Raw genomic sequence first — 72,089 nt, forward strand, 5'->3', positions numbered from 1 at the left:
GCTCTGTCACAGCAACAAAGAAATCTACTTTTAGCTGCTCTCACTGCTGCTAAGAAAATGTTGGTCAGTCGCTGGATTCCTCCTCATTTGATGTCTAGACGTGTGTGGGGCTTATCTCTGCTCGACATTGTCGCTTTGGAATTATCTACAGCCCACATCCATGGAGCAAAGACAAAAACTTTAAAGACCTGGACTGCCTCTTTTGATATTGTTAAATCTTTTGTTACCTCTCTCTGACGTACAGTTTACTTTGTATTGATGTATAGTTTTTTACTTTTCTTGTGGTCGAGTATTACATTCTGTACCATTCTCCACTGCAATATCCTGTATGTCCTCTGTACTGAATAAGTCTACCGGGTGGGTGGGGGGTATGGTATTAGTCTTAAATAATATACTGTATTCTCTACCATTCTGAATTGACAATAAAATAATTGTTAACAAAAAAAAAAAGTGGAGAGGATTAAAAAAAGATATAAAGAAACTGGTGATGTTCATGACAAGCCCAGGTCAGGCAGACCCCGTAAGACAACTCTTTGAGAGGACCGTTTGTTGCTTCGAAAGTCCAGGGCCAACCCTTTTTCAACTGCAGCAGAGCTACATCAGAACTGGTCACCAGAAACCGCTGTGTCTACAAGAACAGATTCTCGAATTCTCGCACGCAGTGGTCTCCATGGTCAAATTAGTGCTCAGAAACCAGCATTAACAAGAACACAACAAAAAAAGCATGTTGAATTTGCCAAGGCCCACAGCTTGCAGCAAGGATGGACAGAGGCAAAGTGGCAGAAGGTTGATTTTTCTGACGAATCATCCATTGAACTACATACCAAATGCCGCAAACACTGCAGGAGACCTGTTGGAACCCGCATGAACTCAAAATCCACCCAGAAAACAGTCAAGTTTGGTGGAGGAAAAATCATGGTTTGGGGTTACATCCATGGGGGTGTTCGAGAGATCTGCAGAGTGGATGGCAACATCAACAGCCTGAAGTATCAAGATATTCTTGCTGCCCATTACATTCCAAACCATAAGAGGGGGCAAATTCTGCAGAAGGATGGCGCTCCTTCTCATACTTCAGCCTCCACATTGAAGTTCCTGAAACTGAAGAGGATCAAGGTGCTCCAGGATTGGCCTGCCCAGTCACCAGACATGAACATTATTGAGCATGTCTGGGGAAAGATGAAGGAGGAGGCTTGGAAGACGAAACCAAAGAATCTAGACGAACCCTGGGAGTCCTGCAAAATTGCTTTCTTTGCCATTCCTGATGACTTCATCAACAAGTTATTTCAGTCATTGCCAAGACGTATGGATGTGGTCCTCCAAGCTCATGGGAGTCATACACATTATTAATTTTTTTTTTCCAAGGCACCATGACTTTATGTTCTGATGTTATTGTAGCATGTTTGTGTATTCTAAATGAAGTATATGTATAATTTCTACATTATTTTTGCATATGACAAGACTTTTGTCCAGGCAAAAGTTGACCTTTCTGTCCTAATTACATGACAAAACTCAATGAATGATGCAAAACTTTATTTTGGTATAATAAGCATAATCTAGAGGGCTTTGCCTTTTCTCATAAGCCATTTCTGATTCCAACTGATTAACTACAGGTCAAGTTATTATTTGTTGTTCCTACAACTTGGTTAAGCGACAAGACTTTTGTCAGGCACTGTAGGCTGTTTGAGGACTAAGGACAGGGTTTGAAATATCCCCCTCCAGTATTCTTCAAGACTAGGACACGACCAGTACATGTGAATAAGCGAAGCATCCTCATTTCCACACTTGTCACAGCGGGGATCCACATTCGGGTAAATACGCGATAGTTTGACTTTGGACATATGAACTCTGTGCACAACTTTAAACTGTAAAAGACAGTGGCGGGCACATAAAGATGTTGAATTAACCAACTTAAATATTGAGTCCCAAGTGTCCTCACTCAATGACACGTTAAAATCCTGTTCCCAAGCAGTTTTGATTTTATTAATAGAAGGACATTTCATACCAGCCAGTTTGTCATAAATAACGGATATTAACCCTTTGCGCGTTGGTTGCAAAGTAAGAAACATATCAGCTGCATTCATAACTGGTGACTCAGGGAAAATCCGAATTAGAGATTTGAGAAAGTGTCTAATCTGCATATATCTAAAAAAATTAGTATTTGGGAGATCAAATTTATCAGAAAGTTGAGTAAAAGATGCGAAGCTATTGTTGAAAAACAAATCATTAAAACCTACAATTCCCTTTCTATGCCAATCATAAAATACAGGGTCGGATAAAGAGGGCTGAAAAAGATGATTTGATAAAATTGGACTCAAAAGAGAAAAACCAGTTAAATTGAAGTGTTTTCTCATCTGAGCCCATACTCTCACAGTATGCCAGACAACCGGATTATCAATTGACTTGTTTCGGGCTAAAGGAAGTGAGGATCCAAGAAGTGCCAAAACAGAAGATTCTTTTGCTGAATTCAATTCCAATGACACCCAGGATGGACAATTATCTTTGTTTTGGGAATAGAACCAAAACGCAATACAGTGTATATTAGCTGCCCAATAGTAATAACAGAAATTAGGCAAAGCCAGGCCTCCATAACGCCTAGATTTCTGGAGATGAGCTTTATTCAAACGGGGATGCCTTCCTCTCCATATATAAGAGGATATATCTGAATCTAAAGAAACAAAAAAAGATTTAGGAATAAAGGTAGGTATTGACTGGAACAGATACAAAAATTTAGGTAGCACGTTCATTTTAACGGAATTAATTCTCCCCACTAAAGATACATTAAAATGTTTTTAAATGAAAAATTCATACAAATTCATAAGATGACAGGCAGACTACAGTCACTCAGTGTCTCCACCCTCCGTTACTGCTTTTCCGCTACAGGATGTTGGGGAGCCTGTAACTGGGAAGGGCAGCCATGTTTGTTGAGGCTCAGAATAAAGGAAGTAAGTCCTTATTTGAGGAACGGGAAGCGTTCATGGCTCAATGTAAGATGTTTTTCTGAATGATATGGATGTATTGTTTGTTTAATTTAGTAACAATTATTTGAATGATATACATGTGTATTTGTTGGGTTTAGCAAAAAGCGGGATGTATGATTTTTTTATTTTCAGAAAGGCCTTTTTTTTCCCCCCTGATTTACTTGCAACTGCCAACCTTCTCTTTCCGACTTCACATCCTACCATTGTTTGGACCATCCTCACCTGGAAGAGGACGTTTGGTGTCCACTTTGGACTGTGCTATTCATTTCAGTTGTATGGTTATCCATCTCAACACCAGTTTTCTTGAGTTATTGTTAATTCATTATTTACATGTACATTTGCTGCTCACCTTTGTTAGTAAACATTCTTTGGTCTGTGAACTGATGGTGTATTTCTCTTTACGCCACCCTGAAATGTCCCTCCCTACGTATAGTGTGTAATAGGTTGGTTCTGAGGCAGGAATCAGCAGTGTTACATAAGTGGTGCCTGAACAGGGACCAGGGTTTAACAATTCATTGTATCTTGCATTAGTAGTGGTGTTGCCATGACTAGCAGCAGCCCTCAAGTAGAACATAAGAAAGAACATAAGAAATTTACAAACGAGAGGAGGCCATTCGGTCCATCAAGCTCGTTTGGGGATAACTTAACTAATAGCTCAGAGTTATTAAAATCTTATCTAGCTCAGATTTAAAGGAGCCCAGGGTTTTAGCTTCCGCTACACTAGCAGGAAGACTATTCCATACTCTAACTACACGTTGTGTAAAGAAGTGCTTCCTCAAATTTGATTTAAAATGTTCTCCCGCTAATTTCCACTTATGGCCACGAGTTCTAGTATTTAAACAAATATTGAAGTAGCCATTCGGCTGAACAGCATGCAGACCCGTTAGAATCTTATAGACCTGGATCATGTCCCCCCCTTAGTCTCCTTTGCTCAAGGCTAAACAGATTCAGCTCAGCTAACCTCTCCTCATAAGACATTCCTCTAAGACCAGGAGTCATTCCCGTAGCCCTCCATTGCACCTTTTCTAAGGCAGCAATGTCCTTCTTAAGGTATGGTGACCAAACCTGCACACAATATTCTAGGTGGGGTCTTACCAAGGAATTATATAAATGTGACATCACCTTCCTTGACTTAAACTCCACACACCTAGATATATAACCCAACATTCTGTTTATCTGTGTTAGAGACACGGGATGAGTTCCATGACTCAGACTTCACAGCTGGTCCATTTGTGACTCGACGAGAACCTTTGCAGAGGAGCATGCACAACTGCCTCCTAAGGGAAAAGCATCTCTTGCCCCTTTTTCTCCAGAGCAGTTACAGGAGATGTTAACCCGGTTGCAGGTAGTGGAATCGTTGGTGGAGAAAATCAACTCTGACTTCAGCACTTTTCAAACTTCTCTAGACACTTGCCAGGTATATGTACAAGGAGTGGAGGACAAGGCAAAGGCAATGGAAGAAAGATTTCAGTAGAGATTGAGTACAGAGGTAGATAGAATAAAACAACTTGTGGACTTACAGATGCAAGAGCTAGGTCAGTCAGTCTATGGATTGTTTGCAGAGGAGAGATGGACAATTGAAGGCTTTAATACAGACACGTGTTCTGCCATCTTCTACACCTGTCCAGGTTTACCCATCTTTTTGTCATTCCCATCCATCTGGCTGCTAAGGACGTCATTTTAAAACGGCCATTAAGATTGAGTTTCCACATTTTGGCCAGGAATCAGATGAAGATCCAGTGGCATATATTGAGAGGTGTGAAGAATTCTTAGCTGTTAGACCAATGAGCGATGTGGAAGTACTAGCTACAATGTCATCTGTTCTGTCAGGTACTGCTAAAGATTGGTGGTTGGCAGAGAGAAGAGCCATTGGAACATGGAGTCAATTTAAGGATGCTTTCCTAAGATCTTTTCTTTCCGAGGATTATGAAGCAGAAGCAGAGAGAAGAATCCATCAGAGGAAACAAGGACCCCAAGAGACCATCCGTAACTTTGCTTTCCAGTACAGGGCACTGTGTCTGCGATGGAAGAATGACATGACAGAGAAGGATGTGGTACATGCTATTCTGCGTAATTATAATCCCTGTCTGGCAAGCCTACTGAGAGGTACTGCTAAAACTGTGGAAAAGTTAGTGAGAGTGGGAACACTGATTGAACAGGATTGGCAGGAAGTCAAATGCTATCTTAATCAGTTCAACCACCCAAGAGCTGACCAACAACATAAACAAACTTCGAGTAGTTTAGCTAAACGTGGTTCAGCAGGAAGTTAATCTCGGGTAAGTAATTGTAAATTTGGTTATTTTAAAAGTAAAATTTAAAGGTTGTTATCGCTGACGCTGCCGGATAATTTATAATAAAGTACCGATTTAACGCAAGTGTTAATTTAGTGCTTTAGTGTACTCGGCACTTTGTTTTAACTATACGTTAATTAGATCAACTAAAAGTTTAAATAATCTCTATTAATATACTGGGCTGGGAGTAAAGGACGGGGACATAGTGAGTTAGGTAATTATGGGGCCAACTCAGTGTTGTGTTTGCAAGATGTTTGCCCTTCTGGATGCTTGCGTCCAGTCGGACTTCGTCTGCGAGCGATGTGGGTTAGTTGACTCACTCATGGTCCAGGTTCGTGACCTAGAGGAGCGACTGGCTCTCATCCAGCATAGCAATGAGTTAAAGGAGAGAGTTAATACGCCTTCTAGGGAGACTATGTGTACGTCACAAGCGGGGAGGGGGGAGAATGATGAACAGGTAGGTCGAGAGAGCTGGGTGAACGTAGGTCGTAGACGTAGAAAAGGGCGTACACAGTTCACAGAGGCGGCATCACCTGAAGTAACGGTTTCTAACCGCTTTCAGGTGCTTCCAGCTTTAGAGCCGGAAGAGACTGGGGAGGCAGGTGGGCCCTTGGGCACCAAGGAGCCACCTAACCCCAGTAGGAGGGAGGTTGTGGTAGTAGGGGATTCAATTATAAGAGGTGTAGATAGTTATGTGTGCACCCGTGATAGAGGGTCCCGTACGGTGTCTTGCCTGCCTGGTGCCCAGGTAGGGGACCTTCCAGATCGAGTGGACAGGCTTTTGGCCCCAGCCGGGGTGGATCCAGTGGTCGTGGTGCATGTTGGCACCAATGACATAGGAAAGGGCAGAAGGGCTGTTCTGCAAGATAAATTTATAGAAGTCGCGGATAAGCTTAGAAGCAGAACATCCACGGTGGTATTCTCTGGAATACTTCCCGTGCCACGTGCAAGTCAGGCAAAATTAGCTGAGATAAGGGGATTAAATGCGTGGCTAAAATGGTGGTGTAGGAAAGAGGGGTTCAGGTTTATGGGGCACTGGAAGACCTTCTGGAACAGGTGGGACCTGTTCAAGCCGGACGGGTTGCATCTGAACCATAGGGGAACCAGTGTATTGGGGAGGCGTATGTGCAGAATAGTTGAGGAATGTTTAAACTAGGGACTGGGGGGGCAGGGAGGTCAGTTATGAATTTATGTGGGGAGAGACGGAAAGCCCAAATAAATATTAAAAGTAGGCAATGTAAAAGGCCTACCATTAGTGGTCTGTATTTGAATGCTAGGAGTATTAGAAACAAAATTAATGACTTAGAGGCTTTAATTTCTTCAGACAATTACGACATTATAGGAATAACTGAAACATGGATGAGTGACAATGATGGTGATGAATATAATATGGATGGTTATACGTTGTTCCGTAGAGACCGGATAGGCAAGAAGGGAGGTGGTGTTGCAGTATACGTAAAAGAAAACTTGCAGGCAAGGGAACTCACTGATAAAAATAAAAATTCAGAAGCTGTATGGATCAAACTTGATGCTAAAGATTCAAATGGCCTAATTGTCGGGGTTTGTTATAGGGCACCTAATGTAGCTGTAGAGGAAAGCAGAATATTATATGATGATATCAGGATTATGAGTAATAAAAATGATGTGGTGGTTATGGGTGATTTTAATTTACCTGGGATACAGTGGGACACAGTCTCTGGCTCTTCTGTAAATGAACTTGAGATGGTGGAATTAGTACAGGATTGTTTTTTTACTCAGTTTGTTAATACTCCTACCAGGGGAGAAGCCCTTCTTGATCTCGTTTTTTGTAATAACCAGGATAGGATTGGAAAATTAGAGGTTTTAGACCCATTGTACGGTAGTGATCATAACATGGTTAAATTCGAGGTTAATTTTAGTGTCCGAAGAGCAAAGTCTAAATTAAAAGTATACAATGTTAGGAAGGCTAACCTTAATGGTATGAGACGGAAATTAGAAACTGTAAACTGGACAGAGTTAAATAGCAAAACAGTTGAAGAGGCATGGGAATTTTTCAAAAGCACATTGTTGCAAGTGCAAGAGGACTTCATACCTGTTTCCAGCAAAACTAAATCTAGGAAACGACAACCAAGGTGGTTTACTAAGGAAATTAAGAATAAAGTCAGGAGGAAAAGGGCTCTGTTCCACAACTGGAAAATAACTAATGATTTAAAAATCAAGCAGGAGTATCTAAGTCTACAAGCAAAGTTAAAAAATGACATTAGGCTATCAAAGAGGGATGTAGAAAGAAAAATTGCATTGGAGGCTAAGCATGACAGTAAAGGTTTCTTCCAATATTTTAACTCTAAGAGAGCACTAAAAGCTGAAATCACTAATTTGCAGGATAGTAAGGGCCTTATAATTGATAACGAAATTGATATGGTAAACGAGTTTAATGATTATTTTTCAAGGGTGTTCACAATAGAGAACACAAGTAATTTACCACCAATTAATACGAATACAGCATCGTCTATGACCAATATATGTATAACTGAGGTTGATGTGATACTAAGCCTAGCTAAACTCAAAATAAATAAATCGCAGGGGCCTGATGGCATCTTACCTTTAGTCTTGAAAGAGATGAGGGATATTATTAGCCAACCTTTGACTTTAATATTCCAGAAATCGTTATCTGCGGGTGTGGTACCATCAGATTGGAAGCATGCTAATATAACACCCATATTCAAAAAAGGGGATAGAAGTAATCCAGCAAACTATAGGCCAATCAGTTTAACTAGCATTACTGGAAAAATAATGGAAGCTATAATTCAAGTGAAAATGGTAGATTACCTAGATGCAAATAACATTATAAAGGATAGCCAACATGGATTTAGGAGAGGTAGATCCTGCTTAACGAATCTGCTTGAGTTCTTTGAGGAAGCTACAAGTGAAATTGATCACAAAAAGGCCTATGATGTGATTTACTTAGATTTCCAGAAAGCCTTTGATGTTGTCCCCCACAAACGGCTCTTGTTAAAGCTTAAAGCTGCAGGAATTTTAGGAACTGTGGCAGCTTGGATCAAAAACTGGCTAACTGATAGGAAGCAGCGAGTAGTTATTAGAGGCACTATGTCACAGTGGGCCTCCGTTTATAGTGGGGTACCGCAGGGTTCAATTTTAGGACCACTATTGTTCCTAATTTACATTAATGATATTGACACGAATACATACAGTAAACTGGTTAAATTTGCAGACGACACTAAGGTGGGCGGGGTAGCAGATACTAATCAAGCAGCAGAGAGGCTTCAACGGGATCTGGATTTAATTAGCGAATGGGCTGATACTTGGCAGATGAAATTTAACACAGATAAATGTAAGGTAATCCATGCAGGGAGCAGAAATATACAGTACAGATATTTTATGGGTTCCACTGAAATAAAGGTAGCTGATTACGAGAAAGATCTCGGTATGTATGTTGATGCTTCCATGTCCCACTCTCGCCAATGTGGGGAAGCAATAAAAAAGGCGAACAGAATGTTGGGTTATATCTCTAGATGTGTGGAGTTTAAGTCAAGGGAGGTGATGTTACACTTATATAATTCCTTGGTAAGACCCCACCTAGAATACTGTGTGCAGGTTTGGTCACCATACCTCAAGAAGGACATTGCTGCCTTAGAAAAGGTGCAACGAAGAGCTACGAGAATGATTCCTGGTCTTAGAGGAATGTCTTACGAGGAGAGGTTAGCGGAACTGAATCTGTTCAGCCTTGAGCAAAGGAGACTAAGGGGGGATATGATTCAGGTCTATAAGATTCTAACGGGTCTGGATGCTGTTCAGCCAAATGACTATTTCAATATTAGTCTAAATACTAGAACTCGTGGCCATAAGTGGAAATTAGCGGGAGAACATTTTAAAACAAATTTGAGGAAGCACTTCTTTACACAGCGTGTAGTCAGAGTATGGAATAGTCTTCCTGCTATTGTAGTGGAAGCTAAAACCATGGGTTCCTTTAAATCAGAGCTAGATAAGATTTTAACAACTCTGAGATATTAGCTAAGTTCTCCCCAAACGAGCTTGATGGGCCGAATGGCCTCCTCTCGTTTGTAAATTTCTTATGTTCTTATGTTCTTATGTTCTTAAGGTTAGCCATACAAACACCTTACAGATGCAAGGAAGGGTGTCCATTACTTTCAAAGCGCTCACATTACCAATCACCATCAGGGGGCAGCAGTTTTTGGCAATGGTAGATACAGGCAGTTCTCTTTCATTAATACAGTGTGTGTGTTTGTGTGTGTGTGTGTGTGTGCGCGCTGTAACTGGGCACTGGGTGTGTGTGTGTGTGCTGTAATGGGGCACTGTGTTAGTGTGCGTGAGCTCTAACCGGGGGCTCTGTGTGTTTGTGTGTGTATGCTGTAATGGGGCTCTGTGTCAGTGTGTGTGAGCTCTGACCGGGGGCTCTGTGTATGTGTGTGTGCTCTAAGTGGGTGCTGTGTGTGTGTGTGTGTGTGTGTGCTGTAACAGCGCACAGTGTGTTGGTGTGTGTGCTCTAAATGGCCACTATGTGTGTGTGGGCTGTAAGTGGGCGCAGTGTGTGTGCACTGTAACAGTGCCCTGAGTGTGTGTGAGCTCTAACCGGGGACTCTGTGTCTGTGCTGTAACTGGGCACTGTGTGTGTGTGTGGGTTTGCATAGGTCGCATTTGATAAAATTGTCCCCAAAGTGTAGTGAAACACACACATACACACAGACAAACAAATATACAATAAATTTACCTTGTGAATTATCCTAATAACCGTGGGAAAATATTTTTTCTATTTTCTTGCTACCATCTCCTGGCCGAATATAAGTATTGCAATTACCAGAAAAAATCATTTTGATGTTTTTAAATGGTAGTACTCAATTTTGGCCACCAGACGGCAGCATAAAATGTGCCTGTGCTGTAACAGGGCACTGTGTCTGTGTGTATGCACTATAACAGGGCACTGTGTGCGTGCATGCGTGCGTGCGCTAGCTGGGGGCTCTGTGTGTGTGTGTGTGTGTGTGTGTGTGCTGTAACAGGGCACTGTGTGAATGTGTGTGAGCTCTGACCGGGGGCTCTGTGTGTGTGTGTGTGTGTGTGTGTGTGTGTGTGCTCTAACTGGGCGCTGTGTGTGTGTGTGTGAGCTCTAGCCGGGGGCTCTGTGTGTGTGTGTGTGTGTGTGCTCTAACTGGGCACTGTGTGTGTGTGTGTGTGCGTGCTTGTGTGCGCTATAACAGCACTGTGTGTGTGTGTGTGTGCTGTAACTGAGTCCTGTATGTGTGTGTGCGCTGTAACCAGGGACTCTGTGTGTATGTGCTGTAACAGGGCACTGTGTGTGTGTGCTGTAACTGGGCACTGTGTGTGCGTAAGCTCTAACTGGGGGCTGTGTGTGTGTGTGTGTGTGTGTGTGTGTGAGCTCTAGCCGGGGGCTGTGTGTTTGTGTTGTAACTGGGCACTGTGTGTGCAGGGTTCGAAATTAACACCCGCCAACACGCCAAATGCGGGTTAAAAATCATTTTGCCGGGTATTGATAAAAACTTACCAGCCAGTTTGGCCGGTGATGCATGAACCAGTCATGCAAATCATGTCAGAGACGCTCTGGGTCATTGGTCCCCTCCGTCCTACATTTCACATGAACACTACACTACGGGTGACGTTTTAGATACCTTTGGCAGCAGCGCGCAGATACTGTACGCTTCGGTTTGCGGGTCCAATCAACGACGAGAGCGCGAAAATACAAACAAGAAATAGGAAATATCGGATGAACAAAGAGGACTGAGCTGGACAGCGAAATAAGCTAAAATCAAAATGCTGCGGTGGTTAGGACAGACGTCAGGATCAGGAAGAGGTGAGAAGAGGAAGGAGGCAGAAGATGAAAATGTTGACAGAGCGTGCGAAACAAAGAGAAGGAAGTTTAATTGTAAATGGCAGACAGGTCGTCATTGGCTAGTGTTTGATAGTAAAAATGCGGTCATGTTTTGTCAGATTTGCCGTGAGTACACGAAAGAAAAAAAATAAAACTAACAGTTTCGTGGTGGGGATGTATAGTTAAGTTTATAACAGTTTATAACTGTATAGTTTGTTGTGTGTATTGCACTTTCTGTGCGTTTTTCATGCACTGTTAATAAAATGATCAAATTATCATTCAGTGGCATTCATAATCTCTTATTTTCACCACATAAAAATTTGTCTAATGGAAATTCTGATTGGCTGGTAACTTCAGAAAGTTACCAGCCACTTTGGCTGGTGATCAAAAAAGTTAATTTCGAACCCTGTGTGTGTGTGTGTGTGGGTTTGCATGGATCACATTTGATAAAATTGTCCCCAAAGTGCAGTAAAAAACACACATAAACACACACACATACACAATAAATGTACCTTGTGAATTATCATAATAACCATGGAAAAATTATTTTTCTATTTTCTTACTGCCATCTCCTGGCCGAATGCAATTATTGCAATTACCAGAAAATATCATTTTAATGTTTTTAAATGGTAGTACTCAATTTTGGCCACCAGACGGCAGCATAATATGTGTGTGTGCAGTAACAGGGCACTGTGTCTGTGTGTGTGAGCTCTAGCCGGGGGCTGTGTGTGTTTATGTGTGCTGTAACAGGGCACTGTGTGAATGTGTGTGAGTTTGCATAGGTCGCATTTGATAAAATTGTCCCCAAAGTGTAGTGAAACACACACATACACACAGACAAACAAATGTACAATAAATTTACCTTGTGAATTATCCTAATAACCGTGGGAAAGTAATTTTTCTATTTTCTTGCTACCATCTCCTGGCCGAATATAAGTATTGCAATTACCAGAAAAAATCATTTTGATGTTTTTAAATGGTAGTACTCAATTTTGGCCACCAGACGGCAGCATAAAATGTGCCTGTGCTGTAACGGGGCACTGTGTCTGTGTGTATGTCTGACCGGGGGCTCTGTGTGTGTGTGTGTGTGTGCTCTAACTGGGCGCTGTGTGTGTGTGTGTGCTGTAACAGGGCACTGTGTCTGTGTGTGTGAGCTCTAGCCGGGGGCTGTGTGTGTTTGTGTGTGCTGTAACAGGGAACTGTGTGAATGTGTGTGAGCTCTGACCGGGGGCTCTGTTTGTGTGTGTGTGTGTGTGTGCTCTAACTGGGCACTGTGTGTGTGCTCTAAGTGGGCACTGTGTGTGTGTGTGTGTGTGTGCATGTGCTGTAACTGGGCACTGTGTGTGTGTGGGCGCGCTGTAACAGGGCACTGTGTGTGTGTGTGAGTCGTAACTGCGAACTGTGTATGTTTGCGCTGAAACTGGGCACTGTGTGTGTGTGTGTGTGCTGTAACTGAGTCCTGTATGTGTGTGTGTGCTGTAACAGGGCACTGTGTGTGTGTGTGTGTGGGTGCGCTGTAACAGGGCACTGTGTGTGTGTGCTGTAACAGGGCACTGTGTGTGTGTGTGGGTGCGCTGTAACAGGGCACTGTGTGTGTATGTGTGTGTGTGTGTGTGTTCCCTGTAACTGGGCATTGTCTGTGTGTGCTGTAACAGTGGACTGTGTGTGTGTGTGTACGTACTCCATGTGAGGACTGTGTGTGTGTGGGCGCGCTGTAACTGGCCACTGTCTGTGCGCTGTAACAGGGGACTGTGTGTGTGTGTGTGTGTGTGTGAGAGCTCTAATCGGGGTGTCTCTGTGCGTTTGCTCTAAGTGGGCGCTGTGTGTGCGCGCGCTGTAACTGGGCGCTGTGTGTGTATGTGTGTGTGCTGTAAGTGGGTGGTGTGTGTGTGTATGTGTGTGTGCTGTAAGTGGGTGGTGTGTGTGTGTATGTGTGCGCACTGTAACTGGGCACTGTGTGTGTGTGCGCGCTCTATGTATGTGTGCGCTGTACCTGGGCACTGTGTGTGTGCTCTATGTATGTGTGCGCTGTAACCAGGGACTCTGTGTGTGCGTAAGCTCTAACTGGGGGCTGTGTGTGTGTGTGTGTGTGCGCGCACGCTGTAACTTGGAACTGTGTATGTTTGCGCTGAAACTGGGCATCGTGTGTGTGTGTGTGTGTGTGTGAGCTCTAGCCGGGGGCTGTGTGTGTGTGTGTGTGTTTGTGTTGTAACTGGGCACTGTGTGTGTGCACTGTGACTGGGCACTTTTTGTGTTTGTGTTTATCCATGTGTGTGCGCTGTAACTGGGCACTGTGTGTGTGTGTGGGTTTGCATGGATCACATTTGATAAAATTGTCCCCAAAGTGCAGTAAAACACACACACACACACACACACACACACACAATAAATGTACCTTGTGAATTATCATAATAACCGTGGGAAAATTATTTTTCTATTTTCTTGCTGCCATCTCCTGGCCGAATGTAAGTATTGCAATTACCAGAAATGAGCATTTTTAATGTTTTTAAATGGTAGTACTCAATTTTGGCCACCAGACGGCAACATAAAATGTGTGTGTGCAGTAACAGGGCACTGTGTCTGTGTGTGTGAGCTCTGACCGGGGGCTCTGTGTGTGTGTGTGTGCTCTAACTGGGCGCTGTGTGTGTGTGTGTGTGTGTGTGTGTGTGCTCTAACTGGGCGCTGTGTGTGTGTGTGTGTGTGTGTGTGTGTGCTGTAACAGGGCACTGTGTGTGTGGGCTGTATCAGCACACAGTGTGTGAGTGTGTGTGCTCTAAGTAGGCGCTGTGTGTGTGTGTGTGTGTGTGTGTGTGTGTGCGCGTGTGCATGCTGTAACTGGGCACTGTGTGTGTGTGTGTGTGTGGGTTTGCATAGATCACATTTGATAAAATTGTCCCCAAAGTGCAGTAAAACACACACATACACAGACATACACAATAAATTTACCTTGTGAATTATCATAATAACCGTGGGGAAATTATTGTTCTATTTTCTTGCTGCCATCTCCTGGCCGAATGTAAGTATTGCAATTACCAGGCATTACTTAAAGCTTCTGCAACCTGAGAAATGCTTCCACAGGTGGCTGGGGCTTGAGTGTGGACCAATACGGGGGTGAGATTCAGCTAGGGTAGCATAATGCAGGTAGGTAACTATCACAGAAGTGTAACAGGACCGTTGCAAAACCATAACACACCGGTTAGAAGTCAGTCTTCCTCCTCTGTTGTGGGAGTCATTGTATTTGTATTTCTGTGAGGCATTTCTATGGATCAGCTGAGAAACAATAGACTTTGAGTTGTATCACAGGGACTGACTAATAGCAGTGCCCCAAAGCCCTAGGTTGTTTTTACGGTTGACAAGATTGAAAACGTTCCTGTTCTCTATCCATGAATGTAATGACTTCCTGCATGGTGACACAGGAGAAGAAGACTGAAAGGGAAGCTAGGAGAAGGAGGGTGTGTGCGGTGTCGCTCTGTTAAGATCTATGAGGTCTTTGCTCCAGGAGGCCTGGACATTGCAGGCAGGCAGCTATTTACCTTTAATCAGCTGTGCCAATTATGCAGAATCAATGACTTCTTGTGGTGTCCTTTGTTCCCCTTGATATGGCCTTCAGGATGCTGCAGGCAAGGTTCTGGACCACTGGACTATCATGTCCCGGGAGGAGGAGATCTGTCCATCTAGGAGAAAGAAGGCCAGGCCATCGCAGTGCCCTCATCAAAGACTGACTCTGACATCAGGACTTTCATCGAGAGCAACAACCGCTCTCGTAGCCCCAGCCTGCTGACGCACCTCGAGAACAGCAGTCTCTCCACTATACACCACTTTGAGAACATCCCCAACAGCCTGGCCTTCCTGCTTCCTTTCCAGTACATCAACCCAGTGTCTGCCCCCAAATGGGCTCATGCTGGAGCAGCCAGGTCACAGGCCACGGGAGTCCAGTCTGCCAAACCTGAGTGACCCCAACGAGAGCAGTGAGTCGGAGGTGTCTCTCTCACCGTTCCGCTATGGGCAAAGCCCAGGCCTGGGGGGCACCGGTGTCACTGTGGCGATCGAGCCTAAGCCTGAGCCTGCTAGCGTAACAACCATCTCCCCGACCCCCACCTCCCAGCAGCCTCAACAGCAGCAAGCACCAATGCAGCAGCAGCCGGCTGGACTGAGTGAGCAACATGCATTTGTTAAGAGTGAGCAAGCCAAGAGCATCGTTACCTCGTCCTTCTCCTCCAAGATGCATCGCATGCGGCGCATGGGTTCTATCTCACGCAAGGGCCGAGTGTGCTGCAACGCATGCGGCAAGACCTTCTATGACAAGGGCACCCAGAGGATCCACTACAATGCTGTGCACCTGAAGATCAAGCACCGCTGCACTATCGAGGGCTGCAACATGGTGTTCAGCTCCCTGCGCAGCCTCAACCGGCACAGCGCCAACCCTAACCCCCGACTACACATGCCCATGCTGCGGAACAACCGTGACAAGGACCTCATCCGCTCCAGCGTTGGCTCTGGCACATCTGTCATCTCCAGCACCAAAAGCAGTTTGACTCTGACCAGCCCGGGACGGCCACCTCTTGGCTTCACTACCCCACCGCTCGAGCCCATGCTGCAGTCTCCCCTGCAAAGTTCTCTGATCTTCCCATCCTTGAAATCAGTCCAGCCAGTACAACCGATACCCCCATTCTATTGTGCGCTGTTGTCCCCTGGGGATCTTGTCAGTTCACCGGTCTCCCTGCCCACCAGCTCCATACTCCCTCCGGCCTCTAACAACATGTCTCTCATGGAGCAGCAGGCCTCGGCCTCTGGCTCCCACAATCCTCTAGTGGCCGAGGCAGGGCTTGTCAGCCACAAGCTGCCTGGTACTGGCATCCAGGAACATTTTGTTGACCCCACACCCAAGAAGAAGCCCCGCAAATCCAGCATGCCAGTGAAAATTGAGAAGGAGGTCATCAGCGTGGCTGATGTGTTCGACGACAAAGAGGAGGAGGAGGAGGAGGATGAGGAAGGGGTCAGGGTCCTGAATGGAATGACTAGCACCCAGGGATGCCACCATCCACATTCCCACCTTTACAACAACAGCAACCACAGTGGGGGCAGCAGCCAAGCATCTCCCAGCCGGGATGAGGTGAGCCCTGGGCTGACACTGAGGAGCATTCTCCAGCTGGAGCAGGATGAAGCTCGGACTACCAGCAAGAGGTGGAGGGGGCCAGCGAAGGGGAGGGTGGCTCAAACAGGGCAGACTGGGTGAGGGGTGGTGCCAGGGAGGGGTTCCCAGAGCTGCCGGGCCAGGGGGTCGCCCCGAGTGCTGTCCCGTGCATGCTGTGCCACAAACCATACAGCTGCAAGGGCACTCGCTTCAAGACGGTACATCTGCACCAGATGCAGCGCCGCAAGGTTCCGGGCTGCAGCCTCACATTCTCCTCGACGCGGAGCTGCAACCAGCAGAGCAGAACCCCAGCCTGCGCCGGCATGTGGCCAAATGACTGCCCCCCACCCCCAGGCCTCCTACTTTCACACTGTACTTGTGGAAGTCTCTAGACGCGCTTGGATGGGTAGCTCTGCTGCTGCTGCATCCCTGTGGCCCCAACACGTCCTGTCGCTTCCATGGAAACCCTCGTCCATCTCCAAAAGTTCGGACACTTCTTTTGTGACTGTTGCTCGCAGAAATGGTAGTAATAAGAAGAGAGCCTTCTCGGTGTATTATTAGTGTAATAATAGCTTTTAAATGACCCATTAACAGAGCATGACAGCCTCATCTGTAAATAACATCCCAGAGGGTTCTTTATGTAAAAAATGTACTGAGGGTGTCAGTGCCCATGCTTGTTTCATTTCATGGCACCTCCAGCTCTCAGACTGAAGGAAAATGTAGCCTCTAGCTCATTTGATTTCTTTATTTTCACTTTGATGCACACTTCAGACTAAAAAAAAAAGCTCAAATTCTTTTATAAATGTACCAATGCAGAGAAGGCCTGCATGCTTTTGGCTTCTGAACATAGGATTTGTTCTTTGTGTTGCCACATTTGTATGTTGACCCAGTCTTGCACTTTTCAAGTCTACAAGGGGATGTGTAATATTTTGTGTGTCTTGAGGTCACCTGCCTCTAAGGTGTTTTAAGAAAATGCTGATGACATGATTTTCTGCTTTCCATTTGAAACAACCATTGAGTCTTAGCGCAATAGCAGATAAGCCGAGTAATATTAATCTCTGCTTTTAGCTCTCATAAGAGCAGCCCAAGTGCTGTTCATGGTATTGTTCAGAGAAAGATCTCTGAGGTGTTCCCAGGGAGTGATCTCTGAGGTATCATCCAGAGTGTGATATCCAAGCTTAGTTGTTACTTCATTAATGTTCCTTCCAGAAGTTGACAAGATTTCTGTATCTCTATATTATTTACATTTTAATGCTTCATTTAAGGTGATCCAGGTGCTTTCTGAAGACTGCATAAATCAAGCATGTATTTGAACTTAACTGTGACGAAAAACAAATGAAGTGTTTTCATATTTCAGGCTGGGGACACAAGCGTAAGACACGAGTTTTAAGTTTGCTCTCCAGAAAATCTGGCCACAAGTCACTTTGGGTCCTCACTTAGTGTTCTGATGTGCTGTACCGTCGCTAGTGGTGCATAAGTATAGGTAGCCACTGGAGACAAACTTCACCAGATCATTCAGCATTTGGATATACACTCACCTAAAGGATTATTAGGAACACCTGTTAAATTTCTCATTAATGCAATTATCTAATCAACCAATCACATGGCAGTTGCTTCAATGCATTTAGGGGTGTGGTCCTGGTCAAGACAATCTCCTGCGGTCTGTTTCACAAAGCAGGATTACTTGCTTAGCCGGATAACTTGCCAGATTTAAGGTAGTCTGAGCTAAATAGACCTTATTTTCATCAACTTACATTTAGCCCAGGCTACCTTACCTTAGTATTTCACAATCTGCTCAGTTACTGGGATTTTCACGCACAACCATTTCTAGGGTTTACAAAGAATGGTGTGCAAAGGGAAAAACATCCAGTATGCGGCAGTCCTGTGGGCGAAAATGCCTTGTTGATGCTAGAGGTCAGAGGAGAATGGGCCGACTGATTCAAGCTGATAGAAGAGCAACTTTGGCTGAAATAACCACTCGTTACAACTGAGGTATGCAGCAAAGCATTTGTGAAGCCACAAGACGCACAACCTTGAGGCGGATGGGCTACAACAGCAGAAGACCCCACCGGGTACCACTCATCTCCACTACAAATAGGAAAAAGAGGCTACAATTTGCACAAGCTCACCAAAATTGGACAGTTGAAGACTGGAAAAATGTTGCCTGGTCTGATGAGTCTCGATTTCTGTTGAGACATTCAAATGGTAGAGTCAGAATTTGGCGTAAACAGAATGAGAACATGGATCCATCATGCCTTGTTACCACTGTGCAGGCTGGTGGTGGTGGTGTAATGGTGTGGGGGATGTTTTCTTGGCACACTTTGGGCCCCTTAGTGCCAATTGGGCATCGTTTAAATGCCACGGCCTACCTGAGCATTGTTTCTGACCATGTCCATCCCTTTATGACCACCATGTACCCATCCTCTGATGGCTACTTCCAGCAGGATAATGCACCATGTCACAAAGCTCAAATCATTTCAAATTGGTTTCTTGAACATGACAATGAGTTCACTGTACTAAAATGGCCCCCACAGTCACCAGATCTCAACCCAATAGAGCATCTTTGGGATGTGGTGGAACGGGAGCTTCGTGCCCCGGATGTGCATCCCACAAATCTCCATCAACTGCAAGATGCTATCCTATCAATATGGGCCAACATTTCTAAAGAATGCTTTCAGCACCTTGTTGAATCAATGCCACGTAGAATTAAGGCAGTTCTGAAGGCGAAAGGGGGTCAAACACCGTATTAGTATGGTGTTCCTAATAATGCTTTAGGTGAGTGTATGTTGTATCTGTATGAATTTTGGTGTCGGACTGCAGCAGTAACTTGATGCCAGTCATTATCATGGCCACCTGCTTGCTGCGTATGAAGGTGTAGGTGCCGCATGAGGCTGCTGCAGTGGCGTCCCCGCTGTTATGAGTGCAGCTGTGCAAAGTGGAAATGAAGCCCAGCCCCCCCCACATATAATACTCCTGTCTTATGAAATAAAACGATTCTTACAAAAACCAGGGGCAGTGATCATGGCAATCATAGGAGGCAGTCACATGATCATGTCAGTCATAGGAGGCAGTAATGTGATCATACCAAAGGAGGCAGTTACACAATCGAGCCAGTCACATGATCACACCACTCTCTGGAGGCAGTCACATGGTCATTGGAAGCAGTCATATGATCGCACCAAACACAGGAGGCAGTTGTGCAATCATTCCATTCAAAGGAGGCAGTCATATGATCACAGGAGGCAGTCACATGATCATGCCAATCACAACAGGCAGTCACCTGAGCACACCAATCACAGGAGGTATTCACAAATCAGGCCAGTTCCAGGAGGCAGTGACATGATCATGCTAACCACAGAGCTGACACTGAAAAGACTCCCTGTCAAATATTTATTTAAAGGATTGAGGACACCAACAGTGATTCTACTTAAACTTTAATTCACTTACTTTAATTAAAGTGTGGTATAAATCAACCTCTCTGATAACACATTGACGTATTGTCCCTGAATCACTGAAAATACTTGGTTAACATATGATTAGTATGATTAACATAATTACTTATGCCATAAATTGCGTAACAACAACTACTTTATTAAGCTATAACTTTTTGTGCAGCAGTTGGGGCGGCTTCGAGTCTCTTCCTGCAAGTGGTTTCTCCCCCCCTTTGCTCCACTGTCTGCCTCTCCAAGGTCCGAGCTTCACACAGTATTCAAAACAATCTCTTCTTGCCTAAGGCATAAAACATAACAGACCCAATATGCCTCCCCTCCCGGGCCTACTAATGTCCAATTTTACTTCCACACTCCCCCCTTTTGAACACGCAAAATCCACGCTGTTCACACAGAATCAGAGTTCACAGCAAAGTAATACTGCGGACAAAAGCGCAGTGGGGCGATGGGCGCTGGCAGCGGTTGGATGGACCACGAGTCACCAGCAGAGTTGGCGTCGCTGGTCATATTGATGACAACCTGGGGCTGTGGTTCGTAGAGCCAAGCAGGAAGGAGAGGATCAAGAGGAAGCCCACCTGGGAAGACAGAACACTAGAACAATAGCAATATGATTAGTAGCAACACTACAAGCAAAATCAATATACTAAAAACTAAAGGTTTAAACACCCCGGATAAACCCGGAATCAGTGAGGAGAACCAATTGTCCCAGCTGTACTCAAACAGGCCATGCTCCTTATGTATCGCAGACATCCGTTTGTGCACCACGTCCTCCAGATCTTGCACAACCTCAGAGGAATCAGGGATGTACGTGCAACATTCTCTCCCCACTATAGCACAAACACCGCCTTTCTCAGCCAATAGAATATGCAATGCCATACGGTTTTGCAGAGCCACCTGCTTAACCGCGGATAATTCACCCTGAACGGCCTTTACAGTATCAAGTGTCTGATTGGCCAGTTTCTCCACTGCAGTCTGCAGGGCAGCCACCTCAGTCTGAAGGTCTGACACTCCATGGGATGGAATAAACACCCCAAACCATTGTTCAGTCCAACTTAGCGACCGCTTGCTGCGCGAATATGCACGCACAGCCAAAGATATCTGCTCCTTGGGCACTACGCGAATAGGAGGAACAAGATAAGCCAGATAACAATACCAATCAACCTCCGCCGCCGAAAGAGACAAGACAATGTAACCCTTAAGAGAGTCTGTGTGGCCACAGATAAAAGCAGAACGTGGTGGTGCCACTAGCAAGACATCACCAAGGACAGAGAAGTTGACATAAGCCCTACAGTGCAGAGGTGGGGAGGAAGGGGATAGCGACTGAGCCGAATTAAACAGACGGAAACACACAGTCTCATTCACAGGGATGACAGCCAAGCCATCCTCAGGCAGGGTCTTCCCCTTCGCCCTCACATGTGTGTCCGATGGACAGGACACAGCAGAATAAGTACAGTTATCAGGGCTTCGTCGACACCCAGAGCAGTTACAGTCAGTTCTTGCACCCGCGCCCCGTAGCGGTCAGGGTCCTCAGCCTCCCATGCTCTATCAGCAGCCCATGTGATAATTACCTGGGCCAAACAAACCCATCCCTCACCTGTACTATTCACGCCTACTAGCAAATGAACTGTAGTGAAACCTCAGTGATTGGACTCATCAGCCTGAGTCAGATAGAGGACTGGATTGTTCCCAGCAAACTCTTGTTGTAATCGGTCATGTGTGGCCTTAAGGGCCTCCTCCACTGCCCGCGACTTAACATGTATGTAATAGTTTGGGGTCTATTTCTTTTCTTTTTTGCTTAAAGGTTTTCTACCTGACTACGTTATCTGGTGGCAACATTGGTTACCTTGCTGAGATCCAAATAAAAGGAAAATAAGGATAAAAGAAATAGTGGGTTTGCTTAGTCTGTCGAGTGGAATCCAGTTATACCTCCAAGTGGATGTTGTTATTCCTTTCAAGTTGGGGAAATTGCACAAAAGGAAAAGGGACAACTTGACAAGCACTCAGGTGTGGTCATTGTAGTGGAAAAACAGGCTAAATTTTCTTTGATCGTGATCCACTACCTGGCGGTAGAAGGTGCAAAAGTCTGACGCGTAAATGATGAGGATACGACACCAAGTTCTGTTCCTGATGGGTAGATTTATTCTTATGATATTTTAAGCCACAATATACTTTGATCTAGTTTGGCCGAAATGCAGACACCATCACACACGGCAAATACGGTCAATGACTGTTTCGCGTTGCACCTTCACACCTGGGCCACGTCATCTTAGCTGCTTTTGTAACCATCGCCTCCCTATAGGTGGGAATACACTCAGGCAATAATAAAAATCATTACATCTCATTACAATTATTACAATAATAAATATATATATTATATAATAAATAAATACAAATGAATATAAACATTAAATAAATAAATATCAACAATATTTATAAATAATTCCAATATAAATACAAACTAAATTATGTTTAATAAACAAACGAAAGAATGGCTCCTACACACCGGCCCCTAATTGTGTATCTAAGTAAACAATTATTAACAGGAATGTTATATAAGGAGCCATGTATCTATATCTATAAATATGATAGACAATTTATTGCCCTATGTGTTAAATAAGATATCAATATAAATGCTTATAAAGGTATACTTATCTCATACAACAAACAGTTACACGTTCAGTCCTCATTCCATGTTTCCTGAAGTTTCTAGAAGCAGGCAAAGTTTTGTCACTGGTCTCATCAACACTCCAGACTTGGTCCTCAGTGTAACAGTTCTTGTTAGACCCTTCGAGTCAGGATGGACTTCAAGCACTTTTCCAAGAGGCCAGGATCCACGAGGGGCTGTTCTGTCAACTACCATTACAACATCCCCTTTCTGAAGTCCTCTTTTTACAGTGATCCATCTTTGTCTCTCTTGTAGTAACGGTAGATACTCACGAATCCATCTTTTCCAAAACAAGTCAGCCAAATACTGAACCTGCTTCCAACGTCGTCTTATGTACAAATCAGACCTCTGGAACAATCCTGGTGGGAAAACAGTATGAGCCTTCAAAAGGAGGATGTGATTTGGAGTCAGTGCTTCTAGATCTTGTGCATCCCCTGTCACAGTGGTTATGGGGCGGCTGTTTAAAATGGCTTCTACCTCACATAGTAGAGTTTCAAGACTTTCATCATCGACCTCTTGTTCCTTTAGTACGGAATAAAGAATTTGTCGTACCATGCGAATAAGGCGTTCCCAAACTCCACCATGATGGGAAGCTGCTGGAGGATTAAAACTCCACTGCACTCCTTTCTGAAGCATTTCTTTCTGAATCTTGTTATGATTCCATTCAGAGATGGCCTTTTGAAGCTCTTTTTTAGCACCAACCAGGTTAGTTCCGTTGTCTGATCTAATGTGTATGGCTTGACCTCTTCTACACACAAATCTTCTAAGAGCATGGATGCAAGAGTCTGTGTCCATGGAATGAGCCATTTCAAGATGCACGGCTCTACTCGACATGCATGTGAATAAAACTCCATACCTTTTAATATGGCTTCTTCCTCTCTTTACCTGAAAAGGCCCAAAGTAATCCACTCCCACATTACTGAATGGTGGGAGATCTGCTCTCAGTCTTTCCTTAGGGAGATCTGCCATCTTTTGTTCCCCCATCTTGCCTCTTGTACGTCTGCAGACAACACATCTGGAGAGGATCTTACGAGCAGCAGAGTTGGCATTCACTATCCAATACTTCTGTCGAAGTTTAGAGAGAATACCATTTCTGCCAGCATGCCCAAGATGTTCATGTATGTGACGAAGCAGAAGAGTAGAGATGTGATGGTCCTTTGGCAGGATCATTGGTAGTTTCGCTTCATCAGGCATTGCTGACCTACTTAACCTCCCTCCTATTCTCAGAATTCCTTCATCAAGCACTGGATCGAGCTTGTAGATACTACTCTGTCTGTTCAAAGCCCCTTTTGGTGGAAATGCTTTCTCCAGGAAAACGATCTCATCTGGATATTTTTGTCTTTGGCAAAACACAATGATAGCCTTTTCCGCCCTTGACAGATCACATAGACTTATAGAACATCTTCCCAATGTTTTCTTAAAAGCCTGTATTTGGTCAGATATCAACTTACTTTGAACTTCCTTTGGGAATCTATTTTCAAAGCAGGAGATGAGTTCCTTTCTTTTTACTCTGAGTGACTGAAGAGTGTCTTTCAATTTTAAATACCACACCACTGCTCTCCTTAACTTATACCAACTAGAGAAATATTCCAGTAGCTGATTTGTTGGGTTTTCCTTTACCATCTCTTTAGTGACAGCACTGAACACATGAATATTTCTTTTCACCTCTGGGTCATCTTGAGAGAGTGAGAGGGTTTCCATAAGGGTTTGAGGCCATTCCTCTTCTTTCTTCCAGAGAAATCCTGGTCCCTGGATCCATTCTTTGCACTTCACCAATGTGCTTGCACTCACTCCTCTTGATGCTTTATCAGCAGGATTCAGCTTGGTTCCAATGTGTCTCCATTGTGATATGTTAGTGTTGTCCCTTATAAGAGCGATCCTATTAGCCACAAACGTGTGAAATCTTGTCTGCTCGTTTGCTATATACTTCAGAACAGACTGACTATCAGTCCAAAAAGTTGACTGAGAAAGCTTAAACTCCAACTCCTTTCTCAACATCCTATCCACTTTGACCGCCAGAGCTGCAGCTGTCAATTCCAACCGTGGGATGGTCATTTGCTTCATAGGGGTAACTCTTGCTTTACCAAGAATAAAAGAAACATGTATGTCACAATTATCTGTGAACATTCTAAGGTAACTCACAGTGCCATACCCATGTTCACTGGCATCGGAAAAATGATGTAATTCAGTTTGCATAATCGGTCCAAAGCCCTTTGGTTTCACACAACGAGCAACTTCAAAATTTTCCAGTATACTGAGGTCATCAATCCATCTTCTCCATTTCTCAGATATAGGTTGTGGTATACTGCTGTCCCAGCCATATTTACTCCTACACAGCTCCTGTAACAGCAACTTTGCAGGCAAAATGAGAGGACATAAAAACCCAAGTGGATCATAGACAGAACTCACAATGGATAGCATGTTTCTACGTGTGTGAGGCTTCTCTTTCACAATACTACTAAACTTAAACATATCGTTCTCAACACTCCATAATAACCCAAGAACTCTTTCTATTGGTAACTTCTCTCTGTCTAGGTCCAGTTCCTTGACCTCATGGGCTCTGTCTTCTTTTGGAATGCACCCAAGGACAGTTCGGCTGTTACTCATCCATTTGGTCAAATGGAATCCACCCTTCTTACATAGAGATGTAAGCTCTTTGAACAGCTGCACTGCTTCTTGTTCAGATGAAAGAGACTTTAAGCAATCGTCAACATAAAAGTTATTCATAACTGTATTGACTGTATTGGGATGGAACATGCCCTTGTGATCCTTAGCGGTCTGTCGAAGTGCAAAGTTTGAACAACTGGGAGACGATACTGCTCCAAAGAGATGCACCAACATACGGTGCTCAACTGGAGGCTTATGAATATCACCATTAGGCCACCAAAGAAATCTTAAGAAGTCAATATGATCTTTTGACACTTGGACCTGATGGAACATTGCCTGGATGTCAGTCATGATGGCAACAGGCTCTAGACGGAACCGTAAAAGAACACCCAAAAGAGAACTTGTTAAATCTGGACCCTGCAACAGCTCAGAATTCAATGATATGCCACGAAATAGAGCACCACAGTCAAATACAACTCTAATGGTACCTTTCTTAGGGTGGTACACTCCATGATGTGGGATGTACCAGACCTTACCATCTGATCTTTTCAGTTCATCCTGGGGCACGATTTCTGCATATCCTTTATTGATGACCTCTGTAAGAAATTCTGTATATTCCCTTTTAAACTGTTCATTCTTTAGAAATCTTTTCTTCAGATTGGTTAGACGCTGTGTTGCCACCTGACGGTTATTTGGCATAATTATATCTTCTTTCCTAAATGGCAAATTCAAAGTATAATGTCCATTCCGCAGACTAACAGAAGTCTCTGCTGTTTCCATAAATTTTTTGTCTTCCACAGACATTTCGGCTTTGTCCTCTGTATCCTCATTAAAATCATGGTTATATTGTTGCAATAACAGTTCTTCCAAATTTCCAACTGATATTCTGTTTGCAGTGACAGTACGAATGCTAGATCTTCCACTATCGTTAATTGGGCCATTAACAATCCATCCTAAAATGGTCCTAACTGCATATGGTCCATCTTCTTGACTATTAACCACTTCCCATGGCTCAAGAGCCTTTGGAACATTGTTACCTATCAACAATTCTACATCAGCATCAATGTTAACTTCAGGGATTCTAATATCACTAAGATAGGAAAATCTAAAAAGGTCACCATTGTTGGGAATGTTACTTATATCTACCGGCATGCTGCTTTGAGTATAAACCTCAGGCAATGAAATAAAATGGGTTTTATCTATAGCAGAAACCTCCAAGCCTGTAATGATGTCCGAATTCATAGTCTTCTCCTGTGACATGGTTCGGAGCAAGATATTGGTGTTTCTCCCAGTTACGTTCAACTTGTTGGCCAGGCTTCTTGTACAGAAGGTTGCAGAGCTACCAGGATCAAGAAATGCATATGTATATATCACCTTATTTCCTTTGCAGTGTTTCACTTTTACTGGAACAATGGAAAGCATACATTCTTTACTGACCTCTTTATCACCGGCCCCAGAATGCTCTCGAGCTCCAAGTGACACCTGCCCACTATTAATTATAGGTTTTACCACTGGCTGCTCTGTCTTAATGTGCAAAATACTTGGATGATTTTTCTTGCATATGGAACAACTAAGACGTCCTGTACAGTCTTTACTCACATGCCCTGCTTTCAATAAACATCCAAAACAGACTCCATTTTGCCTTAGGAATGTGATCTTTTCCTTATGTCGAAGTTTCTCAAATTTAAAGCATGATTTCAATTCGTGGGCACCTTTACAGAACAGACATATGCTATGATCTTGCTGGTTTAATTCCATATTAACATTTGTGGCAAAACTTTCTTTAAATTTGGGTTTTGATATTACCTTAGGCTTTGTGGCAGCAGACTTCAAGTCCTGTATATTACCAAATATGGGATCTGACATGAGTCTGGCTTGATTTTCTATGAAAGAGACAAGATCAGCCATTCTGACTCTACCAGTACATTGCAGCTCACAAGCCTTTGAACGCCACCTTTCCCTGAGTTTATATGGGAGTTTAAGAACTATATTCCTCATATTCGTGATGGTATCAAATTCTCCCATGTACTCCATTTCTTCCATAGCGGTACAACAGGTTCTAAGAAACAATGCAAAGTCACATAGATCTTTTGAGTCTTCACATTTAATAACTGGCCACTTAAAGACTTTTTCCATATAGGCACAGGAAATTCTGTATTCATGTCCATAATGTTGTTTTAATAATGTTTTTGCTTTCTGATAACCTCTGTTTGGATCCATATGTTGACAACTTTTCACGAGTTCCTGAGCTTGTCCCTTGGTGTATTGAATGAGAAACTGTAACCTGTCTTGATTATCATCAGTTTTTCTTTCGATTCTATGTTCAAAAGAATGAACAAAAGACTTATATTGGAGAATGTCCCCATCAAAGGGTATAAGACTTCCTTGTGGTAAAGTGGAAATAACATTCTGTTTGACAAGAGTATTAGTCAACTCATTCTGTCTCCTAAGAACATCGGATAGATCCTGATGTAGGTTCATTACAGGAACTGACTGACCACTTGCTTGACTATTAACTTGCTCCATATTATGGATGGTCTGTGTATAAGGAGTCTGGGAACTACCAAAGAGAGGCTCTGAACGTGGCTGTTGACCAATTCCACTTCCATGAGCCGTAGTAAACTGCGACTGGACACCACGTTTAGGCCGTGTGACTAGTTCTCTGATAGCATCAGACTGTGATGCTTTCTGTGCTGCATCAAAATACTCATTCATTGCATCTGTTTGCCCCCTTTTTGCATTATTTCCAGAAACAGAAAATACTGCAGTCCTGAGGTATTCGATTTTTGCTGTATTTGCTGCCAGTTCTGTATGCAGGTCAAGTGTTTCTCTTCTTTTTCTAAGTTCTTCCTTTTTCTGGCTAAGCTGTTCTTGTTCCTTTGCTAAAGCATGCTTTTCCTGCAGCCTTGCAGCCTTGGCCAGTAATGCAGCGCGCTCCGCCCCGGCACATATGAGCGCTGAACCTGAGGCACTTGATTTGCTCGATCTACTCACTCTACTGGAGCGGCGGCTACTAACAGAGGAAACAGCGTCATCTATATCGCTATCCTTAAGGGGAACATGTATATTTACCTCGGAAAAAATATGGCTCGCTGACATAGCAGAAGCAACAGGAACAACAGGACTGGGACTAACAGAAAGACCAGCACCATGAGGTTCGGATTGTTCCACCGTGGAGATCCACCTCGACACATTTAAAAGAAAAGAATTAAATTCCGCTATTCTGGGTTCATACCAATTCTCAAAATCATCCCTTTTATTCTCTTCGCTCAAGGTTTCAACATATGAAGTATGGAGCACGTTGAATTCTTTAAGCATTCCATTGAACTTCACCACATTCTGCTTGACTTCATCGACAGATCCATTATCATCCATAAGAGTATTAATAATATTCATTCGTCGCGTTAAATGCGACAATTTGCCGGCTCGGGAGAGACGCAGTCGTGTTGTTGCTTCATTTAAATCCTTTTCGGATTGGTCTATATTTAAGTCTGTGTCTAATTCAGCCATCCTGAAGTTTCACAAACAACCTTCAATAATTCTCCAATCGAAACAAAACGATTTATGATTTGCGTTCCAAATTTACGTCCAGTAAAATTACTTTGCCCTTAAAACGTTCCAATTATTTGTCAAGGCGTTTGACTATTATTCCAAAATATTCCACACTTCTCATATCCATAAAATTCCACAATCCATGCGCATTACTGGGATTTAAAGCACATACCTCCGCTGAGACGCTCTTCTTTATTTACGGCGTCCCGCGTATCGTGCCAGCTTTCTTCAATCCATTCACACGACTTGCAAGCAAAGTAGTTCAAAAACAATCCACCACGGAGTCCTAGGCGAAGTCATTGATTTGTTGTAGTGGAAAAACAGGCTAAATTTTCTTTGATCGTGATCCACTACCTGGCGGTAGAAGGTGCAAAAGTCTGACGCGTAAATGATGAGGATACGACACCAAGTTCTGTTCCTGATGGGTAGATTTATTCTTATGATATTTTAAGCCACAATATACTTTGATCTAGTTTGGCCGAAATGCAGACACCATCACACACGGCAAATACGGTCAATGACTGTTTCGCGTTGCACCTTCACACCTGGGCCACGTCATCTTAGCTGCTTTTGTAACCATCGCCTCCCTATAGGTGGGAATACACTCAGGCAATAATAAAAATCATTACATCTCATTACAATTATTACAATAATAAATATATATATTATATAATAAATAAATAAAAATGAATATAAACATTAAATAAATAAATATCAACAATATTTATAAATAATTCCAATATAAATACAAACTAAATTATGTTTAATAAACAAACGAAAGAATGGCTCCTACAGTCATAAAGGGATGGACACGGTCAGCAGCAGAACTCAGGTAGACTGGTCAAAAAGGGATGGACACGGTCAGCGGCAGCACTCAGGTAGACTGGTCATAAAGGGATGGACACGGTCAGCGGCAGCACTAAGGTAGACTGGTCATAAAGGGATGGACACGGTCAGTGGCAGCACTCATGTAGGCTGTGGTCATAAAGGGATGGACACGGTCAGCGGCAGCACTCAGGTAGACTGGTCATAAAGGGATGGACACGGTCAGCGGCAGCACTAAGGTAGACTGGTCATAAAGGGATGGACACGGTCAGTGGCAGCACTCATGTAGGCTGTGGTCATAAAGGGATGGACACGGTCAGCGGCAGCACTCAGGTAGACTGGTCATAAAGGGATGGACACGGTCAGCGGCAGCACTCAGGTAGACTGCGGTCATAAAGGGATGGACACGGTCAGCGGCAGAACTCAGGTAGGCTGCGGTCATAAAGGGATGGACACGGTCAGCAGCAGAACTCAGGTAGGCTGCGGTCATAAAGGGATGGACACGGTCAGCAGCAGCACTCAGGTAGGCTGCGGTCATAAAGGGATGGACACGGTCAGCAGCAGAACTCAGGTAGACTGCGGTCATAAAGGGATGGACACGGTCAGCAGCAGAACTCAGGTAGACTGCGGTCATAAAGGGATGGACACGGTCAGCAGCAGCACTCAGGTAGACTGCGGTCATAAAGGGATGGACACGGTCAGCGGCAGAACTCAGGTAGGCTGCGGTCATAAAGGGATGGACACGGTCAGCAGCAGAACTCAGGTAGGCTGCGGTCATAAAGGGATGGACACGGTCAGCAGCAGCACTCAGGTAGGCTGCGGTCATAAAGGGATGGACACGGTCAGCAGCAGAACTCAGGTAGGCTGCGGTCATAAAGGGATGGACACGGTCAGCGGCAGCACTCAGGTAGGCTGCGGTCATAAAGGGATGGACACGGTCAGCGGCAGCACTCAGGTAGACTGGTCATAAAGGGATGGACACGGTCAGCGGCAGCACTCAGGTAGACTGGTCATAAAGGGATGGACACGGTCAGCGGCAGCACTCAGGTAGGCTGCGGTCATAAAGGGATGGACACGGTCAGCGGCAGCACTCAGGTAGGCTGCGGTCATAAAGGGATGGACACGGTCAGCGGCAGCACTCAGGTAGGCTGTGGTCATAAAGGGATGGACACGGTCAGCAGCAGCACTCAGGTAGGCTGTGGTCATAAAGGGATGGACACGGTCAGCGGCAGCACTCAGGTAGACTCTGGTCATAATGGGATGGACACGGTCAGCGGCAGCACTCAGGTAGGCTGTGGTCATAAAGGGATGGACACGGTCATCGGCAGCACTCAGGTAGACTGGTCATAAAGGGATGGACACGGTCAGCGGCAGCACTCAGGTAGACTGTGGTCATAAAGGGATGGACACGGTCAGCGGCAGCACTCAGGTAGGCTATGGTCATAAAGGGATGGACACGGTCAGCGGCAGCACTCAGGTAGGCTGTGGTCATAAAGGGATGGACACGGTCAGCGGCAGCACTCAGGTAGGCTGCGGTCATAAAGGGATGGACACGGTCAGCGGCAGCACTCAGGTAGACTGCGGTCATAAAGTGATGGACACGGTCAGCGGCAGCACTCAGGTACACTGCGGTCATAAAGGGATGGACACGGTCAGCGGCAGCACTCAGGTAGACTGTGGTCAAAAAGAGATGGATACGGTCAGCAGCAGCACTCAGGTAGGCTGCGGTCATAAAGGGATGGACACGGTCAGCGGCAGCACACAGGTGGACTGTGGTCAAAAAGAGATGGATACGGTGAGCAGCAGCACTCAGGTAGGCTGCGGTCATAAAGGGATGGACACGGTCAGCGGCAGCAGCCAGGTAGACTGTGGTCATAAAGAGATTGACACGGTCAGCGGCAGCACTCAGGTAGACTGCGGTCATAAAGGGATGGACACGGTCAGCAGCAGAACTCAGGTAGGCTGGTCATAAAGGGATGGACACCGTCAGCGGCAGCACTCAGGTAGACTGTGGTCATAAAGGGATGGACACGGTCAGCGGCAGCACTCAGGTAGACTGCGGTCATAAAGGGATGGACACGGTCAGCGGCAGCACTCAGGTAGACTGCGGTCATAAAGGGATGGACACGGTCAGCAGTAGCACTCAGGTAGACTGGTCATAAAGGGATGGACACGGTCAGCGGCAGCACTCAGGTAGACTGTTCATAAAGGGATGGACACCGTCAGCGGCAGAACTCAGGCAGACTGTGGTCATAATGGGATGGACACGGTCAGCAGCAGCACTCAGGTAGGCTGTGGTCATAAAGGGATGGACACGGTCAGCGGCAGCACTCATGTAGGCTGTGGTCATAAAGGGATGGATACGGTCAGCAGCAGCACTCAGGTAGGCTGTGGTCATAAAGGGATGGACACGGTCAGCGGCAGCACTCAGGTAGACTGGTCATAAAGGGATGGACACGGTCAGCAGTAGCACTCAGGTAGGCTGGTCATAAAGGGATGGACACGGTCAGCGGCAGCACTCAGGTAGACTGTTCATAAAGGGATGGACACGGTCAGCAGCAGCACTCAGGTAGGCTGTGGTCATAAAGGGATGGACACGGTCAGCGGCAGCACTCATGTATGCTGTGGTCATAATGGGATGGACATGGTCAGCAGCAGAACTCAGGCAGACTGTGGTCATAATGGGATGGACACGGTCAGCAGCAGCACTCAGGTAGGCTGTGGTCATAAAGGGATGTACACGGTCAGCGGCAGCACTCAGGTAGACTGCGGTCATAAAGGGATGGACACGGTCAGCGGCAGCACTCAGGTAGACTGTGGTCATAAAGGGATGGACACGGTCAGCGGCAGAACTCAGGTAGACTGTGGTCATAAAGGGATGGACATGGTCAGCAGCAGCACTCAGGTAGGCTGCGGTCATAAAGTGATGGACACGGTCAGCGGCAGCACTCAGGTAGACTGCGGTCATAAAGGGATGGACACGGTCAGCGGCAGAACTCAGGTAGACTGTGGTCATAAAGGGATGGACATGGTCAGCGGCAGCACTCAGGTAGACTGGTCATAATGTGATGGACATGGTCAGCAGCAGCACTCAGGTAGGCTGCGGTCATAATGTGATGGACACGGTCAGCGGCAGAACTCAGGTAGACTGTGGTCATAAAGGGATGGACATGGTCAGCAGCAGCACTCAGGTAGGCTGCGGTCATAAAGTGATGGACACGGTCAGCGGCAGCACTCAGGTAGACTGCGGTCATAAAGGGATGGACACGGTCAGCGGCAGAACTCAGGTAGACTGTGGTCATAAAGGGATGGACATGGTCAGCGGCAGCACTCAGGTAGACTGGTCATAATGTGATGGACATGGTCAGCAGCAGCACTCAGGTAGGCTGCGGTCATAATGTGATGGACACGGTCAGCGGCAGCACTCAGGTAGACTGCGGTCATAAAGGGATGGACACGGTCAGCGGCAGAACTCAGGTAGACTGTGGTCATAAAGGGATGGACACGGTCAGCGGCAGAACTCAGGTAGGCTGCGGTCATAATGTGATGGATATGGTCAGCAGCAGCACTCAGGTAGGCTGCGGTCATAATGTGATGGACACGGTCAGCGGCAGAACTCAGGTAGACTGTGGTCATAAAGGGATGGACATGGTCAGCAGCAGCACTCAGGTAGGCTGCGGTCATAAAGTGATGGACACGGTCAGCGGCAGCACTCAGGTAGACTGCGGTCATAAAGGGATGGACATGGTCAGCGGCAGCACTCAGGTAGGCTGCGGTCATAAAGTGATGGACACGGTCAGCGGCAGCACTCAGGTATACTGCGGTCATAATGTGATGGACACGGTCAGCGGCAGAACTCAGGTAGACTGTGGTCATAAAGGGATGGACATGGTCAGCAGCAGCACTCAGGTAGGCTGCGGTCATAAAGTGATGGACACGGTCAGCGGCAGCACTCAGGTAGACTGCGGTCATAAAGGGATGGACACGGTCAGTGGCAGCACTCAGGTAGGCTGTGGTCATAAAGGGATGGACACGGTCAGCGGCAGCACTCAGGTAGACTGTGGTCATAATGGGATGGACACGGTCATCGGCAGCACTCAGGTAGACTGGTCATAAAGGGATGGACACGGTCAGCGGCAGCACTCAGGTAGGCTGTGGTCATAAAGGGATGGACACGGTCAGCGGCAGCACTCAGGTAGACTGTGGTCATAATGGGATGGACACGGTCAGCGGCAGCACTCAGGTAGGCTGTGGTCATAAAGGGATGGACACGGTCATCGGCAGCACTCAGGTAGACTGGTCATAAAGGGATGGACACGGTCAGCGGCAGCACTCAGGTAGACTGTGGTCATAAAGGGATGGACACGGTCAGCGGCAGCACTCAGGTAGGCTGTGGTCATAAAGGGATGGACACGGTCAGCGGCAGCACTCAGGTAGGCTGTGGTCATAAAGGGATGGACACGGTCAGCGGCAGCACTCAGGTAGACTGCGGTCATAAAGTGATGGACACGGTCAGCGGCAGCACTCAGGTAGGCTGCGGTCATAAAGGGATGGACACGGTCAGCAGCAGCACTCAGGTAGGCTGGTCATAAAGGGATGGACACCGTCAGCGGCAGCACTCAGGTAGACTGTGGTCATAAAGGGATGGATACGGTCAGCAGCAGCACTCAGGTAGGCTGTGGTCATAAAGGGATGGACACGGTCAGCGGCAGCACTCAGGTAGACTGCGGTCATAAAGGGATGGACACGGTCAGCAGTAGCACTCAGGTAGACTGGTCATAAAGGGATGGACACGGTCAGCGGCAGCACTCAGGTAGACTGTTCATAAAGGGATGGACACGGTCAGCGGCAGAACTCAGGCAGACTGTGGTCATAATGGGATGGACACGGTCAGCGGCAGCACTCATGTAGACTGGTCATAATGTGATGGACATGGTCAGCAGCAGCACTCAGGTAGGCTGCGGTCATAATGTGATGGACACGGTCAGCGGCAGCACTCAGGTAGACTGCGGTCATAAAGGGATGGACACGGTCAGCGGCAGAACTCAGGTAGACTGTGGTCATAAAGGGATGGACACGGTCAGCGGCAGAACTCAGGTAGGCTGCGGTCATAATGTGATGGATATGGTCAGCAGCAGCACTCAGGTAGGCTGCGGTCATAATGTGATGGACACGGTCAGCGGCAGAACTCAGGTAGACTGTGGTCATAAAGGGATGGACATGGTCAGCAGCAGCACTCAGGTAGGCTGCGGTCATAAAGTGATGGACACGGTCAGCGGCAGCACTCAGGTAGACTGCGGTCATAAAGGGATGGACATGGTCAGCAGCAGCACTCAGGTAGGCTGCGGTCATAAAGGGATGGACATGGTCAGCGGCAGCACTCAGGTAGGCTGCGGTCATAAAGTGATGGACACGGTCAGCGGCAGCACTCAGGTAGGCTGCGGTCATAAAGTGATGGACACGGTCAGCGGCAGCACTCAGGTAGACTGCGGTCATAAAGGGATGGACATGGTCAGCGGCAGCACTCAGGTAGGCTGCGGTCATAAAGTGATGGACACGGTCAGCGGCAGAACTCAGGTAGACTGTGGTCATAAAGGGATGGACATGGTCAGCAGCAGCACTCAGGTAGACTGCGGTCATAAAGGGATGGACACGGTCAGCGGCAGCACTCAGGTAGGCTGTGGTCATAAAGGAATGGACACGGTCAGCAGCAGCACTCAGGTAGGCTGTGGTCATAAAGGGATGGACACGGTCAGCGGCAGCACTCAGGTAGACTGTGGTCATAATGGGATGGACACGGTCAGCGGCAGCACTCAGGTAGGCTGTGGTCATAAAGGGATGGACACGGTCATCGGCAGCACTCAGGTAGACTGGTCATAAAGGGATGGACACGGTCAGCGGCAGCACTCAGGTAGACTGTGGTCATAAAGGGATGGACACGGTCAGCGGCAGCACTCAGGTAGGCTGCGGTCATAAAGGGATGGACACGGTCAGCGGCAGAACTCAGGTAGACTGTGGTCATAAAGACATTGACACGGTCAGCGGCAGCACTCAGGTAGACTGTGGTCATAAAGGGATGGACACGGTCAGCGGCAGAACTCAGGTAGACAGTGGTCATAAAGGGATGGACACGGTCAGCGGCAGAACTCAGGTAGGCTGCGGTCATAAAGGGATGGACACGGTCAGCGGCAGCACTCAGGTAGGCTGCGGTCATAAAGGGATGGACACGGTCAGCGGCAGCACTCAGGTAGGCTGCGGTCATAAAGGGATGGACACGGTCAGCGGCAGCACTCAGGTAGGCTGCGGTCATAAAGGGATGGACACGGTCAGCGGCAGCACTCAGGTACACTACGGTCATAAAGGGATGGACACGGTCAGCGGCAGAACTCAGGTAGGCTGCGGTCATAAAGGGATGGACACGGTCAGCGGCAGCACTCAGGTAGGCTGCGGTCATAAAGGGATGGACACGGTCAGCGGCAGCACTCAGGTAGGCTGCGGTCATAAAGGGATGGACACGGTCAGCGGCAGCACTCAGGTAGACTACGGTCATAAAGGGATGGACACGGTCAGCGGCAGAACTCAGGTAGGCTGCGGTCATAAAGGGATGGACACGGTCAGCGGCAGCACTCAGGTAGGCTGCGGTCATAAAGGGATGGACACGGTCAGCGGCAGCACTCAGGTAGGCTGCGGTCATAAAGGGATGGACACGGTCAGCGGCAGCACTCAGGTAGACTGTGGTCATAAAGGGATGGACATGGTCAGCAGCAGCACTCAGGTAGGCTGCGGTCATAAAGTGATGGACACGGTCAGCGGCAGCACTCAGGTAGACTGCGGTCATAATGTGATGGACACGGTCAGCGGCAGAACTCAGGTAGACTGTGGTCATAAAGGGATGGACATGGTCAGCAGCAGCACTCAGGTAGACTGCGGTCATAATGTGATGGACACGGTCAGCGGCAGAACTCAGGTAGACTGTGGTCATAAAGGGATGGACACGGTCAGCGGCAGCACTCAGGTAGGCTGCGGTCGTAAAGGGATGGACACGGTCAGCGGCAGCACTAAGGTAGACTGGTCATAAAGGGATGGACACGGTCAGCGGCAGCACTCAGGTAGACTGCGGTCATAAAGGGATGGACACGGTCAGCAGCAGCACTCAGGTAGACTGGTCATAAAGGGATGGACACGGTCAGCGGCAGCACTCAGGTAGACTGTTCATAAAGGGATGGACACGGTCAGCGGCAGAACTCAGGCAGACTGTGGTCATAATGGGATGGACACGGTCAGCAGCAGCACTCAGGTAGGCTGTGGTCATAAAGGGATGGACACGGTCAGCGGCAGCACTCAGGTAGACTGTTCATAAAGGGATGGACACGGTCAGCGGCAGAACTCAGGCAGACTGTGGTCATAATGGGATGGACACGGTCAGCAGCAGCACTCAGGTAGGCTGTGGTCATAAAGGGATGGACACGGTCAGCGGCAGCACTCAGGTAGACTGTTCATAAAGGGATGGACACGGTCAGCGGCAGAACTCAGGCAGACTGTGGTCATAATGGGATGGACACGGTCAGCAGCAGCACTCAGGTAGGCTGTGGTCATAATGGGATGGACACGGTCAGCGGCAGCACTCAGGTAGACTGGTCATAAAGGGATGGACACGGTCAGCAGTAGCACTCAGGTAGACTGGTCATAAAGGGATGGACACGGTCAGCGGCAGCACTCAGGTAGACTGGTCATAAAGGGATGGACACGGTCAGCAGTAGCACTCAGGTAGACTGGTCATAAAGGGATGGACACGGTCAGCGGCAGCACTCAGGTAGACTGTTCATAAAGGGATGGACACGGTCAGCGGCAGCACTCAGGTAGACTGTTCATAAAGGGATGGACACGGTCAGCGGCAGCACTCATGTAGGCTGTGGTCATAAAGGGATGGACACGGTCAGCAGCAGAACTCAGGTAGGCTGTGGTCATAAAGGGATGGACACGGTCAGCGGCAGCACTCAGGTAGACTGCGGTCATAAAGGGATGGACACGGTCAGCGGCAGCACTCAGGTAGACTGTGGTCATAAAGGGATGGACACGGTCAGCGGCAGAACTCAGGTAGGCTGCGGTCATAATGTGATGGACACGGTCAGCGGCAGCACTCAGGTAGACTGTGGTCATAAAGGGATGGACATGGTCAGCAGCAGCACTCAGGTAGGCTGCGGTCATAAAGTGATGGACACGGTCAGCGGCAGCACTCAGGTAGACTGCGGTCATAAAGGGATGGACACGGTCAGCGGCAGAACTCAGGTAGACTGTGGTCATAAAGGGATGGACATGGTCAGCGGCAGCACTCAGGTAGGCTGGTCATAATGTGATGGACATGGTCAGCAGCAGCACTCAGGTAGGCTGCGGTCATAATGTGATGGACACGGTCAGCGGCAGCACTCAGGTAGACTGCGGTCATAAAGGGATGGACACGGTCAGCGGCAGAACTCAGGTAGACTGTGGTCATAAAGGGATGGACACGGTCAGCGGCAGAACTCAGGTAGGCTGCGGTCATAATGTGATGGACACGGTCAGCGGCAGAACTCAGGTAGACTGTGGTCATAAAGGGATGGACACGGTCAGCGGCAGCACTCAGGTAGGCTGCGGTCATAAAGGGATGGACACGGTCAGCGGCAGCACTCAGGTAGACTGCGGTCATAAAGGGATGGACATGGTCAGCGGCAGCACTCAGGTAGGCTGCGGTCATAAAGTGATGGACACGGTCAGCGGCAGCACTCAGGTAGACTGCGGTCATAATGTGATGGACACGGTCAGCGGCAGAACTCAGGTAGACTGTGGTCATAAAGGGATGGACATGGTCAGCAGCAGCACTCAGGTAGGCTGCGGTCATAAAGTGATGGACACGGTCAGCGGCAGCACTCAGGTAGACTGCGGTCATAATGTGATGGACACGGTCAGCGGCAGAACTCAGGTAGACTGTGGTCATAAAGGGATGGACATGGTCAGCAGCAGCACTCAGGTAGGCTGCGGTCATAAAGTGATGGACACGGTCAGCGGCAGCACTCAGGTAGACTGCGGTCATAATGTGATGGACACGGTCAGCGGCAGCACTCAGGTAGGCTGTGGTCATAAAGGGATGGACACGGTCAGCGGCAGCACTCAGGTAGACTGTGGTCATAATGGGATGGACACGGTCAGCGGCAGCACTCAGGTAGACTGTGGTCATAATGTGATGGACACGGTCAGCGGCAGCACTCAGGTAGACTGTGGTCATAATGGGATGGACACGGTCAGCGGCAGCACTCAGGTAGGCTGTGGTCATAATGGGATGGACACGGTCAGCGGCAGCACTCAGGTAGGCTGTGGTCATAAAGGGATGGACACGGTCAGCGGCAGCACTCAGGTAGGCTGTGGTCATAAAGGGATGGACACGGTCAGCGGCAGCACTCAGGTAGGCTGTGGTCATAAAGGGATGGACACGGTCAGCGGCAGCACTCAGGTAGGCTGTGGTCATAAAGGGATGGACACGGTCAGCGGCAGCACTCAGGTAGGCTGTGGTCATAAAGGGATGGACACGGTCAGCGGCAGCACTCAGGTAGGCTGTGGTCATAAAGGGATGGACACGGTCAGCGGCAGAACTCAGGTAGGCTGCGGTCATAATGTGATGGACATGGTCAGCAGCAGCACTCAGGTAGGCTGCGGTCATAATGTGATGGACACGGTCAGCGGCAGCACTCAGGTAGACTGCGGTCATAAAGGGATGGACATGGTCAGCGGCAGCACTCAGGTAGGCTGCGGTCATAAAGTGATGGACACGGTCAGCGGCAGCACTCAGGTATACTGCGGTCATAATGTGATGGACACGGTCAGCGGCAGAACTCAGGTAGACTGTGGTCATAAAGGGATGGACATGGTCAGCAGCAGCACTCAGGTAGGCTGCGGTCATAAAGTGATGGACACGGTCAGCGGCAGCACTCAGGTAGACTGGTCATAATGTGATGGACATGGTCAGCAGCAGCACTCAGGTAGGCTGCGGTCATAAAGTGATGGACACGGTCAGCGGCAGCACTCAGGTAGACTGGTCATAATGTGATGGACATGGTCAGCAGCAGCACTCAGGTAGGCTGCGGTCATAATGTGATGGACACGGTCAGCGGCAGCACTCAGGTAGACTGCGGTCATAAAGGGATGGACACGGTCAGCGGCAGAACTCAGGTAGACTGTGGTCATAAAGGGATGGACATGGTCAGCGGCAGCACTCAGGTAGGCTGGTCATAATGTGATGGACATGGTCAGCAGCAGCACTCAGGTAGGCTGCGGTCATAATGTGATGGACACGGTCAGCGGCAGCACTCAGGTAGACTGCGGTCATAAAGGGATGGACACGGTCAGCGGCAGAACTCAGGTAGACTGTGGTCATAAAGGGATGGACACGGTCAGCGGCAGAACTCAGGTAGGCTGCGGTCATAATGTGATGGACACGGTCAGCGGCAGAACTCAGGTAGACTGTGGTCATAAAGGGATGGACACGGTCAGCGGCAGCACTCAGGTAGGCTGCGGTCATAAAGGGATGGACACGGTCAGCGGCAGCACTCAGGTAGACTGCGGTCATAAAGGGATGGACATGGTCAGCGGCAGCACTCAGGTAGGCTGCGGTCATAAAGTGATGGACACGGTCAGCGGCAGCACTCAGGTAGACTGCGGTCATAATGTGATGGACACGGTCAGCGGCAGAACTCAGGTAGACTGTGGTCATAAAGGGATGGACATGGTCAGCAGCAGCACTCAGGTAGGCTGCGGTCATAAAGTGATGGACACGGTCAGCGGCAGCACTCAGGTAGACTGCGGTCATAATGTGATGGACACGGTCAGCGGCAGAACTCAGGTAGACTGTGGTCATAAAGGGATGGACATGGTCAGCAGCAGCACTCAGGTAGGCTGCGGTCATAAAGTGATGGACACGGTCAGCGGCAGCACTCAGGTAGACTGCGGTCATAATGTGATGGACACGGTCAGCGGCAGCACTCAGGTAGGCTGTGGTCATAAAGGGATGGACACGGTCAGCGGCAGCACTCAGGTAGACTGTGGTCATAATGGGATGGACACGGTCAGCGGCAGCACTCAGGTAGACTGTGGTCATAATGGGATGGACACGGTCAGCGGCAGCACTCAGGTAGACTGGTCATAATGTGATGGACATGGTCAGCAGCAGCACTCAGGTAGGCTGCGGTCATAAAGTGATGGACACGGTCAGCGGCAGCACTCAGGTAGACTGGTCATAATGTGATGGACATGGTCAGCAGCAGCACTCAGGTAGGCTGCGGTCATAAAGTGATGGACACGGTCAGCGGCAGCACTCAGGTAGACTGGTCATAATGTGATGGACATGGTCAGCAGCAGCACTCAGGTAGGCTGCGGTCATAATGTGATGGACACGGTCAGCGGCAGCACTCAGGTAGACTGCGGTCATAAAGGGATGGACACGGTCAGCGGCAGCACTCAGGTAGACTGCGGTCATAAAGGGATGGACACGGTCAGCAGTAGCACTCAGGTAGACTGGTCATAAAGGGATGGACACGGTCAGCGGCAGAACTCAGGCAGACTGTGGTCATAATGGGATGGACACGGTCAGCAGCAGCACTCAGGTAGGCTGTGGTCATAAAGGGATGGACACGGTCAGCGGCAGCACTCAGGTAGACTGTTCATAAAGGGATGGACACGGTCAGCGGCAGAACTCAGGCAGACTGTGGTCATAATGGGATGGACACGGTCAGCAGCAGCACTCAGGTAGGCTGTGGTCATAAAGGGATGGACACGGTCAGCGGCAGCACTCAGGTAGACTGTTCATAAAGGGATGGACACGGTCAGCGGCAGAACTCAGGCAGACTGTGGTCATAATGGGATGGACACGGTCAGCAGCAGCACTCAGGTAGGCTGTGGTCATAATGGGATGGACACGGTCAGCGGCAGCACTCAGGTAGACTGGTCATAAAGGGATGGACACGGTCAGCAGTAGCACTCAGGTAGACTGGTCATAAAGGGATGGACACGGTCAGCGGCAGCACTCAGGTAGACTGTTCATAAAGGGATGGACACGGTCAGCGGCAGCACTCATGTAGGCTGTGGTCATAAAGGGATGGACACGGTCAGCAGCAGAACTCAGGTAGGCTGTGGTCATAAAGGGATGGACACGGTCAGCGGCAGCACTCAGGTAGACTGCGGTCATAAAGGGATGGACACGGTCAGCGGCAGCACTCAGGTAGACTGTGGTCATAAAGGGATGGACACGGTCAGCGGCAGAACTCAGGTAGGCTGCGGTCATAATGTGATGGACACGGTCAGCGGCAGCACTCAGGTAGACTGTGGTCATAAAGGGATGGACATGGTCAGCAGCAGCACTCAGGTAGGCTGCGGTCATAAAGTGATGGACACGGTCAGCGGCAGCACTCAGGTAGACTGCGGTCATAAAGGGATGGACACGGTCAGCGGCAGAACTCAGGTAGACTGTGGTCATAAAGGGATGGACATGGTCAGCGGCAGCACTCAGGTAGGCTGGTCATAATGTGATGGACATGGTCAGCAGCAGCACTCAGGTAGGCTGCGGTCATAATGTGATGGACACGGTCAGCGGCAGCACTCAGGTAGACTGCGGTCATAAAGGGATGGACACGGTCAGCGGCAGAACTCAGGTAGACTGTGGTCATAAAGGGATGGACACGGTCAGCGGCAGAACTCAGGTAGACTGTGGTCATAATGTGATGGACACGGTCAGCGGCAGAACTCAGGTAGACTGTGGTCATAAAGGGATGGACACGGTCAGCGGCAGCACTCAGGTAGGCTGCGGTCATAAAGGGATGGACACGGTCAGCGGCAGCACTCAGGTAGACTGCGGTCATAAAGGGATGGACATGGTCAGCGGCAGCACTCAGGTAGGCTGCGGTCATAAAGTGATGGACACGGTCAGCGGCAGCACTCAGGTAGACTGCGGTCATAATGTGATGGACACGGTCAGCGGCAGAACTCAGGTAGACTGTGGTCATAAAGGGATGGACATGGTCAGCAGCAGCACTCAGGTAGGCTGCGGTCATAAAGTGATGGACACGGTCAGCGGCAGCACTCAGGTAGACTGCGGTCATAATGTGATGGACACGGTCAGCGGCAGAACTAAGGTAGACTGTGGTCATAAAGGGATGGACATGGTCAGCAGCAGCACTCAGGTAGGCTGCGGTCATAAAGTGATGGACACGGTCAGCGGCAGCACTCAGGTAGACTGCGGTCATAATGTGATGGACACGGTCAGCGGCAGCACTCAGGTAGGCTGTGGTCATAAAGGGATGGACACGGTCAGCGGCAGCACTCAGGTAGACTGTGGTCATAATGGGATGGACACGGTCAGCGGCAGCACTCAGGTAGACTGTGGTCATAATGGGATGGACACGGTCAGCGGCAGCACTCAGGTAGACTGTGGTCATAATGGGATGGACACGGTCAGCGGCAGCACTCAGGTAGGCTGTGGTCATAATGGGATGGACACGGTCAGCGGCAGCACTCAGGTAGGCTGTGGTCATAAAGGGATGGACACGGTCAGCGGCAGCACTCAGGTAGGCTGTGGTCATAAAGGGATGGACACGGTCAGCGGCAGCACTCAGGTAGGCTGTGGTCATAAAGGGATGGACACGGTCAGCGGCAGCACTCAGGTAGGCTGTGGTCATAAAGGGATGGACACGGTCAGCGGCAGCACTCAGGTAGGCTGTGGTCATAAAGGGATGGACACGGTCAGCGGCAGCACTCAGGTAGGCTGTGGTCATAAAGGGATGGACACGGTCAGCGGCAGAACTCAGGTAGGCTGCGGTCATAATGTGATGGACATGGTCAGCAGCAGCACTCAGGTAGGCTGCGGTCATAATGTGATGGACACGGTCAGCGGCAGAACTCAGGTAGACTGTGGTCATAAAGGGATGGACATGGTCAGCAGCAGCACTCAGGTAGACTGGTCATAATGTGATGGACATGGTCAGCAGCAGCACTCAGGTAGGCTGCGGTCATAATGTGATGGACACGGTCAGCGGCAGCACTCAGGTAGACTGGTCATAATGTGATGGACATGGTCAGCAGCAGCACTCAGGTAGGCTGCGGTCATAAAGTGATGGACACGGTCAGCGGCAGCACTCAGGTAGACTGGTCATAATGTGATGGACATGGTCAGCAGCAGCACTCAGGTAGGCTGCGGTCATAATGTGATGGACACGGTCAGCGGCAGCACTCAGGTAGACTGCGGTCATAAAGGGATGGACACGGTCAGCGGCAGAACTCAGGTAGACTGTGGTCATAAAGGGATGGACATGGTCAGCGGCAGCACTCAGGTAGGCTGGTCATAATGTGATGGACATGGTCAGCAGCAGCACTCAGGTAGGCTGCGGTCATAATGTGATGGACACGGTCAGCGGCAGCACTCAGGTAGACTGCGGTCATAAAGGGATGGACACGGTCAGCGGCAGCACTCAGGTAGACTGCGGTCATAAAGGGATGGACACGGTCAGCGGCAGAACTCAGGTAGACTGTGGTCATAAAGGGATGGACACGGTCAGCGGCAGAACTCAGGTAGGCTGCGGTCATAATGTGATGGACACGGTCAGCGGCAGAACTCAGGTAGACTGTGGTCATAAAGGGATGGACACGGTCAGCGGCAGCACTCAGGTAGGCTGCGGTCATAAAGGGATGGACACGGTCAGCGGCAGCACTCAGGTAGACTGCGGTCATAAAGGGATGGACATGGTCAGCGGCAGCACTCAGGTAGGCTGCGGTCATAAAGTGATGGACACGGTCAGCGGCAGCACTCAGGTAGACTGCGGTCATAATGTGATGGACACGGTCAGCGGCAGAACTCAGGTAGACTGTGGTCATAAAGGGATGGACATGGTCAGCAGCAGCACTCAGGTAGGCTGCGGTCATAAAGTGATGGACACGGTCAGCGGCAGCACTCAGGTAGACTGCGGTCATAATGTGATGGACACGGTCAGCGGCAGAACTCAGGTAGACTGTGGTCATAAAGGGATGGACATGGTCAGCAGCAGCACTCAGGTAGGCTGCGGTCATAAAGTGATGGACACGGTCAGCGGCAGCACTCAGGTAGACTGCGGTCATAATGTGATGGACACGGTCAGCGGCAGCACTCAGGTAGGCTGTGGTCATAAAGGGATGGACACGGTCAGCGGCAGCACTCAGGTAGACTGTGGTCATAATGGGATGGACACGGTCAGCGGCAGCACTCAGGTAGGCTGTGGTCATAAAGGGATGGACACGGTCAGCGGCAGCACTCAGGTAGACTGTGGTCATAATGGGATGGACACGGTCAGCGGCAGCACTCAGGTAGACTGTGGTCATAATGGGATGGACACGGTCAGCGGCAGCACTCAGGTAGGCTGTGGTCATAATGGGATGGACACGGTCAGCGGCAGCACTCAGGTAGGCTGTGGTCATAAAGGGATGGACACGGTCAGCGGCAGCACTCAGGTAGGCTGTGGTCATAAAGGGATGGACACGGTCAGCGGCAGCACTCAGGTAGGCTGTGGTCATAAAGGGATGGACACGGTCAGCGGCAGCACTCAGGTAGGCTGTGGTCATAAAGGGATGGACACGGTCAGCGGCAGCACTCAGGTAGGCTGTGGTCATAAAGGGATGGACACGGTCAGCGGCAGCACTCAGGTAGGCTGTGGTCATAAAGGGATGGACACGGTCAGCGGCAGAACTCAGGTAGGCTGCGGTCATAATGTGATGGACATGGTCAGCGGCAGCACTCAGGTAGGCTGCGGTCATAATGTGATGGACACGGTCAGCGGCAGAACTCAGGTAGACTGTGGTCATAAAGGGATGGACATGGTCAGCAGCAGCACTCAGGTAGGCTGCGGTCATAAAGTGATGGACACGGTCAGCGGCAGCACTCAGGTAGACTGGTCATAATGTGATGGACATGGTCAGCAGCAGCACTCAGGTAGGCTGCGGTCATAATGTGATGGACACGGTCAGCGGCAGCACTCAGGTAGACTGGTCATAATGTGATGGACATGGTCAGCAGCAGCACTCAGGTAGGCTGCGGTCATAAAGTGATGGACACGGTCAGCGGCAGCACTCAGGTAGACTGGTCATAATGTGATGGACATGGTCAGCAGCAGCACTCAGGTAGGCTGCGGTCATAATGTGATGGACACGGTCAGCGGCAGCACTCAGGTAGACTGCGGTCATAAAGGGATGGACACGGTCAGCGGCAGCACTCAGGTAGACTGCGGTCATAAAGGGATGGACACGGTCAGCGGCAGCACTCAGGTAGACTGTTCATAAAGGGATGGACACGGTCAGCGGCAGAACTCAGGCAGACTGTGGTCATAATGGGATGGACACGGTCAGCAGCAGCACTCAGGTAGGCTGTGGTCATAAAGGGATGGACACGGTCAGCGGCAGCACTCAGGTAGACTGTTCATAAAGGGATGGACACGGTCAGCGGCAGAACTCAGGCAGACTGTGGTCATAATGGGATGGACACGGTCAGCAGCAGCACTCAGGTAGGCTGTGGTCATAATGGGATGGACACGGTCAGCGGCAGCACTCAGGTAGACTGGTCATAAAGGGATGGACACGGTCAGCAGTAGCACTCAGGTAGACTGGTCATAAAGGGATGGACACGGTCAGCGGCAGCACTCAGGTAGACTGGTCATAAAGGGATGGACACGGTCAGCAGTAGCACTCAGGTAGACTGGTCATAAAGGGATGGACACGGTCAGCGGCAGCACTCAGGTAGACTGTTCATAAAGGGATGGACACGGTCAGCGGCAGCACTCAGGTAGACTGTTCATAAAGGGATGGACACGGTCAGCGGCAGCACTCATGTAGGCTGTGGTCATAAAGGGATGGACACGGTCAGCAGCAGAACTCAGGTAGGCTGTGGTCATAAAGGGATGGACACGGTCAGCGGCAGCACTCAGGTAGACTGCGGTCATAAAGGGATGGACACGGTCAGCGGCAGCACTCAGGTAGACTGTGGTCATAAAGGGATGGACACGGTCAGCGGCAGAACTCAGGTAGGCTGCGGTCATAATGTGATGGACACGGTCAGCGGCAGCACTCAGGTAGACTGTGGTCATAAAGGGATGGACATGGTCAGCAGCAGCACTCAGGTAGGCTGCGGTCATAAAGTGATGGACACGGTCAGCGGCAGCACTCAGGTAGACTGCGGTCATAAAGGGATGGACACGGTCAGCGGCAGAACTCAGGTAGACTGTGGTCATAAAGGGATGGACATGGTCAGCGGCAGCACTCAGGTAGGCTGGTCATAATGTGATGGACATGGTCAGCAGCAGCACTCAGGTAGGCTGCGGTCATAATGTGATGGACACGGTCAGCGGCAGCACTCAGGTAGACTGCGGTCATAAAGGGATGGACACGGTCAGCGGCAGAACTCAGGTAGACTGTGGTCATAAAGGGATGGACACGGTCAGCGGCAGAACTCAGGTAGGCTGCGGTCATAATGTGATGGACACGGTCAGCGGCAGAACTCAGGTAGACTGTGGTCATAAAGGGATGGACACGGTCAGCGGCAGCACTCAGGTAGGCTGCGGTCATAAAGGGATGGACACGGTCAGCGGCAGCACTCAGGTAGACTGCGGTCATAAAGGGATGGACATGGTCAGCGGCAGCACTCAGGTAGGCTGCGGTCATAAAGTGATGGACACGGTCAGCGGCAGCACTCAGGTAGACTGCGGTCATAATGTGATGGACACGGTCAGCGGCAGAACTCAGGTAGACTGTGGTCATAAAGGGATGGACATGGTCAGCAGCAGCACTCAGGTAGGCTGCGGTCATAAAGTGATGGACACGGTCAGCGGCAGCACTCAGGTAGACTGCGGTCATAATGTGATGGACACGGTCAGCGGCAGAACTCAGGTAGACTGTGGTCATAAAGGGATGGACATGGTCAGCAGCAGCACTCAGGTAGGCTGCGGTCATAAAGTGATGGACACGGTCAGCGGCAGCACTCAGGTAGACTGCGGTCATAATGTGATGGACACGGTCAGCGGCAGCACTCAGGTAGGCTGTGGTCATAAAGGGATGGACACGGTCAGCGGCAGCACTCAGGTAGACTGTGGTCATAATGGGATGGACACGGTCAGCGGCAGCACTCAGGTAGACTGTGGTCATAATGGGATGGACACGGTCAGCGGCAGCACTCAGGTAGACTGTGGTCATAATGGGATGGACACGGTCAGCGGCAGCACTCAGGTAGGCTGTGGTCATAATGGGATGGACACGGTCAGCGGCAGCACTCAGGTAGGCTGTGGTCATAAAGGGATGGACACGGTCAGCGGCAGCACTCAGGTAGGCTGTGGTCATAAAGGGATGGACACGGTCAGCGGCAGCACTCAGGTAGGCTGTGGTCATAAAGGGATGGACACGGTCAGCGGCAGCACTCAGGTAGGCTGTGGTCATAAAGGGATGGACACGGTCAGCGGCAGCACTCAGGTAGGCTGTGGTCATAAAGGGATGGACACGGTCAGCGGCAGCACTCAGGTAGGCTGTGGTCATAAAGGGATGGACACGGTCAGCGGCAGAACTCAGGTAGGCTGCGGTCATAATGTGATGGACATGGTCAGCAGCAGCACTCAGGTAGGCTGCGGTCATAATGTGATGGACACGGTCAGCGGCAGAACTCAGGTAGACTGTGGTCATAAAGGGATGGACATGGTCAGCAGCAGCACTCAGGTAGGCTGCGGTCATAAAGTGATGGACACGGTCAGCGGCAGCACTCAGGTAGACTGGTCATAATGTGATGGACATGGTCAGCAGCAGCACTCAGGTAGGCTGCGGTCATAATGTGATGGACACGGTCAGCGGCAGCACTCAGGTAGACTGGTCATAATGTGATGGACATGGTCAGCAGCAGCACTCAGGTAGGCTGCGGTCATAAAGTGATGGACACGGTCAGCGGCAGCACTCAGGTAGACTGGTCATAATGTGATGGACATGGTCAGCAGCAGCACTCAGGTAGGCTGCGGTCATAATGTGATGGACACGGTCAGCGGCAGCACTCAGGTAGACTGCGGTCATAAAGGGATGGACACGGTCAGCGGCAGAACTCAGGTAGACTGCGGTCATAAAGAGATGGACATGGTCAGCGGCAGCACTCAGGTAGACTGTGGTCATAAAGGGATGGACACGGTCAGCGGCAGCACTCAGGTAGGCTGTGGTCATAAAGGGATGGACACGGTCAGCGGCAGCACTCAGGTAGACTCGTGGGGTGACGTAGGGTAGGCCCTCCTGCTGGCTGCAGCCAGGTATACTTGGCAACACGTGGCATAAGCATCTTTGATACCAATTGGCCAAAAACCCCTCGACCAATCAGAACAACGGATACGCCCACAGTCTAATGCCAAGGTATTTTAGACAGATTTCACAATAAAAGTGAACTTTACATTTTGATGAACTTGATGAAGACAGAGATGTTAACATCTAAGCAGCAGCAGAATAAAATAGAAATATAATTTCAGAATGTTTTACTTATGCAAATGTCATTTTCGAGAAATGTTTGGCTCACATTATCACCAAATTGATGGCAATATCACCATTTACTACAAAACTTTGAACTCAATAATTAACAAAATAATATATAAGAAATAAATTGAGAAACTAAATTTCCTGTTATAGACAATTTATCTTAAAATAGTTTGATGTTCAGAATGCTCCTCACTCCACTTCACGCAACTTTAAAACACGTAAGGACCATGTTAGGCCAAAAGCTGAACAATGTTTGTGGGCAACACTCTTGATTTCCCCAGGAGATCTCGACATAGCATATACACTCACCTAAAGGATTATTAGGAACACCTGTTCAATTTCTCATTAATGCAATTATCTAATCACAGGGCTCTAGAGTGCGACCAATCTGGTCGCACGTGCGACCTAATTTCTCAATGGTGTGACTAAAAAAAATCAAAGGTTGCACCGGTGCGACCAGCCATTCGAGGGGGAAAAAAAAACGAAACTCCGTGACTCTTAAAGTCTCCCTGTTGTTCAACAACAGACACACATTAGGCCCATATCGTGGTCTAAACCAATCAGAGATAGTGAAGGGCGGATCCCGCCCCCCCTCTGATTGGCCGTGGTCCAGATATTCCTGTACGTGTGTGTACGTTTGAAAATGCATGTTATGTAGTCAGACAGAGAGAGGTGAGTAGCCCATCAGGTAAACAGTGGATGTAGCCGCGGATTATGAGAGAAGATGAAAAGAACGATTGACAGCTTTTTCGTTAAGAATGTTAAGTTAGGGCCTGATCCGTCCGAAAATCATAACCAATGCTCTGACACGGAGCCATCAACCTCCCAAGTTATAGCAAGCCCTGGTCCGGAGACGGCATTAGATAATGAGCCACATACGATCGAGTCCGAGCCCACTGAAATTAAAAGGGGTAAAGTGTATACATTTCGAAAAGAGTGGCTTGACCAGTTTCCCTGGCTAAGATACAGTAAAGCCGATAATATAATGCACTGTATTTACTGTAAAGAGTGTGGGAAGACCATGGCCGGCAGTAGTGCATTTGTGACTGGTTCTAATACATTTAGAATTGAAACGCTGAAAAAGCACAATGCATCTATAAAACACATTACATGCCGCGATAAATGCACTGCTCAAGTGTCCCCTCTCCCCGCTGCCTTTCAGCGGCAGGCAGCAGCGAACAGATCATCAGACGAGGCCGAGATGATAATTAAGTTTAACGTTGCCTACAATATTGCAAAAGAAGAACTTCCCTTCACTAAATTCAAGTCCGAAATAATTCTTATGAAGAAAAATGGCTTGAACGTAAACCTGACGTACAGCAATGGTGTCGCGTGCGCCCAATTTATAGGAGTCATCGCAGATACATTGAAAAAAAAGACGTCTGTGCAAATTGCGAACAGTGCGTACATGGCATTCCTGATCGACGGAGACACAGATATCGCCACAAAGGAATGCGTCATTGTGTACGGTCGTATCTTGAGGAGAGGAAGACCGGTGAATATACTTACTTATTGGACACATTGAGGTCGAGCATGCTCATGCCCAAGGTGAGCCATGTCATGTCATGGAGCCTATGTCAATAATATGCCTACCGTCTCGTTACTGCATTAACCATAATATTCTTATACTTAAAAATGAAAAAATAAATAAATAGACTGCATTATAAACTCTTGATCTGGGTAGTAAATGGTATTATCGTTTTTATTTGTTTAATTAGGAATTTATGCTGCCTCAAAGAAAGCATTTGCTGCTCTTGGGGACCAGTGCAGTAACTGGCTGGAGAAAATCATTGCTCTGGGTGCTGATGGTGCTGCTGTTAATTTGGGCAGCAAAGGGGGTGTCATAGCACTTCTGCAGCAAGAGGCAGGTGACCATATTGTGCCTTTCCACTGTATGCCTCACAGGTAAGACTAGAAGATAAGGTATGACTGACACCCTAAAGTCACTGTGAGTTTTTTTCATTTAAATGTAGATGTATCTAAATTTAAAATTTGACTATCTTTTCAGATTGGAATTGGCAATGTTGTCAGTGCAGAGGGACAATCCAATGATGGGGCAATTGTACGACCTTCTACATTTAATTTGGAAGACCTACCATTTCAGCCCAAAATCAATGAGAGAGCTCAGGGTCGTTGGGGCTGACTTGGGGGTAAATGTGCTGATGCCCAGTGGGGTGAAGGGGACAAGGTGGCTCCCACATGTTTCAAGGGCCCTGGAGACCTTTCTTAAACCAGGACAGTTCACTGCTGTGTACTACCATGTGGACCATTTGGCAGGCTCCTCTGCCAATGCAGACATTGCAGGCTGAGCTACAAAGGCCAGTGCATTCTTTCAGAATATTCCTTTCATTTTATTTTTTTTTAGGAATTTAGTTCATCAGTGTTCTATGTGACTATTTTTTACTGTTGTATGATACAGGTTAAGAAATCAATGGAAGATGCCACTTTTGTGGCCTTTTGCCATTTTATTGCAGACGTGTTCAGTGGCATTAGTAAGTTTAGCCTCCTACTTCAGAGGAATGAGATCATCCTACCTCAGGTAAGGGAGATGAATGTGGGATGTGTAAATTTGAATTGTGTTTGTGGTCATCTTCAGCTGTGTTAATAATACTGCACTGTTATATCTAAACAGGCAGTTTGCGGCCTTGAAAAACTGCTGGTGACCACAGAGGCAATGGTTGTGAGACCCAAGCCTAATGGACAACTGTCAGAGTTCCTGGCTGACATGAGGCTGCAGAGAAGGCAACAGCAGGATGAGGGTGAAATGGCAATCTACAAATTCCAGGTATATGTATGGTTTTGTCTCCTAGAACAGTCCATTTTTACAAATATTTCTAATATCTAACTCACAATCTCTATTTATGGTTCATGCAACACACAGACAATAACACTCAAAGGAGAGGCATCAAAGCTGGCAGGAGTAATGGATGCAACAATCAAATCCACTGTAAAACATCTGAAAGCAAGATTCAGTAGCCTCCTAGGCAAGTGTAGTCACCTGTCTTATAAACACATGTAGATAAGAAATATTGTTACTCATTTACTAAAATGTATTTGTTCTTACAACAGGGGAGAGTGCTTCTGAGTCTGACACAACTAAGGCTGTCAAATGCTTCAAAATTTTCAATCATGATAGCTGGCCAGAGAACCAAGAGGACTTAGTGGACCATGGTGCTGATGACCTTGCATTTCTATTGGATCACTTCTCCACAGTCCTGAGAAGGTAGCTGGTGGATTACTACAATATTATGTGTGCTGTTGGTAGATATTTTGTTCATGTGAACACTGATTAGCTGTGTAATCATCATTTTCAGAAATGGTGTAATCACTGAGCTTGCAAAAGAAGTTTGTAGGCTTGAAGCTGTTAATTGCCAGGATGTTCAAAGACAAGACCTACCTCAGCCTTTGGGAGCTTATGTTGACCAGAGAGCCCTACTGTTCAGAGTACAAGGTCAGTTTTTGTTAATGTTCTTGTAAGATTGTGTCAGTTTTGCTATCGTACACACATTGCTTAAATAAATTCTTGAATGTATTTTTTTTTCTCAGAACATCCTGCACCTTGTACATATTATGCTGGTCCTCCCTGTCTCAGCTGCAGTTTGTGAGAGAGGGTTCTCTGCACAGAAGAGGATCAAATCAGACACTAGAGCATCCCTTCATTCAGACACAGTGGAAGATCTGATAAGAATCAGTGTAGAGGGGCCAAGTCTGGAAGATTTTGATGCTAGAGAGAGTGTGGCCAGCTGGTTTAGTCAAGGCCAAAGATCAAGAAGGCCAAACTACAGGAGTTGGCCATCCGAGGGGCATGTGACTGCAATGGAGGATAGTCCATAAGACATTGAGCCATGAGATGTTCAGTTTGAAGCCCTTAAAACACTTAATTTAGATTTTCTTTTTAGGTAATTTATCTTGAGATTTTTTAAGTTTAAATTTCAGCTCAGTAAAGCACTTTAAGCACCAACACTTTTTCAGTAAGTTACCTTTCTTGTAGAATTGTGCTTGCCTTCAAATAAAGAACTTTATATTGACCAGATTGTTAGTTAATCATTTACAAGTCAATATTGCCTATATGGACAGCGATTAAAAAACAAACAAATAAATAAATAAATAAATAAAGTGAACTTGTAAAACTGCGGTGTTAAATGTGATGCGGTTGAAAATTTGGGTGCACCTAACTTTTGTGCTGGTGCACCTAAGAAAAAAAGTTAGGCGCACCAGTGCAACCAGTGCAAAAAGTTAGTCTAGAGCCCTGAATCAACCAATCACATGGCAGTTGCTTCAATGCATTTAGGGGTGTGGTCCTGGTCAAGACAATCTCCTGAACTCCAAACTGAATGCCAGAATGGGAAAGAAAGGTGATTTAAGCAATTTTGAGCGTGGCATGGTTGTTGGTGCCAGACGGGCCGGTCTGAGTATTTCACAATCTGCTCAGTTACTGGGATTTTCACGCACAACCATTTCTAGGGTTTACAAAGAATGGTGTGCAAAGGGAAAAACATCCAGTATGCGGCAGTCCTGTGGGCGAAAATGCCTTGTTGATGCTAGAGGTCAGAGGAGAATGGTCCGACTGATTCAAGCTGATAGAAGAGCAACTTTGGCTGAAATAACCACTCGTTACAACCGAGGTATCCAGCAAAGCACTTGTGAAGCCACAACACGCACAACCTTGAGGTGGATGGGCTACAACAGCAGAAGACCGCACCGGGTACCACTCATCTCCACTACAAATAGGAAAAAGAGGCTACAATTTGCACGAGCTCACCAAAATTGGACAGTTGAAGACTGGAAAAATGTTGCCTGGTCTGATGAGTCTCGATTTCTGTTGAGACATTCAAATGGTAGAGTCAGAATTTGGCGTAAACAGAATGAGAACATGGATCCATCATGCCTTGTTACCACTGTGCAGGCTGCTGCTGGTGGTGTAATGGTGTGGGGGATGTTTTCTTGGCACACTTTGGGCCCCTTAGTGCCAATTGGGCATCGTTTAAATGCCACGGCCTACCTGAGCATTGTTTCTGACCATGTCCATCCCTTTATGACCACCATGTACCCAACCTCTGATGGCTACTTCCAGGAGGATAATGCACCATGTCACAAAGCTCGAATCATTTCAAATTGGTTTCTTGAACATGACAATGAGTTCACTGTACTACAATGGCCCCAACAGTCACCAGATCTCAACCTAATAGAGCATCTTCGGGATGTGGTGGAACGGGAGCTTCGTGCCCTGGATGTGCATCCCACAAATCTCCATCAACTGCAAGATGCTATCCTATCAATATGGGCCAACATTTCTAAAGAATGCTTTCAGCACCTTGTTGAATCAATGCCACGTAGAATTAAGGCAGTTCTGAAGGCGAAAGGGGGTCAAACACCATATTAGTATGGTGTTCCTAATAATCCTTTAGGTGAGTGTATGTGTGTATGTGCACAATGAATGAATGGAATAAGCTGCTACAGTTACATTGAACCATGTGCTTGTGCTCATGTGCACAAGCACACACACACACACACACACGCCGATGGGCTTTAAAGTTTAACTTTAGGTCTGTGAAAGCAGACATAATTATTTCTGTCAGGACCTCGATGTGTATCCAAGCCCCCAAAACACACTAACTGAGGCGTTCACGCAACTTATCGCGAAAAACCAGACAGAAATAGACTTGAAAATTTTAAAGAAAAGACATTAGTGGTTTTTGTTAATGTTTAAAGGTATAAAAAAACCTTTGCTGCCTTTCTTAAATGGCTAGAAAACATTGGCTCAACACCATTAAACACGGAATCCGCTGTTTGTAAACGGTCCGCATTTTACCCTCACCCCTAAAATAGTTGTGCTTGTTTCACATTTTCTCTTGTTTCGCTTGGGTATGCCTCTACTTAAATATTGTGTCTCTAGTTAAAAGTTTGGCACCTGTGTCTCATTCACATAGGCTTTCACATATGCAAATTGCCACCCCTCTTCTGGGCTAATGCCGTACGGTCATTTTGACAACGAATTACCAGCGTTATTCGTTGATTTTTTTTGGTCTAAAATGTTTACTTTATTATTCACATTGGTAGAAAAGTGCTTCAATACTTTAAAAAAACGTCATGGTTTATTTGAAATAACTGGGCACTCCGTTTGTTGCTGCCATATTTTGAAATGGGTTGTCCAAGGAATCCTTATTCTTTGTTTGATGCCCCGGTTTCGGGTAAACATCCGCGACGGTTTGACTACACCATATGGCCAAAGTGGCCTGCGAACGGACGATCACCCTGATAACAAAATACAACTAAATACATCTTTCTGTCAGGATGTGGGGGGGTCTATGACATTCGGGCTAAATGGGGGCAATAGCTTGGGAAGCCAGCCTATCTCAAAGCCTGTGGCCTGTTTGATTCTACCCCATGTTTCCTCCGTGCATGTCCGCTGTGATATGCTTAACAGACACGTTTGATGGCATTATTCTAACATAGCATGTTGCTAAATACCGCTCACTAGTTCCTACAGCTATTAAATGTATTTAAATGAAATCGGGGCATCTTGTTTAGAATAAAACTAAGAAAATACAGGTAGATAGATCTTTCGCGTTTGTTGCTGCCGCCGCCGCCATTTTGAAATGCGCGTCTGCGTCAGTGCGCATGCGCAAGCTTCGCATCCTATAAGGCAGATATTTGGCCCGCATTGTTCAAACCGGTAGCGCGCGCCTGGCCCTGCTCCTTGGATAATGGCAGCCTAGATCACGCTAGCTTTGTGCTACACTGACGGGACCCAGAGCCGCTATCGATGGATCTTCGCCTTTGGTGAAGTGTTTTTTTTCTCTTTGACATTGAAATAAAACTGTTAAACTGATTACGGCTTTTTCTCATTTTTAAAAACTTGGGCTAAAGTAGTTGTGCTTGTTTCACACTTTCTCTTGTTTCGCTTGGGTATGCCTCTACTTAAATATTGTGTCTCTAGTTAAAAGTTTCGGACCTGTGTCTCATTCACATAGGCTTTCACATATGCAAATTGCCACCCCTCTTCTGGGCTAATGCCGTACGCTCATTTTGACAACGAATTACCAGCGTTATTCGTTGATTTTTTTTGTCTAAAATGTTTATTATTCACATTGGTAGAAAAGTGCTTCAATACTTTAAAAAAAGGTCATGGTTTATTTGAAATAACTGGGCACTCCGTTTGTTGCTGCCATATTTTGAAATGGGTTGTCTAAGGAATCCTTATTCTTTGTTTGATGCCCCGGTTTCGGGTAAACATCCGCGACGGTTTATGACTACACCACATGGCCAAAGTGGCCTGCGAACGGACGATCACCCTGATAACAAAATACAACTAAATACATCTTTGTCAGGATGTGGGGCGGGGCAGGTCTATGACATTCGGGCTAAATGGGGGCAATAGCTTGGGGAGCCAGCCTATCTCAAAGCCTGTGGCCTGTTTGATTCTATCCCATGTTTCCTCCGTGTATGTCCGCTGTGATATGCTTAACAGACACGTTTGATGGCATTATTCTAACATAGCATGTTGCTAAATACCGCTCACTAGTTCCTACAGCTATTAAATGTATTTAAATGAAATCGGGGCATCTTGTTTAGAATAAAACTAAGAAAATACAGGAGATCGATCTTTCGCGTGTGTTGCTGCCGCCGCCATTTTGAAATGCGCGTCTGCGTCAGTGCGCATGCGCAAGCTTCGCATCCCATAAGGCAGTTATTTGGCCCGCATTGTTCAAACGGGTGGCACGCGCCTGGCCCTGCTCCTTGGATAATGGCAGCCTAGATCACGCTAGCTTTGTGCTACACTGACGGGACCCAGAGCCGCTATGGATGGATCTTCGCCTTTGGTGAAGTGTTTTTTTTTCTCTTTGACATTGAAATAAAACTGTTAAACTGATTACGGCTTTTTCTCATTTTTAAAAACTTGGGCTAAAGTAGTTGTGCTTGTTTCACACTTTCTCTTGTTTCGCTTGGGTATGCCTCTACTTAAATATTGTGTCTCTAGTTAAAAGTTTGGGACCTGTGTCTCATTCACATAGGCTTTCACATATGCAAATTGCCACCCCTCTTCTGGGCTAATGCCGTACGCTCATTTTGACAACGAATTACCAGCGTTATTCGTTGATTTTTTTTGTCTAAAATGTTTATTATTCACATTGGTAGAAAAGTGCTTCAATACTTTAAAAAAAGGTCATGGTTTATTTGAAATAACTGGGCACTCCGTTTGTTGCTGCCATATTTTGAAATGGGTTGTCTAAGGAATCCTTATTCTTTGTTTGATGCCCCGGTTTCGGGTAAACATCCGCGACGGTTTATGACTACACCACATGGCCAAAGTGGCCTGCGAACGGACGATCACCCTGATAACAAAATACAACTAAATACATCTTTGTCAGGATGTGTGGGGGGGGGGGGTCTATGACATTCGGGCTAAATGGGGGCAATAGCTTGGGGAGCCAGCCTATCTCAAAGCCTATGGCCTGTTTGATTCTATCCCATGTTTCCTCCGTGTATGTCCGCTGTGATATGCTTAACAGACACGTTTGATGGCATTATTCTAACATAGCATCTTGCTAAATACCACTCACTAGTTCCTACAGCTATTAAATGTATTTAAATGAAATCGGGGCATCTTGTTTAGAATAAAACTAAGAAAATACAGGAGATCGATCTTTCGCGTGTGTTGCTGCCGCCGCCATTTTGAAATGCGCGTCTGCGTCAGTGCGCATGCGCAAGCTTCGCATCCCATAAGGCAGTTATTTCGCCCGCATTGTTCAAACGGGTGGCACGCGCCTGGCCCTGCTCCTTGGATAATGGCAGCCTAGATCACGCTAGCTTTGTGCTACACTGACGGGACCCAGAGCCGCTATGGATGGATCTTCGCCTTTGGTGAAGTGTTTTTTTTCCTCTTTGACATTGAAATAAAACTGTTAAACTGATTACGGCTTTTTCTCATTTTTAAAAACTTGGGCTAAAGTAGTTGTGCTTGTTTCACACTTTCTCTTGTTTCGCTTGGGTATGCCTCTACTTAAATATTGTGTCTCTAGTTAAAAGTTTGGGACCTGTGTCTCATTCACATAGGCTTTCACATATGCAAATTGCCACCCCTCTTCTGGGCTAATGCCGTACGCTCATTTTGACAACGAATTACCAGCGTTATTCGTTGATTTTTTTTGTCTAAAATGTTTATTATTCACATTGGTAGAAAAGTGCTTCAATACTTTAAAAAAAGGTCATGGTTTATTTGAAATAACTGGGCACTCCGTTTGTTGCTGCCATATTTTGAAATGGGTTGTCTAAGGAATCCTTATTCTTTGTTTGATGCCCCGGTTTCGGGTAAACATCCGCGACGGTTTATGACTACACCACATGGCCAAAGTGGCCTGCGAACGGACGATCACCCTGATAACAAAATACAACTAAATACATCTTTGTCAGGATGTGGGGGGGGGGGGAGGTCTATGACATTCGGGCTAAATGGGGGCAATAGCTTGGGGAGCCAGCCTATCTCAAAGCCTATGGCCTGTTTGATTCTATCCCATGTTTCCTCCGTGTATGTCCGCTGTGATATGCTTAACAGACACGTTTGATGGCATTATTCTAACATAGCATGTTGCTAAATACCACTCACTAGTTCCTACAGCTATTAAATGTATTTAAATGAAATCGGGGCATCTTGTTTAGAATAAAACTAAGAAAATACAGGAGATCGATCTTTCGCGTGTGTTGCTGCCGCCGCCATTTTGAAATGCGCGTCTGCGTCAGTGCGCATGCGCAAGCTTCGCATCCCATAAGGCAGTTATTTGGCCCGCATTGTTCAAACGGGTGGCACGCGCCTGGCCCTGCTCCTTGGATAATGGCAGCCTAGATCACGCTAGCTTTGTGCTACACTGACGGGACCCAGAGCCGCTATGGATGGATCTTCGCCTTTGGTGAAGTGTTTTTTTTCCTCTTTGACATTGAAATAAAACTGTTAAACTGATTACGGCTTTTTCTCATTTTTAAAAACTTGGGCTAAAGTAGTTGTGCTTGTTTCACACTTTCTCTTGTTTCGCTTGGGTATGCCTCTACTTAAATATTGTGTCTCTAGTTAAAAGTTTCGGACCTGTGTCTCATTCACATAGGCTTTCACATATGCAAATTGCCACCCCTCTTCTGGGCTAATGCCGTACGCTCATTTTGACAACGAATTACCAGCGTTATTCTTTGATTTTTTTTGTCTAAAATGTTTATTATTCACATTGGTAGAAAAGTGCTTCAATACTTTAAAAAAAGGTCATGGTTTATTTGAAATAACTGGGCACTCCGTTTGTTGCTGCCATATTTTGAAATGGGTTGTCTAAGGAATCCTTATTCTTTGTTTGATGCCCCGGTTTCGGGTAAACATCCGCGACGGTTTATGACTACACCACATGGCCAAAGTGGCCTGCGAACGGACGATCACCCTGATAACAAAATACAACTAAATACATCTTTGTCAGGATGTGGGGGGGGGGAGAGGTCTATGACATTCGGGCTAAATGGGGGCAATAGCTTGGGGAGCCAGCCTATCTCAAAGCCTGTGGCCTGTTTGATTCTACCCCATGTTTCCTCCGTGTATGTCCGCTGTGATATGCTTAACAGACACGTTTGATGGCATTATTCTAACATAGCATGTTGCTAAATACCGCTCACTAGTTCCTACAGCTATTAAATGTATTTAAATGAAATCGGGGCATCTTGTTTAGAATAAAACTAAGAAAATACAGGAGATCGATCTTTCGCGTGTGTTGCTGCCGCCGCCATTTTGAAAGGCGCGTCTGCGTCACTGCGCATGCGCAAGCTTCGCATCCCATAAGGCAGTTATTTCGCCCGCATTGTTCAAACGGGTGGCACGCGCCTGGCCCTGCTCCTTGGATAATGGCAGCCTAGATCACGCTAGCTTTGTGCTACGCTGACGGGACCCAGAGCCGCTATGGATGGATCTTCGCCTTTGGTGAAGTGTTTTTTTTTCTCTTTGACATTGAAATAAAACTGTTAAACTGATTACGGCTTTTTCTCATTTTTAAAAACTTGGGCTAAAGTAGTTGTGCTTGTTTCACACTTTCTCTTGTTTCGCTTGGGTATGCCTCTACTTAAATATTGTGTCTCTAGTTAAAAGTTTTGGACCTGTGTCTCATTCACATAGGCTTTCACATATGCAAATTGCCACCCCTCTTCTGGGCTAATGCCGTACGCTCATTTTGACAACGAATTACCAGCGTTATTCGTTGATTTTTTTTGTCTAAAATGTTTATTATTCACATTGGTAGAAAAGTGCTTCAATACTTTAAAAAAAAGGTCATGGTTTATTTGAAATAACTGGGCACTCCGTTTGTTGCTGCCATATTTTGAAATGGGTTGTCTAAGGAATCCTTATTCTTTGTTTGATGCCCCGGTTTCGGGTAAACATCCGCGACGGTTTATGACTACACCACATGGCCAAAGTGGCCTGCGAACGGACGATCACCCTGATAACAAAATACAACTAAATACATCTTTGTCAGGATGTGGGGGGGGGGAGAGGTCTATGACATTCGGGCTAAATGGGGGCAATAGCTTGGGGAGCCAGCCTATCTCAAAGCCTGTGGCCTGTTTGATTCTACCCCATGTTTCCTCCGTGTATGTCCGCTGTGATATGCTTAACAGACACGTTTGATGGCATTATTCTAACATAGCATGTTGCTAAATACCGCTCACTAGTTCCTACAGCTATTAAATGTATTTAAATGAAATCGGGGCATCTTGTTTAGAATAAAACTAAGAAAATACAGGAGATCGATCTTTCGCGTGTGTTGCTGCCGCCGCCATTTTGAAAGGCGCGTCTGCGTCACTGCGCATGCGCAAGCTTCGCATCCCATAAGGCAGTTATTTCGCCCGCATTGTTCAAACGGGTGGCACGCGCCTGGCCCTGCTCCTTGGATAATGGCAGCCTAGATCACGCTAGCTTTGTGCTACGCTGACGGGACCCAGAGCCGCTATGGATGGATCTTCGCCTTTGGTGAAGTGTTTTTTTTTCTCTTTGACATTGAAATAAAACTGTTAAACTGATTACGGCTTTTTCTCATTTTTAAAAACTTGGGCTAAAGTAGTTGTGCTTGTTTCACACTTTCTCTTGTTTCGCTTGGGTATGCCTCTACTTAAATATTGTGTCTCTAGTTAAAATTTCCGGACTTGAAATGCCCTTAGATTCAGAACATGAGAAGGGTAACACATTGAATAGACTAAAATGAAATTGGGTATGCCTCTACTTAAATATTGTGTCTCTAGTTAAAATTTCCGGACTTGAAATGCCCTTAGATTCAGAACATGAGAAGGGTAACACATTGAATAGACTAAAATGAAATTTGAATAAATAAATCATGTATATATGTTTTGTTTTAGGGCGTAACACTAGAAAACGCAGACGGTACGTTTTGCTGCTAGGTTGTTTCTCTTTTGTTTCAGGGACCGCAGGTCTGGGCCTTATGTCCTAAAAATTATATGACAATATTGCAAAATATTTATCACAAATGCATATGTAGAAAACAGACTACGACAGGTGCTTTTGAGTTTTTCTGATTATGATGACCGAATTGTTTTATTAAGAGTTATGGAGTATGTGACCGATATATTATTAAATTACACCAACAACCTCAATGGTATTTATGTAAAAATAGTATATTATGATTGTTAATTATGCAGATGTTTAGGCTATATTATGATGCTCAGGATACTCAAGTTAATGCTGATGATATGAATGCTCTATAAGATATTTTATCGATATCACAGCCTGATAACCTTACAAGCTGCATTACTTCTGCATGCATGTTATGTTGTTAGAATGAGCGTGCACCTCAGAGTAACAGTAAGTTTACACAATGTTTTATTGTTTATGTTTTAAAGCATCCAACGCATTTACAGGCCAGTCCTGATGCAACAAGGTTTTGCCTAGACGGTGTGTTCAGATGCCCATGCTGCACTTATGCAACTGACCAACAATTCAAATTTACAACACACATTCAGAGCCACGTGAGACATGCAGTACAGCATAGAGGTAATTCCTAATGATGTTTATTGGTCTATTGATTTTGGTGGTTTTAAAACATACACATGCTTAAATGTAGAATGCACTTCTTACAATCAAGATAGACAAAATGATGTGGAGTTCCTTAGTGGGAGTCCCTGAAGTCATGTGAATATTGGTAAGCTAATTTACCTATGTTTGTGTTTTGTTTGACACTGTAACTTTCTGATCAGCTACTCCTGACCTCACTCCCCCAGTCCCGTTCTGTGTATACCTTTCTTTTCTGTTGATAGCTTTGGTCTTCATGTTGCCGTCTTGCAGGTTTCTTCATCAGCAAATGCAACAATTATTGCAGACCCACAGGACACTTTCATTGTCTTTATTGCAGCCAAACAATAATACGCAAAGACCAGTTTAAACATCATGTATCCCAATGCATCAGTGAAACCAAGCCAACCACAACGGAAGCGCATCAGTCACCTCCCGCCTCTCCTGCTCCCTCCTTTACTGCTTCTGAAGCTGCATGTCCCCCTCCCCCAGTCCCCATCCTCCACCCCTCACTTTCTTCATGTTCCTCTGATCCTGGCTCCTCAGCAGCACCAGCACTACCACCCTCTCACCCAAAGAAAGCAGAAAACAGTGAAGTGTACTAGCTGTGGCCTAATCCTTAATAGACGGAACCTACGGATACATCTTCGAAGACGTCACACTCCCATCAAAATGGACATTACGGCACAGAACCACCTCAGTGCTCAGTGTGTTGATTACACAAATGGAGTGTTTGCAGTAGCAAAGTCTTTTATAGCACCCAGCACACCAGTACGTGTCATTAAAAGGACATGGGGTCCTGAACAAAAAACAATGTGTGAGCTGGATATCTGCAGAATTAATGCAGAGTTTGCAGAGAGGTCAAACCTTCGTCCATTTGAGTGCCACCACATTCAGTCCCTCGTGTACTGCCCTCCAGCCAGAATGGACACTCCATCACTTACAGAGGATGTTTTGCAGGTGATGGTACATGACAAGTGGTTTGGGGAAGACAAAAAGGAAAGGTGTTTGGTACGTCAGAGAGAAGCAAATGATGCAGGAGTCCCGTTGTCCTGTCTGGTGACTGTGTGTGGACCCCCCTACAAAAAGCACATTTCTGTATACGAGTCAACTATCTCCTATTACAGCCGGCTTGGCAGAGTGGTGGTAAGGTACAATTCTAAAATCATTTCATGGCATTGTCCTTGCGCGAACCCAAGGCAGTCATGCATACCTAAATATGTTGCCAAGTGGCATTTATTTGAAACAGACCAGGCACTCTTCAGAAAAACCAGAAGTGTGGAGGAGAACATCACAGAACATTTTCCAATTGACATGGAAAGTTTTGACCTAGAAGAAGGAGCTCCATACTCACCTGAAGGCAAAAATCTGTCGCGGATGGTTCAATACATTTTTCATAAGAAGAAACTGCCTGCGATTTTCCCCTCAGACGTGGTCAAGACCATTCATTTCCCTGTGCACTTCATACCATCAGAAACCTTTTGCTCAGAATGTTTAGAGCCCACTCCTCTAAGCGAACCTGTGCTGATTACATCTAAGGCTAAAATCCTAACAATCACTGATGTCATAGAAGGTATGTTCTCTCTTTATTTAAATATTTATTATCGATATTTTAACATTTCATTACTCACTACATGTACTGTAAATGTCAGTGTAGCCATGACTTCCACTATCAGCAGCTTAGCCTCCTTCCCAGCAATTCACACTTGTATGCTTACTGAGATAATTTCATACACTGGCTTTTAGTACTGTGCAAAGTATAGAGACATGTCACAGTGTAAAATGGTGAAAGATAAATGTGTAACATTTACTGGTGCTTGTGTCCATTAGGAATTTCAGTGTACAGAAAATGGTGCTACAGGTGTGGTATGGCATATCGATACCAGGAGTGGACTGATGGTGTCCACAATTTCGATGACCACACACTTCTGTCCATATACATGTGCCATTTTCTACGCAATACACTTCAGGTAGGAACCATGTTCTGTTGTTTTAATCATTTAAAACAATTACGAATACTTTATCAAAATAATATATTGTAAAGCCTTTAAATGTCATACATCAATTTCACAGACTCATCAGGCAGTAGGGAGTGCCATGGATGTGTTGGAGAAGACCTCTGGTAAAACCTATCCATCCAGGGAAAGGGTCCTGCAGGCTTATTTAAGCTTTGAAGCACTGTCAGACCTCGGTTACACATATGCTTGTGTATCGTGTGGTTATCATCCAGTATCTGTTGTGATGGACCTTCATGAGAAGGGCGTTTTTAGCATGCCTGGTAAGTGAACACATTTATTCATTTTCTTAGTCTTACATTGTTTCAAGCACCACATATCCAGCTATGACTGTTTGGAACATGCTTACTTAAGTCTTGCTTTCCTTAGTGAGCAGCATTGAGGAACCATCTCAGACTTTTGATGGAAAGGTAAGTGTTGAAAATTTCTGGGAGATGGTTTCCCTTGAAATGATCAGCCGTGGGTTGGTCCCAAGTAAGTACAGTCCGCACAATGTTCTAGGTGGGATGACAGTATTCTAGCATTTACTTTGTTTATCGTGGAATAATGTACTGTTATGTTAATAATATTTTCTAACATCATTTAAAGGCAACAAGTCAAACCCATTTGTCGTCCATCCCAGTTACCATAGTTGGGCTCCGTGGATTGGTCCTCACACAAGAGATAGGGATGTTGTACTCAACACTGAATACAAAGAAGTGTATTCTGCTTGTAGTGCAAAGGAGGAATCTGAGTTTAACCTCACAGAGGACCGACTGACTGATGAACTTCTTAAGCTCAAGGTACTGAACTTAAGTCAATTTTTGTCAGTTTTGTCAAAGATGTGTGTTTTTGAACCACGCCAGACCAACTATACTAATGTTCATTATAGATGGAAGCTGTGCGTGCTCTGTGCCGACAGTGTGGCATAGACCCCAAAGGCTCACGGATGGACCTGGTAACGAGACTTCAACAAGAAATGAAGAACAGAGCGAGTTATGATAAGGTGTTTTCACAGATCTGGGGAGCTTCTGGTAAGTTGTGTTCTATTACTGAGAGACCGTTTTTACAGACAGTTCTTAGTTTCATTACTTGGAATGGTTGCACTCTGATTTACAGTTTCCTTAAACAGGTGGATGGGCTGTGGTCACCTGTCCTTGTGCTGTGGTGTATGGTGTTAAGTTCAACATAAGGGCTGAGAGCCCCCGGGACTTTGCTGACCTTTTATTGTCGATGAAACATTTTCCAAACATTGTATTATATGATTTTGCGAGAGGGTTGGCAACACATACCAACCTAAGAGATCCAGAATCATTACCCTTCAAACCTCGTGGGGGTAGGTTACTTGAGCCTACTGAAGATAACATCAGATGTGCCACTACTGGACAGATAAAAGTGAGCTTGCCATGGCTAGTCACCAAGAAGCCAGTTCCTGATGAAAATGGCCACCCTATAACTGGATCGTCTGAGCATTATGCTCTTTATGATAGATTTCATGAGGCAAACTCAAAAGATGCCAGGGATGTCTTGCGAAAGGTGGAACTGGTCCCAGAGTTACGTGGTTGGATCAACAGCCCGTGTGCTGAACAGCTCTTTGCTGGAATGAGGAAAAACAATCATTTTCTCAACATGATGACTCCCTCATCGCATGTCTTTTTGATGCGAAATATTTTGTGTCACTACAACAATGCTAGAAATTCAAGAACCATAGAAAGCATGAAGAAGAGATTGGGCAAAGGAGTGGACATACAGTTAAATTCCAATGGTCAGACAGTTTTGGGTATGTATTCCACCCTCATTCTAAATTATTAGTGGTAATGTCATGTTTATGTCATGTTTATGTAATTTTGCTGTCCGGTGCCGTGAAGTTATATTTGTCTTTTAATTGTAGGTGATTCCTCATGTTTATTTTGCAATTTGAAAGATCATAAAGCTATAACTTACAAATCTGTCAGAAATGCTAGACAGCATAGCGTTGATGAGAAATGCATGCAGTACAACCGATTTAACTCATTCTAAATCATTTGGTTTAAAATGTGCTTTTTTGCAGCACCAGCTGAAGCACCAGCCGAACAAGCACAAACAACAACAGCAGCACCAGCTCATGGTATGACAACTGCAGCATCCCCTGGTATGAAGACAATATATATTTTTTGAGGGCCTGGTTGTACAACTTAATAAAAACCTTAACACATCCATGTTTTTTAGAATATGTATACTTATGTATGTTTGCAGTGGGTACTTGATCTGCAGCTAAATGTATACCAACCTTCAGCCACCCTAAGAAAGTGTTATATGCTTCATAAGATGGCTCAGTATCACAGAAATGTGGTGAAACACTTATTTGGTTAATATTTTCATGCATGGTCTGATATGTATGACAGGAGATCTACCAGTGTGCAGTGATGACTGCTGGGGACTACCACATCTGGAGCACACAAGTGCCCGATCGGAAATCAGAGACTCAGAGGTGCATGTTTTATGTTTTGTTCCTCCGTATTTGTTTGTTTGTTTATATATTGATTGACTCATTTGATTGATTGCCGCATGGGCTCTCTTAGTCGCAAATTTGGAAACCATTTAACAATTGGCAACCATTTCATGTAATACAGTTGTCATTGTTTATGGGTGTTATAACTTTTAACATCTAATGTATCGGTTATTATATTATTTATAACTTGGAAACAAACTATTCATTAATCAGTAATACAATTCCTTTTGTGTCATACTTTTTAAATATTTTCTGTGATGCCTCGTAGTGCATGGCATATAAGTGAAGTGATTAGTTGTCATTGACACACCACAGCACACAGTGCACAACAACAAAATGTGTACTCTGCATTTAACCTATATGACACCATGACATTGCAGAGGAGAGCAGTGCTTGGGGGTGGTACCTTGCTCAGGGTACTTCAGTGGCACCTTTCGATTACAAGTGCACTTCCCTATCCATTAGGCCACCACTGACCCTATTACAAACAGCAGCATAATTTAATGGAGTCAGATTAATTGGTCTTAGTGATCTGATCTGAAGGTGGGGATTAGGGTTGTAACGGTATGAGATTTTCACGGTATGATAATCGTCTCAGAAAATATCACGGTTTCGTGGTATACGGTATTAAACTATCATTATTATTAGTATAATCATCAGCTACAATGACCCTTAAATGAATAAAAAGAGATATGGTTTTTGGATGAACATGGTTTATTGTAACAAACTTTTTTTTAATGAAAATAAAAAAAACTTATGGAAGTATGAGTCTAACTTTTGGGGGAAAAATAAATAAAATAAAGCTGCGCATCTCCCATTTGAACAAAATAAGGAATAAGTTATTTCTCTTTATATTAGACAAGAATAAATCAAACTGTCCTTCCTCTTTAACAGCATATATGGGAGAGCAATATGTGCAGGGTCATGTTTGTTAATATTTTCCTGAGATTATCATAGCAGCATGCATTTCTTTGCTTTTTTTCAGGTCAGATTATGATGAAGAAATGTAAGCATGTTGAGATTTTCAGGGCTCAATCTTGACCGCTGAGGTGAGAGAATGTGTCCACTTGTACTAAACACCTATGAGTTTTCAGTTAGTGTATTTGATGATTATTCTTTTAAATAAAATTATAAAATGATCATTAAGTGTTCTCTTGAGAGTAGCTCTGGATATGTTCATGTGTTCACGTCTTCACATAGTGAATGAGACAGCAGACGCTTTAAAAACCATGACCATCATGCAGTGGCGGTTTTAGGCATGGGCGAACGGGGCAGCCGCCCGGGGCGGCACTTTTTCATGTCACGTGGGGGGCGGCACACGAACTTGGAGGAAAACAAAAATAATCTAAATAAAGCGTTTTTCTAGAGGATGGGCGAGCGGAGACGATAAGGGATGAAGTTGGGAGGGCGCCGGGAGGGATTCTATGGGGGGCGGCACACGAACCTGGAGGACAAAATAATCATCTGTGCCGCTGTGTGTGTGTGTGTGTGTGTGTGTGTGTGTGGGGGGGGGGGGGGTAGTTGGTTAATGAGCAAGCGGCAGCCTTTTTGCGCTGTATATTCACAGACGCACATCGCGATTTAATTTGCTGCACAGCTATATTTTGATTTATTCATCCATCTATCTATCAAATCGGACATTTTACGTGGCATCTGAATTATACTGTAATTGACTCCAATTACATGACTGGATTCCGGGATTCCCTCTGCATCACAGAAATAATACGGCTTTAAGTTATAAATGGAACTTACCTTTATCTTCACGGAGGGATGGTGTTCGCGAATATGGGAGAACATGTTCGACGTATTTCCTCCTTTTGCGGCCACTGTTCGTCCACATTTCTTGCAAACTGGATATCCACCCCACGATCATTTTTCGGATACCCAAAATATTCCCATACTGCAGATTTTAATTTTTTTTTCGGCGGGAAATAGAGATTAGAATTTGCAGCCACTATCGGACATTTTCGCCGCTGTGCATTTATGGGTGGAGTCTAAGCAGTAAAGCGGAAAGAAGTTGCATATACACAGCAGCGCAGGTGAGATCTGGTTTCTTTTTTTTTTTTCCAAACCGCGGATAGGCAAATGTGCATGATATGATAATCGTACATGTCAATATCACAATAAACCGCCATACCGGTATACCGTTACAACCCTAGTGGGGATTGATACACCTTACAAAGTTGATGCTGTAATATTTATCACTCTGATGCATTGTTCTGACCCATATGCATATAAGCCTTTCAGTCTGACAAGCTGGTAGTATCATGACTGCCTTTTTCCAGGTCTGGTGCCCAACGTGATCAAATTGTTTTACACCTGTGCCCTCAGGTGGAGTCAACTCTATGTGATACCATTACAATATGTCATAGTTTTACAATAGTTGTGACAATATAATTTCTTTTAGGAAAATTCAATGTGTTGAAAGCACAGATGGTAGAGGAGGAGGAATGGGTTCCATCTCCATTGAACAGGTATTTATGTAGCTGATCTTACAGCTGAACCTGCTGTTTTTCTCTTTTTCTCTGTGCTTACTGTGCTGTACCCTACAAAAATGTGAAAACAATGAGCTTCATTTTAAGCAGTTGGAGTTGGAATGTAGAAGTCATGCTATTTTTGTCTGTTTTTGTTATATTACAGAACTATTGTAAAATAATATTTGCGTGCTTGTATGATTTCTTTCACAGATCCCCCTCGACGTCCTGGAGGATATCCTTTTAGAAGTAGTCCTGTTCGAGGGTGACAAAGCTTTTTTAAAGCTGTCACTTGTTTGTCACCTTTTTTTGGGACTTAGTCGGAAGGGAAACATTCCGTGCCCGAGCGCATTTTCAGTGGCTTGACAGTAGGTATAAAACATATTATGATATTTGAATACCCTTTGAGTTAGGATGTTTGTATTCCCATTAACAAGGGATTTTACTCTAATGAATCATTCTTAAATTTGAAACCTACAGGTGTAGTCCCATGGAAACTGTACAGTGCGGCCTATCAAGCACAATTCCGACGATTGTATCGCCTGGAATGCTGCCAGCACTGTCTAGAGACTTATAAGAACAGCTTACCAGGTATGCATACTGTGTAAGAATGTTGACAATTGTTGCTGAAGTCAGTGGTTGCAAAAAGAAAGTCACCAGAACAATTTATTGTGTGTCAGGTCCTGAATATTTTCTTGAAAGTATGCAATGAAAAACATTGTTGCTCTGTTTTGATACTAAGTATGCTTGCTTATTATTTATTGTCCCATAGGCTACATTTGGCGTGGAAGACGAGGGGAACTTCACACAGCCTGGGTTCTGCAGCGAGTTCTGCAAACACCTTACGGAAGACTTGGGTGTGTGAATGGGTGGGTGGGTCAGTGAGTGAGTGAGTGAATGGGTGGGTATGTAAGGAAAATAGCAAATTGGATGACTTTGGAATAAAAAAATAACAGCTACTATGCCTCTGTTTCCTTGTCTACACACAGACTACACACATGACCGAACCACATTTTAAGTTTTATCAGCTTTTCATTAAAAAGCACAGTGGCACCCAATTGTGATGAGTTACTGTATGTGGAAATGAGTGGCACCTCTGTATCATTTGTGAATAATTTGTCATCTCATATCGACATTAAATCATAAGTTTATTTAATTTTAATGTTGGCACAGAAATAAGTTACAGTGCCTTTGGAAATGCAATAAAATGCTCATTTGGAAAACGTTTAACTATCCTTTGTAATTGAGTAAAATTATGATAACTGAATACTTTTATAAGGCACTGTATACTTGATTGCAATGGGTTTTATTACTTTCCGGCTATATTAATACACCAATCAATATGTTAACCAATCATCACAGACAAGCATTACATCGATATCGGATTGAAACTATATTATGGCCATCCTACAGCTACATAAACAAGGGTAAATAGTCCTACTTTCACTGTCCTGGAGAGAGAGAGCGAGAGAGACAGAGATGTAAACATGTAAGCAGCAGCAGAATAAAATAGAAATATGATTTCAGAATGTTTTACTTACTGTATGCAAATGTCATTTTCGAGAAATGTTTGGCTCGCATTATCACCAAATTGATGACAATATCACCATTTACTACAAAACTTTGAACTCAATAATTAACAAAATAATATATAAGAAATAAATTGAGAAACTAAATTTCCTGTTACAGACAATTTATCTTAAAATAGTTTGATGTTCAGAATGCTCCTCACTCCACTTCACGCAACTTTAAAACACGCAAGGACCATGTTAGGCCAAAAGCTGAACAATGTTTGTGGGCAACACTCTTGATTTCCCCAGGAGATCTAGACATAGCATATATGCTCACCTAAAGGATTATTAGGAACACCTGTTCAATTTCTCATTAATGCAATTATCTAATCAACCAATCACATGGCAGTTGCTTCAATGCATTTAGGGGTGTGGTCCTGGTCAAGACAATCTCCTGAACTCCAAACTGAATGTCAGAATGGGAAAGAAAGGTGATTTAAGCAATTTTGAGCGTGGCATAGTTGTTGGTGCCAGACGGGCCGGTCTGAGTATTTCACAATCTGCTCAGTTACTGGGATTTTCACGCACAACCATTTCTAGGGTTTACAAAGAATGGTGTGCAAAGGGAAAAACATCCAGTATGCGGCAGTCCCGTTGGGCGAAAATGCCTTGTTGATGCTAGAGGTCAGAGGAGAATGGTCCGACTGATTCAAGCTGATAGAAGAGCAACTTTGGCTGAAATAACCACTCGTTACAACCGAGGTATGCAGCAAAGCATTTGTGAAGCCACAACACGCACAACCTTGAGGCGGATGGGCTACAACAGCAGAAGACCCCACCGGGTACCACTCATCTCCACTACAAATAGGAAAAAGAGGCTACAATTTGCACGAGCTCACCAAAATTGGACAGTTGAAGACTGGAAAAATGTTGCCTGGTCTGATGAGTCTCGATTTCTGTTGAGACATTCAAATGGTAGAGTCAGAATTTGGCGTAAACAGAATGAGAACATGGATCCATCATGCCTTGTTACCACTGTGCAGGCTGCTGGTGGTGGTGTAATGGTGTGGGGGATGTTTTCTTGGCACACTTTAGGCCCCTTAGTGCCAATTGGGCATCGTTTAAATGCCACGGCCTACCTGAGCATTGTTTCTGACCATGTCCATCCCTTTATGACCACCATGTACCCATCCTCTGATGGCTACTTCCAGCAGGATAATGCACCATGTCACAAAGCTCGAATCATTTCAAATTGATTTCTTGAACATGACAGTGAGTTCACTGTACTACAATGGCCCCAACAGTCACCAGATCTCAACCCAATAGAGCATCTTCGGGATGTGTTGGAACGGGAGCTTCGTGCCCTGGATGTGCATCCCACAAATCTCCATCAACTGCAAGATGCTATCCTATCAATATGGGCCAACATTTCTAAAGAATGCTTTCAGCACCTTGTTGAATCAATGCCACGTAGAATTAAGGCAGTTCTGAAGGCGAAAGGGGGTCAAACACCATATTAGTATGGTGTTCCTAATAATCCTTTAGGTGAGTGTATGTGTGTATGTGCACAATGAATGAATGGAATAAGCTGCTACAGTTACATTGAACCATGTGCTTGTGCTCATGTGCACAAGCACACACACACACACACACACACACACGCCGATGGGCTTTAAAGTTTAACTTTAGGTTTGT

At 46.2% G+C, this 72,089-nt stretch overlaps 1 protein-coding gene and 1 long non-coding RNA gene across 2 annotated transcripts; both read left to right on the forward strand.

The window, feature by feature from the left end:
* Positions 1–14,158: 14,158 nt before the first annotated feature.
* LOC140591837 (zinc finger protein basonuclin-2-like) lies at positions 14,159–16,347 on the forward strand. Its single transcript, XM_072713269.1, has 2 exons — positions 14,159–14,252; positions 14,722–16,347. The coding sequence occupies exon 2, from the start codon at positions 15,010–15,012 to the stop codon at positions 16,345–16,347; it is 1,338 nt and encodes a 445-aa protein (XP_072569370.1). The 5' UTR covers positions 14,159–14,252; positions 14,722–15,009.
* A 34,278-nt stretch (positions 16,348–50,625) lies between these two features.
* Positions 50,626–52,949, forward strand: LOC140591817 (uncharacterized). Its single transcript, XR_011992116.1, has 8 exons — positions 50,626–50,781; positions 50,885–51,194; positions 51,296–51,415; positions 51,509–51,661; positions 51,758–51,860; positions 51,946–52,099; positions 52,191–52,327; positions 52,423–52,949. It is a non-coding gene; the product is annotated as an uncharacterized lncRNA (long non-coding RNA).
* The last annotated feature ends 19,140 nt before the right edge of the window (positions 52,950–72,089 follow it).

This window comes from Paramormyrops kingsleyae, chromosome 6 (assembly GCF_048594095.1).
Source record: "Paramormyrops kingsleyae isolate MSU_618 chromosome 6, PKINGS_0.4, whole genome shotgun sequence".
Lineage (NCBI taxonomy): Eukaryota > Metazoa > Chordata > Actinopteri > Osteoglossiformes > Mormyridae > Paramormyrops > Paramormyrops kingsleyae.

Coding starts and splice junctions, on each gene's coding strand:
- LOC140591837 (XM_072713269.1), top strand. CDS start 15,010: ATGCTGGAGCAGCCAGGTCACAGGCCACGGGAGTCCAGTCTGCCAAAC.